The following is a 72089-nucleotide window of genomic DNA, read 5'->3' on the forward strand; positions in this document are numbered from 1 at the left end:
AAACTAAATAACCTAAACTATTTAAACTAAATAACCTAAACTAATTAAACCTAAACTATCTAAACTTAAAAAACTTAAACTAAAAAAACCAAACTAAATGGAAAAGAAAAACTGAAAAACAGAAAAGAAAATAGGAGAGGTGGTGGCAGGGGCTCACTGTGGGGGCGGTGGCGGGATGGCGGCGAGGCGGGGTGGTGACGGGGCGGGGAGGGGTCGGCGACGGGTGGTGCTCCTCGGGGGCGGTCGACCCATGGTTGCGGTGGGGAGGCTCGGGAGGGGGTGGGGAGGCAGGGAGGGGGCGGCGACTGGGCGACAACGGCGCGGGGAGGGGGCGGCGGTGACGGCGCGGGGTGGCACGAGGAAGGAAGAAAGAGGAGAGAAGACAGACAGAGAGAGAGGGCGACGGTGGGGCGCGACCGTTAAGTCAATTTTGAAGCTTTGCCATCCACCCCACCTTTGTCGTCTACTAGCGGACGACAAAGAAAGCTTTGCCGTCTGCTAGCGGACCAAAGAGGTGAAGGAAATATGCCCTAAAGGCAATAATAAAGTTATTATTTATTTCCTTATATCATGATAAATGTTTATTATTCATGCTAGAATTGTATTAACCGGAAACATAATACATGTGTGAATACATAGACAAACAGAGTGTCACTAGTATGCCTCTACTTGACTAGCTCGTTAATCGAAGATGGTTATGTTTCCTAGCCATAGACATGAGTTGTCATTTGATTAACGGGATCACATCATTAGGAGAATGATGTGATTGACTTGACCCATTCCATTAGCTTAGCACTTGATCGTTTAGTTTGTTGCTATTGCTTTCTTCATAACTTATATATGTTCCTATGACTATGAGATTATGCAACTCCCGTTTACCGGAGGAACACTTTGTGTGCTACCAAACGTCACAACGTAACTGGGTGATTATAAAGGTGCTCTACAGGTGTCTCCGAAGGTACTTGTTGGGTTGGCATATTTCGAGATTAGGATTTGTCACTCCGATTGTCGGAGAGGTATCTCTGGGCCCACTCGGTAATGCACATCACTATAAGCCTTGCAAGCATTGCAACTAATGAGTTAGTTGCGGGATGATGTGTTACAGAACGAGTAAAGAGACTTGTCGGTAACGAGATTGAACTAGGTATTGAGATACCGACGATCGAATCTCGGGCAAGTAACATACCGATGACAAAGGGAACAAGGTATGTTGTTATGCGGTTTGACCGATAAAGATCTTCGTAGAATATGTAGGAGCCAATATGAGCATCCAGGTTCCGCTATTGGTTATTGACCGGAGACGTGTCTCGGTCATGTCTACATAGTTCTCGAACCCGTAGGGTCCGCACGCTTAAATTTTGATGACGGTTATATTATGAGTTTATGTGTTTTGATGTACCGAAGGAGTTTGGAGTCCCGGATGAGATCGGGGACATGACGAGGAGTCTCGAAATGATCGAGACGTAAAGATCTATATATTGGACTAGGGAGGGGCGCCCCCTTCCTTCCTTCTCCTTTTCCCTTCCCTTTCCTTCCCTCCTACTCCTACTACTTGGAAGGGCTCCTGGTTCTACTAGGAAAGGGGGAATCCTACTCCCGGTGAGAGTAGGACTCCCCTAGGGCGCGCCATAGAGAGGGCTGGCCGCCCCCCTCCTCCACTCCTTTATATACGGGGGCAGGGGACACCCCAAAGACACAACAATTGATCTCTTGATCTCTTAGCCGTGTGCGGTGCCCCCCTCCACCATAATCCACCTCGATCATATCGTAGCGGTGCTTAGGCGAAGCCCTGCGTCGGTAGAACATCATGTAAGTGCATCTAGTGCCACCCCTAGTTGGTTTTGGAGTATTGGCGACAAACCTAGTTGAGGGACTAATGTGTTTGTGAGAATTGCAGGATAACACAGGTAGAAGTCCCTCATTGATTCGGTTTTCCTACCAGAGATGACCCCTAAAAATGTATGAAGACACTGAAGTCAAAGGTGGTATGTGAAGACATTCACATTGAAGACTATGACAAGAGAAGACATCGCATGAAGACTATGGAGCGCGAAGACTTAGATCTTTCGTAGTTCTTTTTCTTCTTTGTTGAGTCATAGGAACCACTGTACTGTTAAGTGGGGTCCAAGAAAACCAGTCAGAATGACTGAAGTGATGCTTAACCAAAATCCTATGTCTTCGAGTGAAGACTATGAGAGCGAATCTTGTTCAGAGTTGGACAAGTCAGCTTTCCTTGTAGCCCAAGTAAAGTTGTCGTGTGTGTTTGAAATCTGACCGTTGGAATACGTGTCAGTTCCTTAGTGACCCAGGGTCATTTCGGACAAATCAGGTCGGGTTGCCTAGTGGCTATAAATAGCCCACCCCCTACAACCATAAACGGTTGGCTGCTCAGAGTTAAAGTACGGCTTTTGTCGTTTGAGAGCAACCCACCTTGAAGCCTTTGAGAGAGAATTCCTTGAGAAGATAAAGCCCTAACCACCCAGAGCCAAAGAGTGTTAGGCATCACTTAAGTCTTCTTGTCTGTGTGATCTGAAGACTTATTACACTTGAGGACTGTGAATCCTCCAGCCGGTTAGGCGTCGCGTTCTGCGCATCCAAGAGTCATTGTGAATCGCTGGTGAACGAAGTCTGTGAAGGTTTGGAAGTCTACCTTGAAGACTTACCAGAGTGATTGGGCGAGGACTGGGTGTCCTTAGCTCAAGGGGAATAAGGTGAAGATGAGGTCTTCTGGGTTGAATCTCAGCCTCCCTAACCAGACGTACAGTTGTCACAGCAACTGGAACTGGTCCAACAAATCATTGTCTTCAACGAGTCACTGGTTTCATCCTTCCCTTCCCTTTACTTACTGTTGGTCCGTGTGAAGTCATTGTACGATTGCATCACCATTTGGCTTCACTACGTGATTAGTTGTTCTGATTGGCTTTACAATATCTTCCTACCTGATCCTTACTGCCTAGCTACTATTAGTCATTGCGCTTTTACTTCATTGAATACTTGACTATGGTTTGCCTAGCGTAGTCTACCTTCCGCTGCATGGTAATAAGTTTATTTCTATCGTTTGTCTTCAAAACTTCCATGTTTTGAAGACTTTCATAAAAATCGCCTATTCACCCCCCTCTAGTCGATCACTAGCACTTTCAATTGGTATCAGAGCAAGGTACTCCCTTGTTCTGTGTGATTCGATTTAACCACCTGGAGTTTTAGCTATGTCGACTGCAGGGATAATCAAAGTCTCCGCTACGTGCCCCGTCTTCGATGGAACTGAATATCCCTACTAGAAGAATAAGATGCGCATGCATCTTGAAGCCATTGATGTCAACCTATGGTATGTCGTCAAGAACGGCGTTCCCAAGGCTAGAGAAGGTGTCACTGCTGCTGATGTCAAGAAGTTCGTTCAACTGGACTCTACTGCCAAGAATATCATCTGTGGTCATCTAACCAAAGGACAGTATGGCCGCGTGAGTGCTTTGGAAACATCTAAGCTAGTCTGGGACTGGCTCTCCAAGGTCAATGAAGGCGTCTCAACCCAGAGAGATCAAAGAATCAGTGTCCTTCGCAACCTCTTCAACCGCTTCAAGAGAAATGACAATGAGAATGTTCAGCTCACGTTTGATCGACTCACTGACATCACAAATGAGCTTCAAGCCCTCGGCACTACTGAGATCACCAAGCATGAAGTCGTCAAGACACTCCTGAGATCACTTGACAGTTCGTTTGACACCCTAGCCCTGATGATTCAAGAACGTCCTGATTTCAAGACACTCGATCCGTCTGACATACTTGAAAGACTCAACACACACGAGTTTTAGCTTTCTGAGAAAAGAGACATCTACGGTCCCAACTATGGGTGAACTCATGCCTTGAAGGCAAAGGCTGTCTCCTCATCTGAAGAAGAGTCTGACAGCAGTTCTGATGATCCTGAAGACATTGGAAGGGAGCTTGATATGCTTGTGAAGAAGTTCCAAAATTCACCAAGAATAAAGGCTTCAGAAACTCTTCACGATCAAGCTCAAGGAATGATGAAGCTTCTGCTCATGACTACAAGAAGAGAACATGTCACAAGTGTAAGAAACCTGGTCACTACATCTCTGAGTGTCCACAGTGGGACAATGAGAACAAGAAGAAGAAGAAGAAGAGCAAGGAGTATGACTCTGACGACAAGAAGAAGAAGAAATACTCAAAATCTTCTTCCAAGTCTTCATCACACAAGAAGAGCTCATCTGGCAAGGCACGTGCGTTTGTTGGCAAGGAAATGGACTCTGAGGATGAGTCCGCTTCTGAGGAGGCGGAGGTGGAGTCTGCGGAGGAGTCCGATTCTGGCATTGCAAGTCTGGCTACAGCATACGTTGCCAAGTCCATCTTCAACATTGAAGACAATGACTTCATCACCGACACCAATGCAAATGACAAGGACTACTCCGCTCCTTCCTACTGCTTCATGGCACGTGGTGCCAAGGTAAACACATGCACTACTCACTATCAAACATCTAGTGACGATGACTCTGATTGTGGTTCCAAACCCAGCTACAAAACACTTGCTAAAATTGCAACTGAACAACAGAAAACCATGGAACACATTCAAAAACTATTAGACAAAAGCGATGATCTGTTAGACGCTGAAATGACTCGATCTCAGTCCTTAATTGAAGACATAAAAAATCTTCACGATAAGTATGAGGAACTTGAAAGTCTTCATGAAACGCTCTCAACAGCTCATGAAAGGCTTTCCTATAATTATCTTCAAAGGAAGCAAGATCTTGAGAAATTGAGAGCGGCTCATGAAGATCTTCAAAAGGAAAACGAGTCACTTCGCGCCGAACAGATCAGTTCAGCTCAGGAAGGATTTGAACCACCATGTCTTAAATGCATTGAGCGTGATAACGCTACTTCTGTTGTTGAATGCTCTACTGCTTCTACTGTTGCAATATCTTCAACTGTTGATGTGGAAACTAACCCCTCTGCTGAGGACACCACTGCTATTGCTGATGAGAATGCTAGGTTGAAGACACTGCTTGAAACATGGATGTACAAAAGTCTCAAAGGGCATCAGACACTTTGTGATGTCCTCAAAAGGCAGATCCTGAACCGAAACCCTAAGAAAGAGGGTGTTGGGTTCGTAAGGAAAATGAATGCTGATGGCTCTTACTGGAAACCTGAGTAGTACCCCAAACCACATGGGTTGCTGCAAAGGAACCTTCAGCAGATCCATCCACTCTATCTGGCTTCACTTGTGCTAACCCCATTGTTATTGATGAATCCTTTGATGCAAACTATAAACTGTTTAAGAATCAGAATGGTGAAGTGTTTTCCAGGTACATTGGTACTAACTGCAGGAATGGACCGCCTATGAAGAAGATCTGGGTGCCGAAAAAGTGTTTGGAGAACCTTCCTGTGAATGTCATCATGACGCCACATGTGAAGAAGACAAACCCCAGACCACAGGCTTCATACGGTCCAAAGGCTTCATACAGACAGAGGACTCACCGGAGTCAAACTAACGCAAATGTTTTGCAGGGAAGCCACACTCAGGCCTATGAATATGAGCGCGGTCCTTCAAACCGCCATGTTCATAAGACCAAGAACTATTCTGCTTATTCTTATGAGTACTACTGTCCACCTACAAGACTTTTTGTTAGGGCTCCAAAGCCAAAGTTCTCAGATGCTGCACTTAGACTCATTGCTTCGAAGCCACCCCTGAAGATGTGGGTGGCTAAGAAAGCTTAACTCTCTTTTGCAGGGAAAGGTCTCCAACCGAAAACCAAAATCGTCTGACACTATTGCTGGGGACCTTAAACATCTTGTAGGGCGCAAGATCAAATGCCCAAATGGTCTTACTATGTACTTTGTGTCTAAATCGCTTGCAACTTGCCCCATCAGTCCTAATCTCGACCTAAGCTTTAATAATCCACTGATTTGTCAAATGTTTTTGCTTCACAATTCTCTTCGTGAAGCCTATCCCCCTAACTGCATTGTAGGGTATGACACCAGCTGCTTCAGAATGGATTATTGATGGTGGGTGTACAAATCACATGACTGGCAAGCGAAGCCTTCTCATGGACTCAACTTTACGTCCATCAGACAAAAGTCACATCACATTTGCTGACACTAGTAAAAGCAAGGTATTGGGTCTAGGTAGAGTTGCAATCTCAAAGGATCAACACATGGATAAAGTCATGCTTGTTGAATCCCTTGGTTTTAACTTAATGTCTGTCTCAATGCTTTGCGATTTAAACATGATTGTGATGTTCGGAAAATATCGTTGCCTTGTACTAATGGAATCTGACAAGTCTCTAGTGTTTGAAGGGTATCGAAAAGATGATTTGTATATGGTAGATTTCTCAGCAGGACCACAACTTGCAGTATGTCTTCTAGCAAAAGCTTCTGAATGCTGGCTCTTGCATCGAAGGCTAGGGCATGCTGGCATGAGGAACCTCCACACCCTTGCAAGGAAAAAGCATGTCATAGGCATCGAGGGCGTCAAGTTCAAGAAGGATCACTTATGCGGTGCCTGTGAAGCAGGAAAGATGACGAGGGCCAAGCATCCCTCGAAGACAATCATGACAACGACTCAACCCTTTGAACTGCTACACATGGATCTTTTTGGTCCCACTCATTACTCAACTCTTACTACTACTGCTTGTCTCTATGGCTTTGTCATTGTTGATGATTATTCAAGATATACTTGGGTGCATATAATCCTTTACAAGACTGAAGTGCAGGATGTCTTCAAACGTTTCGCCAATCGAGCAATGAACAACTATGGCGCCAAGATAAAGCACATCAGAAGTGACAATGGCACTGAATTCGAGAACACTGGCCTTGATACATATCTTGATACTTTGGGCATCACACATGAATTCTCAGCTCCATACACGCCACAGCAGAATGGCATCGTCGAACGCAAGAACAGAACACTTATTGAGATGGCTCGGACGATGCTTGATGAATACAAGACTCCAAGAAAATTCTGGCCTGAAGCCATTGACACTGCATGCCACATCATCAACCATGTTTATCTTCACAAGCTTCTGAACAAGACATCCTATGAGCTCCTTACTGGCAAGAAGCCAAATGTCAGCTACTTCAGAGTATTTGGCACCAAGTGCTGGATCAAGGATCCACATCACACTTCAAAATTTGCACCAAAAGCACATGAGGGTTTTATGCTTGGGTATGGAAAGGATTCGCACTCCTACAGAGTCTTCAATCTCTTCCATTACAAAGTGGTTGAAACAGTGGATGTGCGGTTCGATGAAACTAACGGCTCACAAAGAGAACAACTGCCAAATGTGCTAGATGAAGTTCCATCCAGTGAATCAATTAAACTTACGGGAACTGGAGAAATCATACCTTCTGATTCTCAACCCGAAGAAGAACTCATCATCTCCGCACCTGATCAACCTGAAGACAATGCTCAGCCTGAAGACAATCCCTCTAACAATGATAATGATCAGCAAGAGCAAAATCTTCGTCTTGTACATCCTCGTGTTGCAAATGAAGTGCGGATTGAGAGAATAATTGATAGCATCAATGCACCAAGTCCACTCACTCGTTCAAGGGCAACACAGCTAGCAAATTTCTGTGGGCACTTCGCATTCGTCTCAATAACAGAACCCAAGAAAGTTGAAGAAGCCTTCATGGAACCTGAATGGATTCAAGCTATGCAAGAAGAGCTTCAAAAGTTTGAGCTGAATAATGTATGGGAACTGGTTAAGCGTCCTGATCCTCGGAAGCACAATATAATAGGCACAAAATGGATATATCGCAACAAGCAAGATGAGCATGGTCAAGTTGTTAGAAACAAAGCTCGTATCATTGCTCAAGGATACACTCAAGTTGAAGGGATTGACTTTGATGAAACATTTGCTCCTGTGGCTAGACTTGAAGCCATACGCATACTGCTGGCCTATGCAAATCATCATAACATACTTCTGTATCAAATGGATGTGAAGAGCGCTTTTCTCAATGGCAAGATTGAAGAAGAAGTGTATGTCGCACAACCACCTGGCTTTGAAGATCCAAAACATCCTGACATGGTATACAAGCTCAACAAGGCACTGTATGGCCTCAAACAAGCCCCTCGGGCTTGGTATGACACACTCAAAGATTTCCTGAAGAGCAAAGGCTTCAAATCTGGTTCCCTCGACCCCACTCTCTTCACGAAGACATATGATGGTGAACTGTTTGTGTGCCAAATATATGTGGATGACATTATCTTCGGCTGCACCAATCAGAAATACAGTGAAGAGTTTGGATATATGATGCAAGAGCAATATCAGATGTCCATGATGGGTGAGCTGAAGTTCTTTCTTGGTCTTCAAATACGTCAGCAACACAACGGCATCTTTATATCTCAAGAGAAGTATCTCAAAGATTGCCTGAAGAAGTTTGGTATGCAAGACTGCAAAGGTTTCACGACGCCAATGCCAGCCAAACATCATCTGGGTCCCGACGACAATGGTAAAGAGTTCGATCAAAAGGTATACCGCTCCATGATTGGTTCCTTACTTTATCTATGTGCATCTAGGCCAGATATTATGCTTAGTGTTTGCATGTGTGCTCGATTCCAAGCGGCACCAAAGGAATCGCATCACTTAGCTATGAAGCGAATTCTTCAATATTTGGCTTACACCCCAACTCTAGGATTATGGTATCCAAAGGGCTCAGAGTTTGATCTGGTTGGTTTCTCGGATGCTGATTATGCTGGTCACAAGGTGGATCACAAGTCTACATCAGGCACATGTCATTTTTTGGGACGATCACTTGTATGTTGGTCTTCAAAGAAGCAGAACTGTGTATCTCTCTCCACTGCTGAATCTGAATACATTGCTGCTGGATCTTGCTGCGCTCAGCTTCTGTGGATGAAGCAAACCCTCAAAGACTATGGCATTCATCTGAAGCAAGTGCCACTCTACTGCGACAACGAAAGCGCCATCAAGATTGCCAACAACCCAGTTCAGCACTCGAAGACAAAGCATATTGAAATTCGTCATCACTTTCTCAGAGATCATGTTGTGAAGGAAGATATTGATATCATACACGTCAACACTGAAGAGTAATTGGCAGATATCTTCACCAAGCCCTTGGATGAGAAGAGATTTTGCAAGTTACGGTGTGAGCTAAATATCTTGGAATCCTCAAATGTCCTGTGATCAGGCACACATCCTAACACTTATGCATATTGATGACTTAGATGTGCAACACACAAAGTAAAGTATATCTTCAATCAATGAAGACATACATTCTAAGTGTGAATACATTAATGTGGAATTTGACTTCGGAGCGCCACGTTAATTGTGCGCCGTGTCTGGGTCTAATACTTCCTATACGGTGGGTAACACCACCACCAAATTCTTTTGTTTGAAGTGTTTTACCCATGGCGTTACATTTGCTATGTCTTCACATTTTGTTTGTCTTCATTCTCAACTTGTCCTCATGATTATCTTCACTATGTTTATTTAATTGTCTTTTTCACATATATATGTATATACATAGTGTTTTGTCCTCTACAGCATTCACTTATAGCTATGTCTTCTTGTTGAATCTTTTGAACTAAGTGAATGTGATCGGACCCTAACCTCTCTATGCTTTCTATCTCAAACTCTATCTCTCCAAATCATATGCATTCTATTGAAACTGTCGAATGTCTTCTCTGCGTCCTTGTCAGCAGAAGATACAAAGACAAACATTAAGTCTGTTTTCAATGCCAATTCCTTCACCTGAAACCCGAAGAAGTGGGAACGACCACCCGACAATCCAGGCGTGCGTGGGAACGTGGAACAACCTCCGATAGGTTGCATGATGGCCATGTGTTCTTCAGATGTGAATCGCCAGGGGCACCTGTGTAATAACGATGTGCCGTCCCTGTCCCTATAAATACACGCCTCACCACAGTCATTATCCTTCTTCCACTCTCGCACGAACCCTAGCGCCACCGCTAGCCCTCGACGACGCCGGCGATGAAGCGCTTAGCTGCCGCGACCTCTCCAACGTCGTCTTCATGCCGGCCGCGGACATCGTCTTCTCCGCCGTCGCTGTAGGTGTCCTCCGTCGCCAAGTTAGGGCACGGACGATGGAACTGCTCGGCCTCCTCTTCCACTCCGTCTAGCAGTTTCTTGTGTGGTAAATAAAACTTCCTTTTTACGGTCTCTTTGATCCTATAGATTCGTCACTTTCTACCACAAGCAGTTTCTGTTCACACAAGTTGGATCCACTTCATACTGCATCTCATATTATGCCTAGTATGTTCACTTATGCTTCACAAAGTAGTTAGATTCCTCACTTGTACTGATCTGTGGATTCGTACAAATCTGGAACCAACTCCTTATCTATGAGTGAATGTCTTCGCACAATGAGGTCAATGTCTTCTAAACTGATTTATCTTCAAAATCTTCTGAGAATGCATATGACCTCTTCCCCTTCCCTCGCACCTTAATGCTGTCACAGGTACATGTCCATGGGAGAATCCCTTGGTTCTCATAGTCTGCATTCATTTGCAGAATTCTTACAGCATCACATAAATTCTCCCGAAGCCAGTTCCTGTTTGTCCAGCAAGCGAAAGCCCTTGAAGCCTTTGAACGTATTGAAGCCATTCAGTTTAAAGTTCATGGCTGCAGAGAAATCAGCAAGGAAGGGTGGCAGAAAGCATCGAGGTGAGACATCAAGAGATCTGCCCGATGACCTCTCAGAACTGTACAAGACAGATCCAGAAGAGGATTACAATCAGCGCAAGACACGAGTCCAATGGATTCGACGATATTGGGCAGAACAGTGGTTCAAGTACAGATTTGTGACAAAGGAATATGCTGAAAAGAATGCCATCAAGCGACCATGGGGAGACATCCTATACAAAAATCTTCAACCCAGGTCCAGAGATGAAGCCATTGAACAAGGCTTCTATCCCTGCATGGTCCGTGGACCACAGCCTGCGGATGCTGACCCATCGTCACTGCTCTAGTGTCGTGATGACAATCTGTTCAAGCGCAACTTCCAGTTTGCCCAGAATTCGGCGAAGCAGAACAAGAAGTCATTGGGACTAGACTTCAACCCTGGTCCCTCTGCTCCCCGTGCAGATGGCACCCGCGATGCCGAACCCAATGTCGTCGGTCCGTTCTACAACCTGGATGGCCTCATCACTCACATTGTTGTTCAAGGTGCCAAAGTAGATCATTCTGATGATGATGCTGACACTAATGAACCCCCAGCTCCTACTCCAAAGCCGCAGAAGTCAAAGCTGCCTAAAGCTTCAAAGCCTGCCTCAACACCAAAAATCTCATGGGCGAAGCCACTGGCTACCGCACCTCCTGAAGATAGTGTGCAGTCTGAAGATCTGTCACGCATCTCCAAGCCCCCGAGAGTCAAGGTGCCTCTGCCACATACCAGCCAAGAACTGACTGCTGCTGCTATTCTGCGCAACGATACCATTGATCTATCCAGTGATGAAGATCTTGCAGATGATGCTCTTGAGCAACTGATCAAGAGCAAAGAAGAAGCAGAAATCTTCAACATTTTGCCTCTCTTTGACGTGGCAATCATCCACAACTTCATCGATGAGTGGTTTGACACGCCTAACCTTAGCTTTGAAGATCTGCAACTTCCCATTGGCCTCAGTGTCGCTTTCCATGGCGCCATTGCTTCAGAGTTAGCTATAGCCCAGCGCATCGTTGAACTGAAGCAGAAGATTAACTTTGAGAAAGCTCAGTTCAAGAAGCATATGGCCAAGCTTTGTGCAAGAGGTCAAGAATTTCAAGATCATGCTGCACGAGCTCAAAGAAGCCTTTCTCAAGAAGCATGAAGAAGCTCAAGGTTCTCGTGAGCACATGAAGAGCCTGGCTGACAAGTGTGTGCAAGCCTACAATGAGGCTGAGAAGCGCAAGGCTCTTGGGCGTCCTGGCATTGACCCCAGGATGGCTGCAAAGTAGAAGAAGAAGAAGCCCGCTATGGCCGAACCCGACGCACCAAGGCAGGAAGCACATCCCATTGTCTTCCCAACCAGCATGACTGGCTCGAAGCCAAAGGCCAGGTCTACCGCTTCAGACCTGAAGAAGACGAGGACAGCTGAGGCTGAAGCCAGAAAGAGGAAACATCCTGAAACCTCTGCTGCTGCTCCCTCCAAAAAGAAGCGCAAGACCAAGAGGGAACGGGCTGCTCCCAAAGAGCCCTTAATTGTTGAACCTATCTCCATGATTCGTCCTGCCACTGAACATCAAGAGCGCCAACTGACTGTCCATGAGCCTGCTTTCACAGAGGCTCAAGAAGCTGAAGACATACCAGCAGTTGATCCCACCGCTGCTGAAGATGTTGGTCATCATGACCATGTTGAAGATGATATAGTTCTTCCTCAGATCGAGCACCAACAGGTATCATCGCCTGTGCTTACGCACGGCGAACTCATCAGCATTGGTCGTCCTCTGACGCCAATTGCTCAGGATGCAACATGGGTTGATCACCCACAACAACAACAAGTCACACCAGCCCGGCAAGAAGAAGAAGATGACTTTGAGGCCCAGCCAACTCCATCTCCAAAGGTGTCGCCTGCGTTACGCAGGCTTCGCAAAGGACCAAGGTCTCAAGTCTTCGAGTCTGAAGCTAAAACTGTTGAAGACATTCCGGCTGCATCAGCCGATGACACCCAAGAAGAAGAACGTGTTCCTACTCCCCCAACTACTGAAGAAGTTGTTCTCGAGGAGAACGTGTTTGTGCCCGACCCTCCAGCTCATCAAGTGGAGGTAGAAAATCTTGAGGCTGCCATCACCAACACCAATGAAGCCACTGACGTTGTCATGGCTGAAACAAATGTGGAGCCTGGACCAACCCAAGAACTAGAAGTCAGCGAAGCCAATGATACTACTGCTTCTGTTCCTGCGCCTGCTGCTGGTCCTCAGTTTGACTATCATATTGAGCATAGGCCTCAGGTACAGAAGCCAATGCCAAGGTTGCCCAGGTTTCCAGGTCCTGCAACAGCACCTAGATCCTTCAATGTCAACGGCTTCAAAGCAGGCAACACCTTCTTCAATAGCTCCAAGAACCCCTACTCAAGGGAACGAATATCTTCTGATCGGTTCTGGAGCTATCCGCAGCGAAGCTATTACTCCTGCATTCTGTACAATCAAGGTCGCATCTTCCCACATATGCGTCTTGACACCGAAGCAATAGCTGGTCTGCCCTGTCTGGAAGAAGCTATGGATTGCTTCAAAGAGGTTGGCTTGTTGCCCTTCATCACCGACCAAGAGCACTGGAATGAAGAGTTGCTGCTCCAATTTTATGCCACACTTCACATACGTGGTTACAACAGAGATCCGAAGACTTGGGTCCTGGAGTGGATGACAGGAAATGTTCATCACGAAGTCAAAGCCTTTGATATCATTGAGCTCACTGGTCTGCCCACTCCTGGAGATCTCTATGAACCTGGATGTCAACTTCATAGTGAAGCTATGGAAAGCATCTTTCAGAGGCCTGAACCGAACATGAGTCAGATGCTCAGTATGATGAAGCCTTTGCCACAAGATGCTGCATATCCTAAGGAGTTCTTTGTTGAAGACCTTGAGTATCTGCCAAGGACTATCTATCACATTATAAGGCGAACTCTCTGGCCCATCAAAGGACATTCTCCACATGCAAAGCTGGAAGGTGCAATGAAGACTTTGGTCTTCTATATTCTTCATGGCAAATGCTTCAATGCACAAGACTTCTTCATCCGCCAACTTGTTGCATCAGGCTCTGATCTTTTTGGCTTAAAGTTCTACGCTCCATGGATAATGCGTTTGATTAAACTCCACTCAGCTATCTCATATCAGCCATCTGCTCGCAATCATCGGATCTTTCTGCCTGATGTGGATATGTCCGTTGAAGCCATTTATCCTAAGCCTGCCAAGGAACCTCTCAGTCTTCAGAATGCGGAGCATCAAAGTTTCACTCAGAACATTGAAGCAGTTGAAGCAGTCACTCGTGTTTATCCTCTAGCTGGTACTACACGTGCACCTCATCATGCTCTTACTGAAGCCACTGCAAGCACTATTGCCCAACGACCCAAGAAGCGATCTCGTGTTCTCAATGACCGAGCGCTTCTGGTTGCTCTTCATCAGAAATAGGATAGGCATCATGACTGGCTGAAGCGCCAAATGCAAAGCCTCTTGGTGGATGTCAACCGCATTCGCAATCTTGCCACCAAGAATGCCTTTGTTGCCCATGAAACTTGTCGGCGTACATGGAAAGGGCTGACGCTTATGTGTCCTGAGGATGATCTTCAAGAGGATGGCTTCTCTGAACGTTTCAAGTTTGACTCCACACCTCCCAGAAGGGCTGTGCTGCGACGAACCCCATCTCTTGAAGACTCTGAGTTTTCTTCCTCTGCGGCAACTGTGAATGCCAGAGTGATCGAGGACGAAGATGATGCCACTTCACCGCCCCCTACTTCTGCATGCCTCGACACTGCCCCAAGTTCTTCTGCACCGCCGGACACCACCGACGACCCTACTGCCTCACTTACTCTTCGTGGGAACGAGTAGATGCTCTCTGTCTTCAAACCTTTTTGGTCCTCACTGACAAAAGGGGGAGAAGCTTATGAGTTTGATAGTCTTCAAGCGGGTCCATATGGGCGGTCACTTTATGTTTTGCCTAGTGTTTACAACTCTCGTTTTGATACATTTGGTTCTTTGAGTTGTAACACTTAAACTCGATGGTCGTCTGCTACTTATTTGTTATTTTGTGATGCGATGATAAACTCCGCATGTGCGACGATAAATTCCGCACTTAGATCATTTGCAGACGTCCATCTTTCATTATGCATGTTCATTATCTTCACATACCTTTCATGCATGATGAATTGTCATCATAAGTTGAAGAGGATCTCCACAAGTACAACCTACCATGTGCATTTGCATTCCAAAAGCAAATTGCTTATATGCACATCTTCAGGGGGAGCCCTTGCAACTTATGAAGACAATTCCTTATCCTTTACAATTTCACATATTATATTCCCCGTTGAAAACTTCAACTAGTTTGTCATCAATCACCAAAAAGGGGGAGATTGTAAGTGCATCTAGTGCCACCCCTAGTTGGTTTTGGAGTTTTGACGACAAACCTAGTTGAGGGACTAATGTGTTTGTGAGAATTGCAGGATAACACAGGTAGAAGTCCCTCATTGATACGGTTTTCCTACCAGAGATGACCCCTAAAAATGTATGAAGACACTGAAGTCAAAGGTGGTATGTGAAGACATTCACATTGAAGACTATGACAAGAGAAGACATCGCATGAAGACTATGGAGCGTGAAGACTTAGATCTTTCGTAGTTCTTTTTCTTCTTTGTTGATTCATAGGAACCACCGTACTATTAAGTGGGGTCCAAGAAAACCAGTCAAAATGACTGAAGTGATGCTTAAGCAAAATCCTATGTCTTCGAGTGAAGACTATGAGAGCGAATCTTATTCAGAGTTGGACAAGTCAGCTTTGCTTGTAGCCCAAGTAAAGTTGCCGTGTGTGTTTGAAATCTGGCCATTGGAACACGTGTTAGTTCCTTAGTGACCCAGGGTCATTTCGGACAAATCAGGTCGGGTTGCCTAGTGGCTATAAATAGCCCAACCCCTACAACCATAAACGGTTGGCTGCTCAGAGTTAAAGTACGGCTTTTGTTGTTTGAGAGCAACCCACCTCGAAGCCTTTGAGAGAGAATTCCTTGAGAGGATAAAGCCCTAACCACCCATAGCCAAAGAGTGTTAAGCATCACTTAAGTCTTCTTGTCTGTGTGATCTGAAGACTTATTACACTTGAGGACTGTGAATCCTCCAGCCGGTTAGGCGTCGCGCTCTGAGCATCCAAGAGTCATTGTGGATCGCCGGTGAACGAAGTCTGTAAAGGTTTGGAAGTCTACCTTGAAGACTTACCAGAGTGATTGGGCGAGGACTGGGTGTCCTTAGCTCAAGGGGAATAAGGTGAAGACGAGGTCTTCTGAGTTGAATCTCAGCCTCCCTAACCAGACGTACAGTTGCCACAGCAACTGGAACTGGTCCAACAAATCATTGTCTTCAACGAGTCACTGGTTTCATCCTTCCCTTCCCTTTACTTATTGTTGGTCCGTGTGAAGTCATTGTACGATTGCATCACCATTTGGCTTCACTAAGTAATTACTTGTTCTGATTGGCTTTACAATATCTTCCTACCTGATCCTTACTGCCTAGCTGCTATTAATCATTGCGCTTTTACTTCATTGAATACTTGACTATGGTTTGCCTAGCGTAGTCTACCTTCCGCTGCATGGTAATAGGTTTATTTCTATCGTTTGTCTTCGAAACTTCCATGTTTTGAAGACTTTCATAAAAATCGCCTATTCACCCCCCCTCTAGTCGATCACTAGCACTTTCACATCATCATCGTCACCACGCCGTCGTGCTGACAAAACACTCCCTCAACACTCGGCTGGATCGGAGTTCGAGGGACGTCATCGAGTTGAACGTGTGCAGAACTCGGAGGTGCCGTGTGTTCGGTACTTGATCGGTCGGATCGTGAAGACGTACGACTACATCAACCGCGTTGTGCTAACGCTTCCGCTTTCGGTCTATGAGGGTACGTGGACAACACTCTCCCCTCTCGTTGCTATACATCACCATGATCTTGCATGTGCGTAGAAATTTTTTTGAAATTACTACATTCCCCAACAGTGGCATCCGAGCCAGGTTTTATGCGTTGATGTAATATGCATGAGTAGAACACAAGTGAGTTGTGGGCGATATAAGTCATACTGCTTACGAGCATGTCACACTTTGGTTCAGCGGTATTGTTGGATGAAGCAGCCCGGACCGACATTATGCGTACGCTTACGCGAGACTAGTTTTACCGCCGTGCTATGCACACAGGTGACTAGCGGGTGTCAGTTTCTCCAACTTTAGTTGAACCGAGTGTGGCTACACCCGGTCCTTGCGAAGGTTAAAACAACACCATCTTGACAAACTATCGTTGTGGTTTTGATGCGTAGGTAAGAACGGTTCTTGCTAAGCTCGTAGCAGCCACGTAAAACTTGCAACAACAAAGTAGAGGACGTCTAACTTGTTTTTGCAGGGCATGTTGTGATGTGATATGGTCAAGACGTGATGAGATATAAGTTTTTGTATAAGATGATCATGTTTTGTTGAAGTTGTCGGCAACTGGCAGAAGCCTTATGGTTGTCTCTTTATTGCATAAGATGCAAGCGCCAAATAATTGCTTTACAATTATCGCTATGCGATAGCAATAGTTGCAAGAGCAATAGTTGGCGAGACGACCATGTGATGACACATTGATATAGATCAAGATGATGGAGATCATGGTGTCATGCCGGTGACGATGGAAATCATGACGATGTTTTGGAGATGGAGATCAAAGGCACAAGATGATGATGGCCATATCATGTCACATATTTTGATTGCATGTGATGTTTATCTTTTATGCATCTTATCTTGCTTTAATTGACGATAGCATTATAAGATGATCTCTCACTAAATTTCAAGATAAAAGTGTTCTCCCTGAGTATGCACCGTTGCCAAAGTTCGTCGTGCCCAGACACCACGTGATCGGGTGTGATAAGCTCTACGTCCATCTACAACGGGTGCAAGCCAGTTTTGCACACACAGAATACTCAGGTTAAACTTGACGAGCCTAGCATATGCAGATATGGCCTCGGAACACTGAGACCGAAAGGTCGAGCATGAATCATATAGTAGATATGATCAACATAATGATGTTCACCATTGAAAGCTACTCCATTTCACGTGATGATCGGTTATGGTTTAGTTGATTTGGATCGCGTGATCACTTAGATGATTAGAGGGATGTCTATCTAAGTGGGAGTTCTTAAGTAATATGATTAATTGAACTTTAATTTATCATGAACTTAGTCCTGGTAGTATTAGCATATCTATGTTGTAGATCAATAGCTCGCGATGTTGCTCCCCGTTTAATTTTCATATGTTCCTAGAGAAAACTAAGTTGAAAAATGTTGGTAGCAATGATGCGGATTGGATCCGTGATCTGAGGTTTATCCTCATTGCTGCACGGAAGAATTATGTCCTTGATGCACCGCTAGGTGACTGACCTATTGCAGGAGCAAATGCAGACGTTATGAACGTTTGGCTAGCTCAATATGATGACTACTTGATAGTTTAGTGCACCATGCTTAACAGCTTAGAATCGGGACTTCAAAGACGTTTTGAACGTCATGGATCATATAAGATGTTCCAGGAGTTGAAGTTAATATTTCAAGCAAATACCCGAGTTGAGAGATATGAAGTCTCCAACAAGTTCTATAGCTAAAAGATGGAGGAGAATAGCTCAAGCAGTGAGCATGTGCTCAGATTATCTGGGTACTACAATCGCTTGAATCAAGTGGGAGTTAATCTTCCAGATAAAATAGTAATTGACAGAATTCTCTAGTCACCATCACCAAGTTAGTAGAACTTCGTGATGAACTATAGTATGCAAGGGATGACGTAAATGATTCCCGAGCTTTTCATGATGATGAAATCGATGAAGGTAGAAATCAAGAAAGAGCATCAAGTGTTGATGATTAACAAGACCACTAGTTTCAAGAAAAGAGCCAAGGGAAAGAAAGGGAACTTCAAGAAGAACGGCAAGAAAGTTGTTGCTCAAGTGAAGAAGCCCAAGTCTGGACCTAAGCCTGAGACTAAGTGCTTCTACTGCAAAGGGACTGGTCATTGGAAGCGGAAATGCCCTGAATGTCTAGTGGATAAGAAAGATGGCAAAGTGAACAAGGGTATATTTGATATACAGGTTATTGATGTGTACTTTACTAGTGTTTATAGCAACCCCTCGGTATTTGATACTGGTTCAGTTGCTAAGAATAGTAACTCGAAACGGGAGTTGCAGAATGAACAGAGACTAGTTAAGGGTGAAGTGACGATGTGTATTGGAAATGGTTCCAAGATTGATATGATCATCATCGCACACTCCCTATACTTTCGGGATTAGTGTTATACCTAAAATAAATGTTATTTAGTGTTTGCGTTGAGCATGAATATGATTGGATCATGTTTATTGCAATACAGGTTATTCATTTAAGTAAGAGAATAAATTGTTGTTCTGTTTACATGAATAAAACCTTATATGGTTACACACCCAATGAAAATGGTTCGTTGGATCTCGATCGTAGTGATACACATATTCATAATCTTGAAACCAAAAGATGCAAAGTTAATAATGATAGTGCAACTTATTTGTGGCACTGCCGTTTAGGTCATATTGGTGTAAAGCGCATGAAGAAAATCCATGCTGATGGGCTTTTGGAATCACTTGATTATGAATCAGTTGATGCTTGCGAACCATGCCTCATGGGCAAGATGACTAAGACTCCGTCCTCCGAAACAATGGAGCGAGCAACTGACTTATTGGAAATAATACATACTGATGTATGCGGTCCGATGAGTGTTAAGGCTCACGGCAAGTATCGTTATTTTCTGACCTTCACAGATGATTTGAGCAGATATGGGTATATCTACTTAATGAAACACAAGTCTGAAACATTTGAAAAGTTCAAAGAATTTCAGAGTGAAGTGGAAAATCATCGTGACAAGAAAATAAAGTTTCTACGATCTGATCGCAGAGACAATGTTGCGGCCCTAGATTTGCTTGTAACTAGTTGCATGAAAGCATTCATGTCATCATGTTTAAATTTATGAAATTTGAATTGGGGATTGATAAACCCTAGCACAAATGCAATTCAAATAGGTTCAACCAAAATATTTTCAATGACCTCAAAATATCCTTTTAAAATGTTCATGATTTATGGAAAAAGGTGAAAGCCTCTACCAGAGATGATGCACATTTTTCCAGGACATTTTGGTCAATGAATTAAATCATTATGGTATTTGAGTTGGAGTTTAAAATTTACCATTAAATATTGGTTGCTCCAAATATTCTGAAATTTGTTGTGTGGTTTGAAAATATTTCAAATATTCCTCACAAAAATTTACAGAATTAACCAAAGTGTTTTGGTTAGTATTTTTTTGCAAAACAGTAGCAGAAATTAGAAAAACTGAAACAAATAAGAGAGAGAGAGAGAGGAAGGAACAGACTCACCTGGCGCTCACCTGGCAGCCCACCTGGCCCAACTACTGCTGGCCCAGCCCACTGCAGCCACCACCGTCTTCAACCTCCTCCAGTAGGCAGGAGGGCATGTGCCCGCGGCACGCACGCGCAGCGCAGCGCCACCTCCACCTGCCTGCTTCTCCCCTCGACGGTCTAGACGCTCTGGAGCGCCACGCTACCCCCCGAACCCCCTCGTCCTCTCCGCGCTCACTTTTCCCTCCTCTGCTCTCTCCCCGCAGCGCACCCGAGCGCCTCGCAGCGTGCTGCCCCTCGCCGACGTACCCACCGTGCTCCTCACGATCACCCGAAGTGCCCAGGAGCTCCGCCTCGACCAACTCTTCCTCATCGCTGAGACACACGAGTTGGGAAGCCCTGTTTCGTCCTGAACACCGCCGTCTTCTTCCACGGGATCCGGCGATCGCCGTCGCTGCTCCATCGTCTGCAGGCCTTCCCCGAGCCCGCCGAGCACTTCAATCGACGCGTTGTGAGCCTCCGGTCATTTTCCCCCTAACGTCGCGTCCTTTTGCACACAGTAGCCGCCGTGTTCATCGAGGCCGAACCTCACCTCCGTCCGAGCTCATCGCCGGTGTCGCTCCGGTGACCCTTTGGTCATGCTAGCATGCCCAACAGTCTTGTTAGCACGTGCAGCCGCCGTAGATGCCAAGCAACGCACGCCTTGTGCACCGTAGTGTCGTTTCCGCCAACGCCCGAGGTCCGGCAGCCGCTGAGCTCGACGCCGGCGAGGATTACGGCCACCCCAGCTCGCCCTGTTTGCTCCGTTGGATGCGCACGGACCCGGGCTTCGCATAGGTAGTCTTCGTCGCTGTTTTGGTCGTCGGAGGAGTGATCCCGGGCTCGTCTGCCGTCTCGTCTCGTCGTCGGCGACGTAACTCCGGCTAACCACCGGATTAATACTAACCTAGCCGACCACTGGGTCAATGACTTGTGGGCCCGGCCCTGCTAACTAACCTAGATTAGTGTTAACTCAATCTAGTTAGTTTAGTTTAGTTACTGACACATGGGGCCCACTGGTCAGTTTGACCTGGACTGCCCCATTGACCGCTGACGTCAGCGTGATGTCATGTTGACGTAGTAAATCATTTACTGGATTTTGTTTAATTCTAAATAACCAGAAAATCCAAAAAATGGTTTGAACTTCTAAAAATCACAGAAATTAAACCGTAACTCCAAATGGAATAATTTATATATGAAAAATTATCAGAAAAATCCAATCTTTCCATCTGTACTAGTTTCATGCATGTTAGAACACTTTAACCTTGCTGTTTAGATGAAACAAGTTAATGCACTAATATGACTTCATAAAATGGGTTTGCATTTGAATCTTAGGTTCAAATGGACTCATTTCAATATGTTCTAGCTTGCAATCTTGCATTAGCCCAAAACACATTCATATTGCCATGTCATAGCATGCATCATATTGTTGCATATCGTCATGTGTTGATTGAGTTCTTTCTCAGTTGCCGGTGTTGTCCCCCCTCAGTAGACGTTGATCCAGCAATGAATTCGATGACACCGATGAAGAACTATACTATCTTCAGAAGTGCCAGGCAAGCAACCCCCCTTGTTCATTCTGATACAATCCCACTCTCTCGCTCCTGCTCTCTTTTACTGCATTAGGACAACAACGATTCAACTGTTACATGCTGCGGTAGCTGAACCCCTTTCCTCTGCATGACCTGTCATTGCCACAGTAAATAGATGAAACCCACTAGCATGAGTAGGAGTTGTTTGAGCCCTGATGTGCCTACTCATTCATGTTTGTTTGTCATGCCTGCTACTGCTTAGAGTTGTTCAGGTCTGATTCATCGGGGATGAATTGGAATGTGGTGAACATGTCCTACTGTTGAGAGCTAAGTGTGTGAACACGATTTGGTAAAGGTAGCGGTGAGAGGCCATGTAGGAGTACATGGTGGGTTGTCTCATTGCAGCCGTCCTTAGGAACTGAGTTCTGTGTTTGTGATCCATGAACAGTTACTACCACACATTGGGTTCCGGTAACTCGACCCCTCTCGGCTTATTAATCAACTCGATCTTTGTCCAGGAGTTGCAACTAGTTTCTGGTGTTTGTAGGTAGTGTTAGTAGTCTACCAAGTGGCACCCGGTACAGGTGGGCTTGGGACAGACTAGGCACAGTGGCACGGTGTACCAAGTGGCACCCGGATGGTGGGCTTGGGAACCCTGCACATCGTTTGGGGCCGTGAGCGACACCCCGGCCGGATCTCCTTGCGGATGGAACCCGAATAGGCGATAAACCTGGACTAGAGACTTGTTGGTTAGTCAGGTCGTGGCCGACTCCCTCGCCTGGCTTCCGCTTGAAGGTTGCCGAGGTACATGACGTGTACAGGGCGATAAGTGGCGAGAGCGTGTGTGAAGAAGTACACCCCTGCAGGGTTATCATTATCTATTCGAATAGCCGGATTCCTCGGATATGGAACTTGGACCCCTTGCATAGTTCATAGACAAGTGAAAGTGGATACTCTAAAATGCAAGATAAGCGTGAGTGCTATGGATGGCGTTCTCGTAGGGAGACGGGAGCGGATCCATAGTGGAGTATTGATATGGTGAATATGTGGACTCGTGTGCGCCACCTCAAAAGAGTTACTGGCAGTTGTAGTTCAGGATAGCCACCGAGTCAAAGCTGGCTTGCTGTAGTTAAACTCCACCACCCCCTTTATTGATACCGATGCATATGTAGCTAGTTCTGATGTATGTCTTGCTGGGTACATTTGTACTCACGTTTGCTTATTTTATGTTTTGCAGAGAGACTTCAGTCTCGCTAGTAGTTCCGTGTGGACTTCGACGTTTAGCTTGATACCTCAGCTATGATCTTGAGCCCTCGGCAGGGTCTTGTAGATAGTCAGGCTTCTCAGCCTTCTTCATTTGTAGTTGTTTGTACTCAGACAAGTTAAGCTTCCGCATGTGCTTGTTGCTTGTATGCTCTGTATGTTGGGGTCATGAGACCCATGTTTGTAATGCCTTGGCTCCTCGGAGCCTAATGAATAAATACTCTGAGTCGTAGAGTCTTGTTGTGATGCCATGTTGTATTGCACATATTGAGCATATTGTGTGTATGATTGAAATGCTTGGTATGTGTGGGATCCGACAACCTAGTTGTTTATCCTTGGTAGCCTCTCTTATGGGGAAATGTAGTCTTGTGCTTCCATGAGGCATAGTAGTTTGCTACAGCCCGGTTCACCGGAGTCCTGCTAGCCCAGCACTACTGCTCCGGAACACTTGACTGGCCGGCATGTGATTCACTTTGTTCCTGTGTCTGTCCCTTCAGGGAAATGTCACGCGGTGACATCCGGAGTCCTGCCTAGCCTGCTACAGCCCGGTTCACCGGAGTCCTGTTAGCCCAGTGCTACAGCCCGGATTCGCACGCTGCTGACCGACATGCTCGATGTTGATTCATGTATGCATGTCCCCGTAAGTTAGTGCCACTTTGGGTTCACGACTAGTCATGTCGGCCTGGGTTCTCTATCATATGGATGCTAGCGACACTATCATATACGTGAGCCAAAAGGCGCAAACGGTCCCGGGCCATGGTAAGGCGACACCGTGGGAATACCGTGCGTGAGGCCGCAAAGTGATATGAGGTGTTACCGGCTAGATCGATGTGACTTGGAATCAGGGTCCTGACAGCTTTGGTATCAAAGCCTGACTGCCTGTAGGATTACCAAGCCATACTGGTCGAAGTCGAGTCTAGAAATGCTCTAGTTATATAAGGGAATTGATTGTGGAAGGGAACGTAAGGCTCTTTTTACTCCTTTACCCTATGGCCTTCTGATCTGAGTCATCCTCCTCCTTTCGACGGGGATTAAGAACTAGGCCTTCTCATCTATCTATCAGGATGACGAGTTACTGTTGGAAATATCCCCTAGAGGCAATAATAAAAGGATTATTATTGTATTTCCTTGTTCATGATAATTGTCTTTTATTCATGCTATAATTGTGTTATCCGGAAATCGTAATACATGTGTGAATACATAGACACCAACATGTCCCTAGTAAGCCTCTAGTTGACTAGCTCGTTGATCAATAGATAGTCATGGTTTCCTGACTATGGACATTGGATGTCATTGATAACGAGATCACATCATTAGGAGAATGATGTGATGGACAAGACCCAATCCTAAACATAGCACAAGATCGTATAGTTCGTTTGCTAGAGTTTTTCCAATGTCAAGTATCTTTTCCTTAGACCATGAGATCGTGTAACTCCCGGATGCCGTAGGAGTGCTTTGGGTGTACCAAACGTCACAACGTAACTGGGTGACTATAAAGGTATACTACGGGTATCTCCGAAAGTGTCTGTTGGGTTGACACGGATCAAGACTGGGATTTGTCACTCCGTATAACGGAGAGGTATCTCTGGGCCCACTCGGTAATGCATCATCATGATTAGCTCAAAGTGACCAAGTGTCTGGTCACGAGATCATGCATTACGGTATGAGTAAAGTGACTTGCCAGTAACGAGATTGAACGAGGTATTGGGATACCGACGATCGAATCTCGGGCAAGTAACATACCGATTGACAAAGGGAATTGTATACGGGGTTGCTTGAATCCTCGATATCGTGGTTCATCCGATGAGATCATCGAGGAGCATGTGGGAGCCAACATGGGTATCCAGATCCCGCTGTTGGTTATTGACCGGAGAGCCATCTCGGTCATGTCTACATGTCTCCCGAACCCGTAGGGTCTACACACTTAAGGTTCGGTGACGCTAGGGTTGTAGAGATATGTATATGCAGTAACCCGAAAGTTGTTCGGAGTCCCGGATGAGATCCCGGATGTCACGAGGAGTTCCGGAATGGTCTGGAGGTAAAGAATTATATATAGGAAGTGCTATTTCGGCCATCGGGACAAGTTTCGGGGTCACCGGTATTGTACCGGGACCACCGGAAGGGTCCCGAGGGTCCACCGGGTGGGGCCACCTATCCCGGAGGGCCCCATGGGCTGAAGTGGGAGGGGAACCATCCCCTAGTGGGCTGGTGCGCCCCCCTTGGGCCTTCCCCCTGCACCTAGGGTTGGGAACCCTATGGTGGGGGCGCCCCACTTGCCTTGGGGGGCAATCCACCCCCCTTGGCCGCCGCCCCCTTGGGAGATTGGATCTCCAGGGCTGGCGCCGCCCCTGGGGACCCTATATATAGAGGGGGAAGGGAGGGAAGCCGCACCCATGCCCTTGGTGCCTCCCTCTCCCTCTCCAACACCTCCTCCTCCTCCATAGAGCTTGGCGAAGCCCTGCCGAAGTACTGCTGCATCCACCACCACGCCGTCGTGCTGCTGGATCTTCATCGACCTCTCCTTCCCCCTTGCTGGATCAAGAAGGAGGAGACGTCATGCTGACCGTACATGTGTTGAACACGGAGGTGCCATCCGTTCGGCGCTAGGATCTCCGGTGATTTGGATCACGTCGAGTACGACTTCCTCATCCCCGTTCTTTGAACGCTTCCGTGCGTGATCTACAAAGGTATGTAGATGCAATCCGATCACTCGTTGCTAGATGAACTCATAGATGGATCTTGGTGAAACCGTAGGAAAATTTTTGTTTTCTGCAACGTTCCCCAACAGTTACTATGATAGAGACTTATAGGATTGATGGATTTAAGCCTCAGTTCAGTTCCTACTACTTCCATATGTTCATAGCTGGCCTCAGAACCTTGATATTGTGATGTTGAGTGGTTATGCCACCATTTTTGCAGGATGTCTCAAATCATTTTGAGCATTTACAGCCGTTATGTTGTCCGAGTCATCCCAGGTTTCTAAACTATCTGATGCATTTGCAAATCCCTTCTTTCCATTATCGATGTTTCCTTGGGCCAGATTAAGGACACTAATCGGTGTGTTGAGGTACTCCGTTGCCTCGGCATATATGTTGGAGCTATTATTATGACCCTATGTGCCTTAGTGAATCATTTAGTAATCTGGCCATGCTTTGTGTTCCCAGTGTGATGAATCTGGCTGTCATTCCCGAAAGCATCCCGTGATGCTACTTAACAGTAGGTATTCCATTCTTGGGTTCTTGACCCAAGATTCACTCTACTTACCTCGTGTTGATAGTGTTGCTCGTACCTTTAGGATATTAGTAACCTTTGCAATAGTCCTCGAGGTCTGTGGTATTTCTTTCTTCCAGATACCATGAACTGCTTATGGCAGAAGTTCTTTTGAACCAAAAGATCACAAGCAGAGTGCCCTTGATGAGTTCTCCATTCTATATTGTGATTCTGCCAGTTCTACCGTTCTGCATGGGTTATCTGGAAGAAATATGTTGAACTCGTTCGACATACTAATCTATGCATCCACAAATCAGAAAGATATATGTTCCTTTGAGTTGTCTCTCTTTAGTTGATTTCTGACCTTCATCTATCAATTGATAGTCAAGAGTATGCGTGCATTCGTTCATCGATGCCCATTATTCTTGGGGTCTGTCAAGCCATTCTATTCCAGAATGACTAGGAGAAACAAGCTCCAGTACCTCATCCATTTCCAGGATTGGGTCAAAGCAGTTGTATTGTGCAGATCAAATGCAATCAAGCTTTTGGCCTGTTCTACCCTGAAGTATTACCCACTTTATGTCAGGAACGTCATGAGAATTGCACCTTCTCTTATGAATTCTTGGTGCAGTGATACTTCTCACCATCATTATTCATTCCTCGGTCTTTGTGTTGTGGTGACCGGAATGCCGACAAGTGAACCATGATGTGTGAAATCAATATTCCTAGCAACTCCGTTGCTTGGTAGTTAATGGACAATACTCTCATTCTTAGCGTGCTGGTTATTAAATCATCATCCTAAGATTGATCGTGCTACCTAGTCCATATTTCCGGGTGCACTCATCGACCAATGAGTTAGGATTGTGACAATCCCTCGCTCCTTGATCATATCGTCTTGCCCTGAAAAGCAAGATTGTTCTTGAGCTTAATAACATATCGGTGGTTCGTGATTTTCCGAATATCTTCTCAGAAGTATTTACCAGGTGTTCCTTGATCGCTATGTTGAGTTCGTGATCGTGACGGTTTTTCTCTAAACCATCCATTCTCCAAGAATCTGTGTTGGATACCCCGAGCTAGTTGGTTAAGCTAAACAACAACTTGGAGAGTTGGAAGATGGAAGCTTGTCTGACTTAGTTCATCACTAAGGGATATCCTTGTGTGTGTGGGCGTTGAAGAAAGATGATATCTTCCTCGATTGATCCTCGTGATCAGTTGTCGGTGCTATTATCTTATCCAATCCTTGATTTGAGTGTGGGCTATCGTCAAATCAAATCAGAACCAACGATATTCGTAATGTTGTCTACTCGTGGTTGACTCCTCGAGCATACACCATTACATCTTTTGGTCTGACCAATACTATCACATTGTTCACATAATGGTGGAAGTCCAGTAATATGGAAATTCTGATGAGTTGCTGTTGAGCCCATTGACAACATTTCATCTTGCCCATGATTCGTGTTGAACATCCAGCTAGTATTGGAAACTTCTATAAGCATTATCTCCGTGCCCCGTTCATGAAGCATATGCTTGGATGAAAGAAGTGACTTTCTCTAATTCTTGTGCAATTGATGCAAGTTGTCGCCATGAAGTTGAGAAGACTTGTTTTACCTCCTCTGGAATCATTCCGAGTCAGCCATGCACGTGCAAAGTATTCCATGGTCTGTTAGACTGATCATCTTCTTCATTCCATATGAATTCCGTAGCACACTAAGCCACTGATTGATTTGTTCAAGGATAATAAGTTCTAAGTGCTAGTCCTGAAGGTACCAGACGGATTTGTACAAGATTCCGTTATCCTCGATGATGGTTCCCAACTAGAACTCAGTAGTGTTTTATTATAAGACTACCATGTGGTCATGCTTGTCTAGGACAGTGTGTTCACAGGTGTGTGGCAGAACCAGCTCATGTTTTGGAGCTTGCTATCGTAGTTCATTTCCCGAGAATCTTGCAACGTCATCTCTTGATTTGTGTTGCTACCTTCTTTTTCCAGATACGCTGTCTGGAATATTCCGTTACCAACCATATCTGAATCTTAGGCAGATATGATGGTTGGAACATTCCCAACATTTGCATTTTGTTCCCAGCTTGCACCTCAGTAGTTGTTGCTCAGGATCATCTTCAAAAGTGGACTTACCATGGGTCCCATCCATTTCCGATGATAAGCTAAAGATCATCCATTGCGTTGTCTTCAACAAGGTAGTCCACATCATCCATCCTAGTCGGAGTATGCCATTCTTTCGAACCCCTTCCAACGATTGATTGTGATTACCTCAGGCTAGTATAAAGAGTTTCAATGATCTTTGTATCAAAAGTAATTCTTTTTGCCACTTAAGGGAAATGCTCTACGAGTCACCTTTCCCTAAGGTGTCCCGTTATGGAATCATGGCAATTACCTCCTCGCTACTTTGAAACCATGCACCATCCTACTCCAGCGTGGAATTGTTGCCTACCAATTTGAACCCTTGTCATCTTTTACCTCCCATCTCTCTCGATGTGTGTTTTGTGTCTCAGCCCAAGAGATGTTTCAACGTCTCACTCCATGAGTTGATCTTGAGTTGCTCGATCTTTGAGAAGATTGTTTTCCGTAGAGTTTCCTTCCGTCGTCATCGTGTTGGATGAAGATCTCAAAGACAAAGACGTCAAGAGCAATGTGATGCAATATATCGATATCTTCGAGAAGGGTAGTTGGATCGAGAAGACTGTGATAGTTTTGTGACCCCTCTGTCTTCTTACTTCGCGTCTTGAATCTCGAGACGATATTCTTGTTTAGTGGGGGTGAGTTGTTGCGGCCCTAGATTTGCTTGTAACTAGTTGCATGAAAGCATTCATGTCATCATGTTTAAATTTATGAAATTTGAATTGGGGATTGATAAACCCTAGCACAAATGCAATTCAAATAGGTTCAACCAAAATATTTTCAATGACCTCAAAATATCCTTTTAAAATTTCATGATTTATGGAAAAAGGTGAAAGCCTCTACCAGAGATGATGCATATTTTTCCAGGACATTTTGGTCATTGAATTAAATCATTATGGTATTTGAGTTGGAGTTTAAAATTGACCATTAAATATTGGTTGCTCCAAATATTCTGAAATTTGTTGCGTGGTTTGAAAATAATTCAAATATTCCTCACAAAAATTTACAGAATTAACCAAAGTGTTTTGGTTAGTATTTTATTTGCAAAACAGTAGCAGAAATTAGAAAAACTGAAACAAATAAGAGAGAGAGGAAGGAACAGACTCACCTGGCGCTCACCTGGCAGCCCACCTGGCCCAACTACTGCTGGCCCAGCCCACCGTAGCCGCCACCGTCTTCAACCTCCTGCCAGTAGGCAGGAGGGTGTGTGCCTGCGGCACGCACGCGCAGCGCAGCGCCACCTGAGCTCGACGCCGGTGAGGATTACGGCCACCCCAGCTCGCCCTGTTTGCTCCGTTGGATGCGCACGGACCCGGGCTTCGCGTAGGTAGTCTCCGTCGCTGTTTTGGTCATCGGAGGAGTGATCCCGGGCTCGTCCGCCGTCTCGGCTCGTCGCCGGCGATGTAACTCTGGCTAACCACCGGATTAACACTAACCTAGCCGACCACTGGGTCAATGACTTGTGGGCCCGGCCCTGCTAACAAACCTAGATTAGTGTTAACTCAATCTAGTTAGTTTAGTTTAGTTACTGACACATGGGGCCCACTGGTCAGTTTGACCTGGACCACCCCGTTGACTGCTGACATCAGCGTGATGTCATGCTGACGTAGTAAATCATTTACTGGATTTTGTTTAATTCTAAATAACCAGAAAATCCATAAAATGATTTGAACTTCTAAAAATCATAGAAATTAAACCATAACTCCAAATGAAATAATTTATATATGAAAAATTATCAGAAAAATCCAATCTTTCCATCTGTACTAGTTTCATGCATGTTAGAACACTTTAACCTTGCTGTTTAGATGAAACAAGTTAATGCACTAATATGACTTCATAAAATGGGTTTGCATTTGAATCTTAGGTTCAAATGGACTCATTTCAATATGTTCTAGCTTGCACTAGCCCAAAACACATTCATATTGCCATGTCATAGCATGCATCATATTGTTGCATATCATCATGTGTTGATTGAGTTCTTTCTCAGTTGTCGGTGTTGTCCCCCCTCAGTAGACCTTGATCCAGCGATGAATTCAATGACACCGATGAAGAACTATACTATCTTCAGAAGTGCCAGGCAAGCAAACCCCCTTGTTCATTCCGATACAATTCCACTCTCTCGCTCCTGCTCTCATTTACTGCATTAGGACAACAACATTTCATCTGTTACATGCTGCGGTAGCTGAACCCCTTTCCTCTGCATGACCCGTCATTGCCACAGTAAATAGATGAAACCCACTAGCATGAGTAGGAGTTGTTTGAGCCCTGATGTGCCTACTCATTCATGTTTGTCTGTCATGCCTGCTACTGCTTAGAGTTGTTTCAGGTCTGATTCATCGGGGATGAATTGGAATGTGGTGAACATGTCCTACTGTTGAGAGCTAAGTGTGTGAACACGATTTGGTAAGGGTAGCGGTGAGAGGCCGTGTAGGAGTACATGGTGGGTTGCCTCATTGCAGCCGTCCTTAGGAACTGAGTTCTGTGTTTGTGATCCATGAACAGTTACTACCACACATTGGGTTCCGGTAACTCGACCCCTCTCGGCTTATTAATCAACTCGATCTTTGTCCAGGAGTTGCAACTAGTTTCTGGTGTTTGTAGGTAGTGTTAGTAGTCTACCAAGTGGCACCCGGTACAGGTGGGCTTGGCACAGACTAGGCACAGTGGCACGGTGTACCAAGTGGCACCCGGATGGTGGGCTTGGGAACCCTGCACACATCCTTTGGGGCCGTGAGCGACACCCCGGCCGGATCTCCTTGCGGATGGAACCCGAATAGGCGATAAACCTTGACTAGAGACTTGTTGGTTAGTCAGGTCGTGGCCGACTCCCTCGCCTGGCTTCTGCTTGAAGGTTGCTGAGGTACATGACGTGTACAGGGCGATAAGTGGCGAGAGCGTGTGTGAAGTACACCCCTGCAGGGTTATCATTATCTATTCGAATAGCCGGATTCCTCAGATATGGAAACTTGGACCCCTTGCATAGTTCATAGACAAGTGAAAGTGGATACTCTAAAATGCAAGATAAGCATGAGTGCTATGGATGGTTCTCGTAGGGAGACGGGAGCGGATCCATAGTGGTATTGATATGGTGAATATGTGGACTCGTGTGCGCCACCTCAAAAGAGTTACTTGCAGTCGTAGTTCAGGATAGCCCGAGTCAAAGCTGGCTTGCTGCAGTTAAACTCCACCACCCCCTTTTGATACTGATGCATATGTAGCTAGTTCTGATGTAAGTCTTGCTGGGTACATTTGTACTCACGTTTGCTTAATTTATGTTTTGCAGAGAGACTTCAGTCTCGCTAGTAGTTCCGATGGACTTCGACGTTTAGCTTGTTACCTCAGCTACGATCTTGTGCCCTCGGCAGGAGTCTTGTAGATAGTCAGGCTTCTGAGCCTTCTTCATTTGTAGTTGTCTATACTCAGACAAGTTAAGCTTCCGCATGTGCTTGTTGCTTGTATGCTCTGTATGTTGGGTCATGAGACCCATGTTTGTAATATCACTCTCCTCGGAGCCTAATGAATAATACTTGAGTCGTAGAGTTATGTTGTGATGCCATGTTGTATTTACACATATCGAGCATATTGTGTGTATGACTGAAATGCTTGGTATGTCTAGGATCCGACAACCTAGTTGTTCATCCTTGGTAGCCTCTTATGGGGAAATGTAGTCTTGTGCTTCCATGAGCCATAGTAGTCTGCTACAGCCCGGTTCATCGAAGTCCTGCTAGCCCAGCACTACTGCTCCCAAACACTTGACTGGCCGGCATGTGATTCACTTTGTTCCTGTGTCTATCCCTTCGGGGAAATGTCACGCGGTGACATCCGGAGTCCTGCCTAGCCTGTTACAGCACGGTTCACCGAAGTCCTGTTAGCCCAGTGCTACAGCCCGGATTCGCATGCTGCTGACCGACATGCTCGATGTTGATTCATGTATGCCTGTCCCTGTAAGTTAGTGCCACTTTGGGTTCACGACTAGTCATGTCGGCCCGGGTTCTCTGTCATATGGATGCTAGCGACACTATCATATACGTGAGCCAAAAGGCGCAAACGATCCCGGGCCATGGTAAGGCGACACCGTGGGAATATCGTGCGTGAGGCCGCAAAGTGATATGAGGTGTTACCAGCTAGATCGATGTGACTTGGAATCAGGGTCCTGACAGCTTTGGTATCAGAGCCTGACTGCCTGTAGGATTACCAAGCCATACTGGTCGAAGTCGATTCTAGAAATGCTTTAGTTAAATAAGGGAATTGATTGTGGAAGGGAACGTAAGGCTCTTTTTACTCCTTTACCCCATGGCCTTCTGATCTGAGTCATCCTCCTCCTTTCAACGGGGATTAAGAACTAGGCCTTCTCATCTATCTATCAGGATGACGAGTTACTATGATAGAGACTTATAGGATTGATGGATTTAAGCCTCAGTTCAGTTCCTACTACTTCCATATGTTCATATCTGGCCTCAGAACCTTGACAAAATCGAGTTTGGTCTTCAATTAAAACAATGTGGAATAGTTTCACAAAATCGTGCCACCTGGAACACCACAACATAATGGTGTGTCCGAACGTCATAACCGTACTATTATTGGATATAGTTGCAATCTATGATGTTTCTTACCGATTAACCACTATAGTTTTGAGGTTTATGCCATTAGAGACAGCTACATTCACGTAAATAAGGCACCATCTAAATCCGTTGAGACGACACCGATGATTATGGTTTGGCAAAAAACCTAAGCTGTCGTTTCTTAAAGTTTTGAGGTTGCGATGCTTATATGAAAAAGTTTCATCCTGATAAGCTCAAACCCAAATCGGAGAAATGCGTCTCTTCATAGGATACCCAAAGGGGAAGGACTATGGTTGTACACCTATCACAGATCCGAAGCAAGACTTTTGTTGCTAAATTCGGAGTCTTTCTAGAGAAGGAGTTTCTCTCAAAAGAAGTGAGTGGGAAGTAAAAGTAGAACTGATGAGGTAAATACCTGCTCCCTATTGGAGTAGTTCATCCACAATCTGTTCCTGTGGAACTACTACACCAATTAGTGAGGAAGCTAATGATGAAGATCATGTAACTTCAGATCAAGTTACTACCGAACCTCGTAGGTAAACCAGAGTGAGATCCGCACCAGAGTGGTACGCTAATCTAGTTTTGGAGGTCATGTTACTTGACCATGACGAGCCTACGAACTATGAGGAAGTGATGATGAGCCCAGATTCCGCAAAATGGCTTGTGGCCATGAAATCTGAGATGAGATCCATGTATGAGAACAAAGCATGGACTTTGATTGACTTGCCCAATGATCGGCGAGCCATTGAGATTGAATGGATCTTCAAGAGGAAGACAGACGCTGATAGTAGTGTTACTATCTACAAAGCTAGAATTGTCGTAAAAAGGTTTTCGACAAGTTCAAGGTGTTGACTACGATGAGAGTTTCTCACTCGTATCTATGCTTAAGTCTGTCTGAATCATGTTAGCAATTGCCGCATTTTCTGAAATCCGGCAAATGGATAAACAAAATTGCATTCCTTAATGGATTTATTACAGAAGAGTTGTATATGATACAACCAGAAGGTTTTATCAATCCTAAAGGTGCTAACAAAATGTGCAAGCTCCAGCGATCCATCTATGGACTGGTGCAAGCATCTCGGAGTTGGAATATACGCTTTGATAAGTTGATCAAAGCATATAGTTTTATACAGACTTGCGGTGAAGCCTGTATTTACAAGAAAGTGAGTGGGAGCACTACAGCATTTCTGATAAAGTATATGTGAAAGACATATTGTTGATCGGAGATAATATAGAATTATTCTGCAAAGCATAAAGGAATGTTTGAAAGGAGTTTTTCAAAGAAAGACCTCGGTGAAGCTCCTTACATATAGAGCATCAAGATCTATAGAGATAGATCAAGACGCTTGATAAGTTTTTCAATGAGTACATACCTTAACAAGATTTTGAAGTAGTTCAAAATGGAACAGTCAAAGAAGGAGTTCTTGCCTGTGTTACAAGGTGTGAAGTTGAGTAAGACTCAAAGCCTGACCACAGCAGAAGATAGAAAGAGAATGGAAGTCATTCCCTATGCCTCAGCCATAGGTTCTATAAAGTATGCCATGTTGTGTACCAGATCTATTGTATACCCTACACTGTATTAAGCAAGGGAGTACATAGTGATCTAGGAGTAGATCACTGGACATTGGTCAAAATTCCTTAGTGGAATAAGGATATGTTTCTCGATTATGGAGTGACAAAAGGTTCGTCGTAAGGGTTACGTCGATGCAAGTTTTGACACTGATCCAGATGACTCTAAATCTCAATTGGATACATATTGAAAGTGGGAGCATTAGCTAGAGTAGCTCCGTGCAGAGCATTGTGACATAGAATTTGCAAAATACTTACGGATCTGAATGTGGCAGACCCGTTGACTAAACTTCTCTCACAAGCAAAACATGATCACACCTCAGTACTCTTTGGGTGTTAATCACATAGACGATGTGAACTAGATTATTGACTCTAGTAAACCTTGGGTGTTGGTCACATGTCGATGTGAACTATGGGTGTTAATCACATGGTGATGTGAACTATTTGTATTAAATCACATGGCGATGTGAACTAGATTATTGACTCTAGTGCAAGTGGGAGACTGAAGGAAATATGCCCTAGAGGCAATAATAAAGTTATTATTTATTTCCTTATATCATGATAAATGTTTATTATCATGCTAGAATTGTATTAACTGGAAACATAATACATGTGTGAATACATAGACAAACAGAGTGTCACTAGTATGCCTCTACTTGACTAGCTCGTTGATCAAAGATGGTTATGTTTCCTAACCATAGACATGAGTTGTCATTTGATTAACGGGATCACATCATTAGGAGAATGATGTGATTGACTTGACCCATTCCATTAGCTTAGCACTTGATCGTTTAGTTTGTTGCTATTGCTTTCTTCATAACTTATACATGTTCCTATGACTATGAGATTATGCAACTCCCGTTTACCGGAGGAAACACTTTGTGTGCTACCAAACGTCACAACGTAACTGGGTGATTATAAAGGTGCTCTACAGGTGTCTCCGAAGGTACTTGTTGGGTTGGCGTATTTCGAGATTAGGATTTGTCACTCCGATTGTCGGAGAGGTATCTCTGGGCCCACTCGGTAATGCACATCACTATAAGCCTTGCAAGCATTGCAACTAATGAGTTAGTTGTGGGATGATGTATTACGGAACGAGTAAAGAGACTTTCCGGTAATGAAATTGAACTAGGTATTGAGATGCCGACGATCGAATCTCGGGCAAGTAACATACTGATGACAAAGGGAACAACGTATGTTGTTATGCGGTTTGATCGATAAAGATCTTCGTAGAATATGTGGGAGCCAATATGAGGATCCAGGTTCCGCTATTGGTTATTGATTGGAGACGTGTCTCGGTCATGTCTACATAGTTCTCGAACCCGTAGGGTCCGCACGCTTAAAGTTCGATGACGGTTATATTATGAGTTTATGTGTTTTGATGTACCGAAGGAGTTCGGAGTCCCGGATGAGATCGGGGACATGACGAGGAGACTCGAAAGGTCAAAGGGTGAGCACCCCTCCCCATGGAGCTGGTCCGAATTGGACTAGGGAGGGGGCGCCCCCTTCCTTCCTTCTCCTTTTCCCTTCCCTTTCCTTCCCTCCTACTCCTACTACTTGGAAGGGCTCCTAGTTCTACTAGGAAAGGGGGAATCCTACTCCCGGTGGGAGTAGGACTCCCCTAGGGCGCGCCATAGAGAGGGCCGGCCCTCCCCCTCCTCCACTCCTTTATATACGGGCAGGGGGCACCCCAAAGACACAACAATTGATCTCTTGATCTCTTAGCCGTGTGCGGTGCCCCCCTCCACCATAATCCACCTCGATCATATCGTAGCGGTGCTTAGGCGAAGCCCTGCGTCGGTAGAACATCATCATCGTCACCACGCCGTCGTGCTGACGAAACTCTCCTCAACACTCGGCTGGATCAGAGTTCGAGGGACGTCATCGAGTTGAACGTGTGCAGAACTCGGAGGTGTCGTGCGTTCGGTACTTGATCGGTCGGATCGTGAAGACGTACGACTACATCAACCGCGTTGTGCTAACGCTTCCGCTTTCGGTCTACGAGGGTACGTGGACAACACTCTCCCCTCTCGTTGCTATGCATCACCATGATCTTGTGTGTACGTAGGAATTTTTTTGAAATTACTACGTTCCCCAACAGAGGGGGGCCATTAGGGTTTGATAGCTAGTGGGCCAAACCCCCTCTTTGCCGTCTGCTAGCAGACGGCAAAGAGTTGGCTCATGGCAAAGCCAGCCTTTGCCGTCTGCTGCCTCTTTGCCATCCGCTTTCTGTTGGCTTATGGCAAAGCCTACTTTTGCCGTCCGCTAGCGGACGACAAAGAGTGGGCAGACGACAAATCTGCTGATTCCAGTAGTGAGAGGGGTTGTCAATCCCTCAACAGTTATGAGCAAGATTAAATTGTATTGGTTTTGATAGATAGATCTAACTAAAATACAAAATAAAATAAATAAAATAAAATTGCAGCAAGGTATTTTTGTTTTTAATATATGATAGAAAATATACCCGGTGATCATAGTTTTCACTAGAGGCTTCTCTCGAGAAAATAGCATACGTTGGGTAAACAAATTACTGTTGGGAAATTGACAGAAAAACAAATAATTATGATGATATCCAAGGCAATGATCATGTATATATGCATCATGTCTAACATTAGTAGACCGACTCCTGCCTGTATCTACTACTATTACTCCACACATCGACCGCTATCCAGCATGCATCTAGTGTATTAAGTTCATGAAAAAACAGAGTAATGCTTTAAGCAAGATGACATGATGTAGACAAGATAAACTCACGTATGAATAAACCTCATCTTTTTACCCTTAATAGCAACAATGCATATGTGTCATGTCCTTTTCTGTCACTGGGATTGAGCACCGCAAGATTAAACCCATTACAAAGCACATCTTTCCATGGCAAGATAAATCAATCTAGTTGGCCATTAGCCAAACTAAACCAATAAACCAGAGAAGAAATACGGAGTTATAATAATCATGCATAAAAGATTTCAGATAAAATCAAAATAATATTCATGGATAGATTTGATCATAAACTCACAATTCATTAGATCTCAACAAACACACCGCAAAAAGTCATTACATCAAATAGATCTCCAAGAACACCGAGGAGACCATTGTATTGAATATTAAAAAGAGAGAACAAGCCATCTAACTACTAACTACAGATCCGTAGGTCTATGGTAAACTACTCAGGCATCATCGGAGGGGCATCAAGGATGATGAAGAACCCCTCCGTGATCGTTTCCCCCTCCAGCAGAGTGCCGAAAAAGGCCTCTAGATTGGATCTCGTGGTTCTAGAACCCGCGGCGGTGGGAAAACTATTTCATGGACTCCCCTAAGGGTTTTGGGATTTTAGAGTATTTATAGAGGCAGAGGTAGGTCAAATGAAGGGCTATGGGCCCCACTACCTAGCAAGGCGCGCTAGAGGCCCCTGGCGCGCCCTGGTGCCTAATGGGCCACTCCACCATCTTCTCGTGGCCTCCAGAAGCTTCCAAGGTCTCTTATAACTAGAAAAAAATCTCTAAAAAGTTTCGTGGCATTTGGACTTCGTTTGGTACTGATATTCTGCAAAGTAAAAAAACAAGCAAAAAAACAACAAACTGGCACTGGACACTAAGTTAGTAGGTTAGTCCCAAAAATGATATAAAGTTGCTACTAAATGTATATAAAACATCCAATATTGGTAATATAATAGCATGGAACAATAAACAAATTATAGATATGTTGTAGACATATCATACATCGCTATAACATGGGCTCAAATATTAGATCTAGCATTCAAATTTAGATTTCGAGTTCACCACCTATGAGCGAAGATGGATGGCATGTCTATCTCTGCCAATTTAGATATTTTAAAGTTTTTAACAAACAACTTCCCAGTTGAATATTGAATTGTGCAATCAAATCTCACCTTTGTTCCCGGGCCGCAACACCCAACCCTCGCACTGTTGGGGAACGTAGTAATTTCAAAAAAATTCCTACGCACACGCAAGATCATTGGTGATGCATAGCAACGAGAGGGGAGAGTGTGATCTACGTACCCTTGTAGACCGACAGTGGAAGCGTTAGCACAACGCGGTTGATGTAGTCGTACGTCTTCACGGCCCGACCGATCAAGCACCGAAACTACGGCACCTCCGAGTTCTAGCACACGTTCAGCTCGATGACGATCCCCGGACTCCGATCCAGCAAAGTGTCGGGGAAGAGTTCCGTCAGCACGACGGCGTGGTGACGATCTTGATGTACTACCGTCGCAGGGCTTCGCCTAAGCACCGCTACAATATTATCGAGGATTATGGTGGAAGGGGGCACCGCACACGGCTAAGAATATGATCACGTGGATCAACTTGTGTGTCTAGGGGTGCCCCTGCCCCCGTATATAAAGGAGCAAGGGGAGGAGGCCGGCCGGCCCCTATTGGCGCGCCAGGAGGAGTCCTCCTCCTAGTAGGAGTAGGACTCCTACTAGGAGGGGGAAGGAAGTGGGGAGGGAGAAGGAAAGGGGGGCCCCCCCCCCCCCTCTCCTAGTCCAATTCGGACCAGAGGGGGAGGGGGTGCGTGGCCCACCCTGGCTGCCCCTTTCTCTCTCCACTAGGGCCCATAAGGCCCATTACTTCTCCCGGGGGGGTTCCGGTAACCCTCCGGCACTCTGGTTTCTCCGGAATCACCCGGAACACTTATGGTGTCCGAATATAGCCGTCCAATATATCAATCTTTATGTCTCGACTACTTCGAGACTCCTCGTCATGTCCGTGATCACATTCAGGACTCCGAAAAAACTTCGGTACATCAAAATATAGAAACTCATAATGAAACTGTCATCGTAACGTTAAAGCGTGCGGACCCTACGAGTTCGAGAACTATGTAGACATGACCGGGACACGTCTCCGGTCAATAACCAATAGCGGAACCTGGATGCTCATATTGGCTCCTACATATTCTACGAACATCTTTATCTGTCAAACCGCATAACAACATACGTTGTTCCCTTTGTCATCGGTATGTTACTTGCCCGAGATTCGATCGTCGGTATCTCAATACCTAGTTCAATCTCGTTACTGGCAAGTCTCTTTACTCGTTCCGTAACACATCATCCCGCAACTAACTCATTAGTTGCAATGCTTGCAAGGCTTATAGTGATGTGCATTACCGAGTGGGCCCAGAGATACCTCTCCGACAATCGGAGTGACAAATCCTAATCTCGAAATACGCCAACCCAACAAGTACCTTCAGAGACACCTGTAGAGCACCTTTATAATCACCCAGTTACGTTGTGACGTTTGGTAGCACACAAAGTGTTCCTCCGGTAAACGGGAGTTGCATAATCTCATAGTCATAGGAACATGTATAAGTCATGAAGAAAGCAATAGCAACAAACTAAACGATCGGGTGCTAAGCTAATGGAATGGGTCATGTCAATCACATCATTCTCCTAATGATGTGACCCCGTTAATCAAATGACAACTCATGTCTATGGCTAGGAAACATAACCATCTTTGATCAACGAGCTAGTCAAGTAGAGGCATACTAGTGACACTCTGTTTGTCTATGTATTCACACAAGTATTATGTTTCCGGTTAATACAATTCTAGCATGAATAATAAACATTTATCATGATATAAGGAAATAAATAATAACTTTATTATTGCCTCTAGGGCATATTTCCTTCAGTCTCCCACTTGCACTAGAGTCAATAATCTAGATTACATAGTAATGATTCTAACACCCATGGAGCTTTGGTGCTGATCATGTTTTGCTCGTGGAAGAGGCTTAGTCAACGGGTCTGCTACATTCAGATCCGTATGTATCTTGCAAATCTCTATGTCTCCCACCTGGACTAGATCCCGGATGGAATTGAAGCGTCTCTTGATGTGCTTGGTTCTCTTGTGAAATCTGGATTCCTTTGCCAAGGCAAATGCACTAGTATTGTCACAAAAGATTTTCATTGGACCCGATGCACTAGGTATGACACCTAGATCGGATATGAACTCCTTCATCCAGACTCCTTCGTTTGCTGCTTCCGAAGCAGCTATGTACTCCGCTTCACATGTAGATCCCGCCACAACGCTTTGTTTAGAACTGCACCAACTGACAGCTCCACCGTTTAATGTAAACACGTATCCGGTTTGCGATTTAGAATCGTCCGGATCAGTGTCAAAGCTTGCATCAACGTAACCATTTACGATGAGCTCTTTGTCACCTCCATATATGAGAAACATATCCTTAGTCCTTTTCAGGTATTTCAGGATGTTCTTGACCGCTGTCCAGTGATCCACTCCTGGATTACTTTGGTACCTGCCTGCTAGACTTATAGCAAGACACACATCAGGTCTGGTACACATCATTGCATACATGATAGAGCCTATGGCTGAAGCATAGGGAACATCTTTCATTTTCTCTCTATCTTCTGCATTGGTCGGGCATTGAGTCTTACTCAATTTCACACCTTGTAACACAGGCAAGAATCCTTTCTTTGCTTGATCCATTTTGAACTTTTTCAAAACTTTGTCAAGGTATGTGCTTTGTGAAAGTCCAATTAAGCGTCTTGATCTGTCTCTATAGATCTTAATGCCCAATATGTAAGCAGCTTCATCGAGGTCTTTCATTGAAAAACTCTTATTCAAGTATCCCTTTATGCTATCCAGAAATTCTATATCATTTCCGATTAGTAATATGTCATCTACATATAATATCAGAAATGCTACAGAGCTCCCACTCACTTTCTTGTAAATACAGGCTTCTCCAAAAGTCTGTACAAAACCAAATGCTTTGATCACACTATCAAAGCGTTTATTCCAACTCCGAGAGGCTTGCACCAGTCCATAAATGGATCGCTGGAGCTTGCACACTTTGTTAGCTCCCTTTGGATCGACAAAACCTTCCGGTTGCATCATATACAACTCTTCTTGCAGAAATCCATTCAGGAATGCAGTTTTGACATCCATCTGCCAAATTTCATAATCATAAAATGCGACAATTGCTAACATGATTCGGACAGACTTAAGCATCTCTACGGGTGAGAAGGTCTCATCGTAGTCAATCCCTTGAACTTGTCGAAAACCTTTTGCGACAAGTCGAGCTTTGTAGACAGTAACATTACCGTCGGCGTCAGTCTTCTTCTTAAAGATCCATTTATTCTCAATTGCTTGCCGATCATTGGGCAAGTCAACCAAAGTCCATACTTTGTTCTCATACATGGATCCCATCTCAGATTTCATGGCTTCAAGCCATTTTGCGGAATCTGGGCTCACCATCGCTTCTCCATAGTTCGTAGGTTCATCATGATCTAGTAGCATGACTTCCAGAACAAGATTACCGTACCACTCTGGTGCGGATCTTACTCTGGTTGATCTACGAGGTTCAGTAGTATCTTGTTCTGAAGCTTCATGATCATCATCATTAGCTTCCTCACTAATTGGTGTAGGTGTCACATAAACTGGTTTCTGTGATGTACTACTTTCCAATAAGGGAGCAGGTACAGTTACCTCATCAAGTTCTACTTTCCTCCCACTTACTTCTTTCGAGAGAAACTCCTTCTCTAGAAAGTTTCCGAATTTAGCAACAAAAGTTTTGCCTTCGGATCTGTGATAGAAGGTGTATCCAATAGTTTCCTTTGGATATCCTATGAAGACACATTTCTCCGATTTGGGTTCGAGCTTATCAGGTTGAAGCTTTTCACATAAGCATCGCAACCCCAAACTTTCAGAAACGACAACTTTGGTTTCTTGCCAAACCATAGTTCATAAGGCGTCGTCTCAACGGATTTTGATGGTGCCCTATTTAACGTGAATGCGGCCGTCTCTAGAGCATAACCCCAAAACGATAGCGGTAAATCAGTAAGAGACATCATAGATCGCACCATATCTAGTAAAGTATGATTACGATGTTCGGACACACCATTACGCTGTGGTGTTCCAGGTGGCGTGAGTTGCGAAACTATTCCGCATTGTTTCAAATGTACACCAAACTCGTAACTCAAATATTCTCCTCCACGATCAGATCGCAGGATTTTTTTTTCTTGTTACGATGATTTTCAACTTCACTCTGAAATTCTTTGAACTTTTCAAATGTTTCAGACTTATGTTTCATTAAGTAGATATACCCATATCTGCTTAAGTCATCTGTGAAGGTGAGAAAATAACGATATCCGCCACGAGCCTCAACATTCATCGGACCACATACATCTGTATGTATGATTTCCAACAAATCTATTGCTCTCTCCATAGTACCGGAGAACGGTGTTTTTGTCATCTTACCCATAAGGCACGGTTCGCAAGTACCAAGTGATTCATAATCAAGTGGTTCCAAAAGCCCATCAGTATGGAGTTTCTTCATGCGCTTTACACCGATATGACCCAAACGGCAGTGCCACAAATAAGTTGCACTATCATTATCAACTCTACATCTTTTGGCTTCAACATTATGAATATGTGTGTCACTACTATCAAGATTTAATAAGAATAGACCACTCTTTAAGGGTGCATGACCATAAAAGATATTACTCATATAAATAGAACAACCATTATTCTCTGATTTAAATGAATAACCGTCTCACATCAAACAAGATCCAGATATAATGTTCATGCTTAACGCTGGCACCAAATAACAAGAGTTAAATGTACTGGAGGTCCTAAAAGTTTCATCAAGGTGTCACTTTAGTCCTAATTCTTTCAAAATGCACCTTTAGATCCTAATTCTTTAGTAAGTGGTTCACTTGAGGTCCTTTTTTCATGAGTGCTCATTGACCTGCCCGCGTGGCACGTTGACCCATGCCACGTCAACAGAGGGCCCAACTGGCTGGCGAGGAAAATACACTGGTGATCCTAAAAGTTTTTGAGCAGTGTCACTTTAGTCCTATTTTTCAAAACGCACGTTTACGTCCTAATTCTATAGTAAGTAGTTCATGCAAGGTCCTTTTTCGCACGATCATTCTATAGCTTGTGGAGGAGGCAATGCTGCCGCCGCTGCTGCAATGCTCCTCTTCGTCACTCGCTTCCTTGCCGAGGAGCTTGCTGCCCCAGCCATGGCGATGGTGTGGGCATGAGAGAGAGAGGGGGTGGGAAATGTCAAGAGGGGGAGGGTACAAGGGGCTTTCTCTAAAAAAAGAACAACCACAATGGCCTCTAAGTTGACATGGCATGGGTCAATGCGTCATGCAAGCATGTCAGAGAAAGATCGTGCAAAAAAGGACCTCGCGTGAACCACTTACTATAGAATTAGGATCTAAACATGCATTTTGAAAGAAGTAGGACTAAAGTGACACTGCCTAGAAACTTTTAGGACCTCCAGTGTAATTTTCTCGCCTGGCGGTTGGGCCCTCTGTCGACGTGGCGTGGGTCAACGCGCCACACGTGCAGGGCAATGAGCGCTCATGGAAAAAGGACCTCGCATGAACCACTTACTAAAGAATGAGGACCTAAAGGTGCATTTTGAAAGAATTAGGACTAAAGTGACACCCCGATGAAACTTTTAGGACTGCCAGTGCATTTAACTCAAATAACAATTATTTAGGTCTAATACTAATCCCGAAGGTAGATGTAGAGGTAGCGTGCCGACCGCGATCACATCGACTTTGGAACCATTTCCCACGCGCATCGTCACCTCGTCCTTAGCCAATCTTCGCTTAATCCGTAGTCCCTGTTTCGAGTTGCAAATGTTAGCAACAGAACCAGTATCAAATACCCAGGTGCTACTGCGAGCATTAGTAATGTACACATCAATAACATGTATATCACATATACCTTTGTTCATCTTGCCATCCTTCTTATCCGCCAAATACTTGGGGCAGTTCCGCTTCCAGTGACCAGTCTGCTTGTAGTAGAAGCACTCAGTTTCAGGCTTAGGTCCAGGTTTGGGTTTCTTCTCTTGAGTAGCAACTTGCTTGCTGTTCTTTTTGAAGTTCCCCTTCTTCTTCCCTTTGCCCTTTTTCTTGAAACTAGTGGTCTTATTGACCATCAACACTTGATGCTCCTTCTTGATTTCTACCTCCGCAGCTTTCAGCATTACGAAGAGCTCAGGAATAGTCTTATTCATCCCTTGCATATTATAGTTCATCACGAAGCTCTTGTAGCTTGGTGGCAGTGATTGGAGAATTCTGTCAATGACGCAATCATCTGGAAGATTAACTCCCAATTGAATCAAGTGATTATTATACCCAGACATTTTGAGTATATGCTCACTGACAGAACTGTTCTCCTCCATCTTGCAGCTATAGAACTTATTGGAGACTTCATATCTCTCAATCCGGGCATTTGCTTGAAATATTAACTTCAACTCCTGGAACATCTCATATGCTCCATGACGTTCAAAACATCATTGAAGTCCCGATTCTAAGCCGTAAAGCATGGCACACTGAACTATCGAGTAGTCATCAGCTTTTCTCTGCCAGACGTTCATAACATCTGGTGTTGCTCCAGCAGCAGGTCTGGCACCCAGCGGTTCTTCCAGGACGTAATTCTTCTGTGCAGCAATGAGGATAATCCTCAAGTTACGGACCCAGTCCGCGTAATTGCTACCATCATCTTTCAACTTTGCTTTCTCAAGGAACGCATTAAAATTCAACGGAACAACAGCACGGGCCATCTATCTACAATCAAACATAAACAAGCAAGATACTATCAGGTACTAAGTTCATGATAAATTTAGGTTCAATTAATCATATTACTAAAGAACTCCCACTTAGATAGACATCCCTCTAATCCTCTAAGTGATTACGTGATCCAAATCAACTAAACCATGTCCGATCATCACATGAGATGGAGTAGTTTCATTGGTGAACATCGCTATGTTGATCATATCTACTATATGATTCACGCTCGACCTTTCAGTCTCTGTGTTCCGAGGCCATATCTGTATATGCTTGGCTCGTCAAGTATAACCTGAGTATTCTGCGTGTGCAACTGTTTTGCACCCGTTGTATTTGAACATAGAGCCTATCACACCCGATCATCACGTGGTGTCTCAGCACGAAGAACTTTCGCAACGGTGCATACTCAGGGAGAACACTTCTTGATAATTAGTGAGAGATCATCTTAAAATGCTACCGTCAATCAAAGCAAGATAAGATGCATAAAAGATAAACATCACATGCAATCAATATAAGTGATATGATATGGCCATCATCATCTTGTGCTTGTGATCTCCATCTTCGAAGCACCGTCGTGATCACCATCGTCACCGGCGCGACACCTTGATCACCATCATAGCATCGTTGTCGTCTCGCCAATCTTATGCTTCCACGACTATCGCTACCGCTTAGTGATAAAGTAAAGCATTACAGCGCAATTGCATTGCATACAATAAAGCGACAACCATATGGCTCCTGCCAGTTGCCGATAACTTGGTTAAAAAACATGATCATCTCATACAATAAAATTTAGCATCATGTCTTGACCATATCACATCACAACATGCCCTGCAAAAACAAGTTAGACGTCCTCTACTTTGTTGTTGCAAGTTTTACGTGGCTGCTACGGGCTTAAGCAAGAACCAATCTTACCTACGCATCAAAACCACAACGATAGTTTGTCAAGTTGGTGCTGTTTTAACCTTCGCAAGGATCGGGCGTAGCCACACTCGGTTCAACTAAAGTTGGAGAAACTGTCACCCGCTAGCCACCTTTGTGCAAAGCACTCGGGAGAACCGGTCTCGCGTAAGCGTACGCATAATATCGGTCCGGGCCGCTTCGTCCAACAATACCGCCGAACCAAAGTATGACATGCTGGTAAGCAGTATGACTTATATCGCCCACAACTCACTTGTGTTCTACTCGTGCATATAACATCAACACATAAAACCTAGGCTCGGATGCCACTGTTGGGGAACGTAGTAATTTCAAAAAAATTCCTACGCACACGCAAGATCATGGTGATGCATAGCAACGAGAGGGGAGAGTGTGATCTACGTACCTTTGTAGACCGACAGCGGAAGCGTTAGCACAACGCGGTTGATGTAGTCGTACGTCTTCAGGGCCCGACCGATCAAGCACCGAAACTACGACACCTCCGAGTTTTAGCACACGTTCAGCTCGATGACGATCCCCGGACTCCGGTCCAGCAAAGTGTCGGGGAAGAGTTCCGTCAGCACGACGGCGTGGTGACGATCTTGATGTACTACCGTCGCAGGGCTTCGCCTAAGCACTGCTACAATATTATCGAGGATTATGGTGGAAGGGGGCACCGCACACGGCTAAGAATATGATCAGGTGGATCAACTTGTGTGTCTAGGGGTGCCCCCTGCCCCCGTATATAAAGGAGCAAGGGGAGGAGGCCAGCCGGCCCCTATTGGCGCGCCAGGAGGAGTCCTCCTCCTAGTAGGAGTAGGACTCCTACTAGGAGGGGGAAGGAAGTGGGGAGGGAGAAGGAAAGGGGGCGCCGCCCTCCCTCTCCTAGTCCAATTCGGACCAGGGGGAGGAGGCGCGCGGCCCACCCTGGCTGCCCCTCTCTCTCTCCACTAAGGCCCATATGGCCCATTACTTCTCCCGGTAGGGTTCCGGTAACCCTCCGGCTCTCCGGTTTTCTCCGAAATCACCCGGAACACTTCCGGTGTCCGAATATAGTCGTCCAATATATCAATCTTTATGTCTCGACCATTTCGAGACTCCTCGTTATGTCCGTGATCACATCCGGGACTCCGAACTAACTTCAGTACATCAAAACTCATAATATAACTATCATCGAAACCTTAAGCGTGCGGACCCTACGGGTTCGAGAACAATGTAGACATGACCGAGACACGTCTCCGGTCAATAACCAATAGCGGAACCTGGATGCTCATATTGGCTCCTACATATTCTACGAAGATCTTTATCGGTCAGACCGCATAACAACATACGTTGTTCCCTTTGTCATCGGTATTTTACTTGCCCGAGATTCGATCGTCGGTATCTCAATACCTAGTTCAATCTCGTTACCGGCAAGTCTCTTTACTCGTTTCGTAATACATCATCTCGCAACTAACTCATTAGTTGCAATGCTCGCAAGGCTTATGTGATGTGCATTACCGAGAGGGCCCAGAGATACCTCTCCGACAATCGGAGTGACAAATCCTAATCTCGAAATACGACAACCCAACATGTACCTTTGGAGACACCTGTAGAGCTCCTTTATAATCACCCAGTTACGTTGTGACGTTTGGTAGCACACAAAGTGTTCCTCCGGCAAACGGGAGTTGCATAATCTCATAGTCATAGGAACATGTATAAGTCATGAAGAAAGCAATAGCAACATACTAAACGATCGGGTGCTAAGCTAATGGAATGGGTCATGTCAATCACATCATTGTCCTAATAATGTGATCCCGTTAATCAAATGACAACACATGTCTATGGTTAGGAAACATAACCATCTTTGATTAATGAGCTAGTCAAGTAGAGGCATACTAGTGACGTTTGGTTTGTCTATGTATTCACACAAGTATTATGTTTCCGGATAATACAATTCTAGCATGAATAATAAACATTTACCATGATATAAGGAAATAAAATAATAACATTATTATTGCCTCTAGGGCATATTTCCTTCACGCACCGCCATGGTGGTGCCCACCCCACGAGGTAGTAGAGTGTTGAGCTCGATGACAGGGTGGGCGACGGAATCCAGGCTGGTCATGGGGTTGAAGTATAGTATCCAACATGTCTCCTCCCAAGCACAACCTTCCTAAAGAGATTAGGATCAACAGGGCTGCAACTAGAGAGAATATAATAAAAATAAGCAATGAATTGCTGAAGAATGAGAGAAAGTATAGTAAAAAGAAGCAAATTGAATTACTGAAGGATGGGAGAAAAATCGACGGTGTAAAATCAAGATGAAGAAAGCTCTTCCTTTTCAACTTTTAACCACCGCATACTTTGTCCTTGTCCCATCTAGGATTTTCTCTTCTTTTCTAGCCTTTAACCACCGCGTATCATCTCATTCTCTCTCTAATCAACTTGCTCCCTTCCATATCATTCCAATCTAGAACCAGACAAGGAAAAGAAATTAGCATAGCTACGACAACAACGGTTTGGGAGGGCGGTAATCTAACAGATCTTTACTCGGCAATGAGTACGGCCGCCGGACTGGCTGATGTGGCAAGTCAGCCATGGGAGACGACAGAACTTTGGCTACGCTGTAGTTGGGGCATGTGAGGGGAGAGGCAGAACAGGGCAATGGCGCACAGAGATGCTGGATCCTAGTGCTCAAGGATGCGTCTTCCGTCGGCCCTGTGGCATGCAAGATCCTACAGTAGGAGTCACTCCACGTCACCCTCGTCGAAGGATCTCAAATTCTAGCGTCTCATCGCGATATAGATTTGCTGAGTTGTTGTCGTTTGGTGCCGGAGTACAGACGTGGCCGTCTGACGCCGGCGTGCCAGGATGATTTTTTTCCTTGCTCCTGCATGTTTTGTATCCAACTAAGAAAGCCTCCTCCTTCTTTATCTTTTACTTCTCTGAAGCTCCGTCTATTCTGATTCCCAAGGCCATGTTCTAAGCATTTTTTTACTGCTGATGCTAATCTCTCTAAAGTTCTCCAACGAAGTCTCCTTTGTCTTTGCTTCCTTATATGTTTCAACCTCTGTTTATTGATCCCAAGGCAGCTTATTTTGATACCAAGAAAACTTAAAAATGTATATAAACTAGATGATACCCCGCATGTTGTTGCGGGAATATTTTGTAACATATCTCAATGTGATTCATTCATTGTATGAAACATATATGAAAGGATAAAACTGGAACTACATATACTTTATTATGTTTGATCACTATATAGTTGTAAAATTTTTATTAAATATAAATAGAATAATAGAATAGAAATTCACATGTTGAGACATGTCTTTTTTCATGCAGGTTTCATGATGAAGTGGCATGCTTGCATGTTGCGAGACATATGATAGTGAGTGTGGGATTTTTCTCGTGCATGTTGTGCGATGATGTCGCATGCTTGCATGTTGAGAGAAATAGTTAGTGAGGGCTAGCTATTTAGATATACTCCCTCCTTCCATCTATATAGGGCCTAATGCGTTTTTCTAGACCTCATTTGACTTTTTACAAGATTAATAGTACATAAGATGCATAATGTGAAAATTATATCATTGGAAGCTCCTTTCACATACGAATTTGGTGGTATACTTTGTGTAAGTTGCATGTTATACACTACAGGAATCAGCTACTTTGCCGTCTGCCACGGCGGACGGCAAAGGCATGAACGGCGGACGGCAAAGGCCTTTGCCGTCAGCCGCGGACGGCAAAAGGCTCCGGCAAAGTAGGCTACGGTAAACAGCTACTTTGCCGTCTGCTTCCTGGCGGCGGACGGCAAAGGCCCTGTGCCGTCCGCGGCGGACGGCAAAGAGAGCGGACGGCAATATTTGCGCTGTCAGTCCGTTAAGTGGCTAACGGCAGGCCTTTGCCGTCCGCCGCTGACGGCAAAATTGCTAGGGTCTTTGCCGTCCGCCGTATGATGTCATCTACATGTCACTACATGGCAGGTTCTTTGCCGTCTGCCACTGATGGCAAAGTCTTTGCCGTCTGCCACTGATGGCAAAGTCTTTGCCGTCTGCCACTATAGGCAAACTGACCAAATGGGTCAGCTCCCAGGAAGCACAGCTGGATGCCACGTGTCTTCTTTGCCGTCCGTGGCAGACGGCAAAGAGCCCGTTGCCGTCGGTGGCAGACGGCAAAGAGCCTGCATATTGGCTCTTTTATCTGTTTTTTATTAAATCCAATAATTTTCATCACAAATATATATGACATATATACATATATTTCAAAAGGCCATTACAGAGCAAACATATAAGATATCCAACACATAACTTCATCATCCAACCATATATATTACATGCATAGTTCCATCATACATAACAAGTTCAACATAGAGGCATCCAACCATATATATTACAATAGTTTCATCCAACGATACATGCATAGTTCAACGATACAAAAGAAACATAGAAAGGGATAAGGAGCACTCCATCTATGCAAGCTTTCGTCAAGTGAATGAAATCTGCAAAATGAAAAATAAGAAAGTTAGAACAAGAAGAGTAGAACAAGAAGAGTAGAACAAGAAGAAGACTAGAACAAGAAGAGTATGTCATTTATGAGCTAACTTACGTGAAATGGATCATATATGAGCTAACTAAGTTGAAATGGGTCGTTTATGAGCTAGCTAAGGTGAAATGGATCATTTATGAGCTAACTTAGTTGAAATGAGTCGTTTATGAGCTAACTAAGGTCAAATGGGTCGTTTTTGAGTTAACTAAGGTGAAATGGATCGTTTTTAGCTAACTTAGGTGAAATGGATCATTTATGAGCTAACTTAGTTGAAATGGATCGTTTTTGAGCTAACTTAGGTGAAATGGATCATTTATGAGCTAATTTAGTTGAAATGGATCTTTTTGAGCTAACTTAGGTGAAATGGATCATTTAAGAGCTAATTTAGGTGAAATGGATCGTTTTTTAGCTAACTTGGTGAAATGGATCGTTTATGAGCTAAATTAGTTGAAATGGATCGTTTATGAGATAACCTAGGTAAGATTGGTCATTTTGGAGTTAACCTAGGTGAAATGGGTCATTTTAAAGCTAACGTAGGTAAAATGGATCATTTAGGAGCTAATCTAGGTAAAATGGGTCATTTTTGAGCAAACTTGGATGAACTGGATCATTTATAAGCTAACCTAGGTAAAATGGGTCATTTTAGAGCTAACTTAGGTAAAATGGATCGTCTATGAGCTAACTAAGCTAATTATGCAATTTTTGACATAAGTAAGCTAAGTACAGATCGTTTTAGAGCTAACTTAGGTAAAATGGATGGTTTTGGAGGTCAGTAAGCTTATTAAGTCATTTTGGAGGTGAAGAAGCTAAGTCTAGGTCATTATGGTAAGCATTGGAGGAAATAAAGCTAAGTTTAGGTCTTTATGCATGTTGTAAGCAAAACATAGATAAACTTACCAAGATCCAGGAGGTGTAGGAGCGGGGTGGCTCGTGTCGGTAGCTGGAGAAGGATCGTGCGATGCTTGTCTGGAGTTACGCTGCACCAAAGATCATTTCCAATGTCTTGTTAGCGTGATGACACTCAAATGTTAAGACTAGCAAGTAATGTCCATTCAAATAAAACTCACCGTGGTCCCAGGAGCAATCACTGGCATCGGCGGAGCGGTCTGACCTGTCTTCTCGCACACAGACTGCACCTTTGGTTTTGACGACTCAGTCATACTAGTTAGTAATGAGACAAACACTACATGAATGTTTTGGCTAATCTGCAGAAGAAACTTACCACAAGGAGCTCGTACATGGCCCTTGCCTGCATGTCATTCCGTGCCCTCTCCTCCTCCATCATCTTTGTTCTCCCGCTGCCTCTCCGCCGCCTCCGCCAGAAGTTTCTCCGTTCTATCTCTCTCACTCTGTATAGCAGCCTGCAACACCACTCACATGACCATTTGTAATCACTGATGGAAGCGCACACAATGTAATGGAGAAAGATAACTGAGTACGTATCACTAACCTTGATGGCGAGTTGCACTGGCCGTTCACGAGGCCTTATCTCAGGAGCGGAGCTCGACTGGCACGCCTTGATCTCCGGGAGAGTGCTAGGACAACGGATAAGTCCATCTCCAATGGCTATGGAGCCATGGGACCTCCCGCCACCAGATATCATCAATAGCTCTGGATCAATGGGACCCTGGCTCGGGTTAAAGTCCTCCCCTTTCCTCGCCTTCCCCTCATCTCTATATCTCACGAGCTTGTTGTGGGAGGAGATGTTGGTGAAGTTGTTTGCATCATCGAGGTCAGACTGAGAGAAAGCCTTGACTTTCTTGAAAGAGGCGGTGTGGGCCATGGCATACAGGTCGTACACCTCTGGCACCTTATCCGCCTTATTGTAGCGTGCCTGAAAGAGAGAAACAATGAAAATTAGTAATTAAAGGGCTCAAGCTAGCATGATGAATGAATTGCATGAATCATGAAGCAAACCACATACCCAGTTGCGCCCGAACTGATATAAGTTGGAGCTGCCTTGATGGGTGGCACACCTTCCATTTGGGCATGTTTGTCCTTGGCCTCGTTGTGGAGGGCTAGCCATTGTTTTGAGAACCACTCATCGACCAACACCTCCCAGCAATCCATCCGATCCGCACACCATCTCGGAGGCGCCTAAGTTAGCAAATAGAAACTTGAGCGCTACGGCTAAGAATTACTAAATGAAGGAACTTAAGTAGAGAAGGCCTTAAGAATTACCTTCATGTACTGCTCCTTACTCAGGAACTTATCGCGGCACGCCGGCTTGGTCTTCTTGATACCACGCAAGGCGTAGTAGTCTCGAACAGCCTGCACCCGAGCCTCGTGCCGTAAGTTCTGGAGTAGGCGCTTGCAGACGTTCTCGATAACATGTGCCGCGTCCTCCTCGTATCCCTCCTCACACCTGTAGAATGTCTGCAATCAAATGAGACAATATTGATTAGTACAATTAATAACTAGCTAGTTGAAGATTTTAAATGTGTAAAGGAGAAATTACCCAAAACTTTCTGATCACCATGTCTGCCCTCGTGTCGCACACAACACCGTCGATAATCTCATCCGGCGGGGCCGGGGCAGCCACGTAGTGCTCCCAGCTCAATCCAAGCTCTGGAAGCCGACCCTCACCAGGCAACGTGACAAACCCCGGGAAGTTTTGCCGGCAAAGAACTCCAAGGACGGAGTTGGGCCGGCGGACACTATGATGGTGGTCCCAACCCCTGCAGCATGACAAGGCCAACGCATTAGTTATTTGAAAAAACGTGAATGCACAAGGTACAAAAATATTAAATGCACTTACGTACCTCTCCCCATCAGGGAAAATCAACCACCTCTGCTCGCGGGTTACCGGCACGGACGGGAGCCGTGTAGCACCACGCTGGTAGACGGTGCCCCCCTCCTCCTCAAGATCAGTCGGCTCCCCGCCATCATCAGCATGGCCACTCGGCTCCTCGGGCTGATCCGGCCAGGTACCCCATCCGGACGTGTGCTCCTCCGGGGTCACGTGGGCCGAACTCTCGTGGGCCGAAGGCCAGTCGACCCGAGGCTCGTGGGCCCAAGACCCGTGGACCGGAGGCTCGTGGACCGGAGTCCGTGTAGCCTCCTCCTCGGACGAGTCCACCCTAGCAGTCACGTGCTCGGGTGAAACAGCTGGGGGTGGCGGCGAGGAAGGCGCCGTAGCAGTCACCCTACCTCCTCTCCCACGACCACGTGCCCCACCTCCTCTCTTCCTACCTCGTCCCCTGCTGGGCACCGCGGTCGACGAAGAAGGGCCCGGCGGTGTGGCCATACTGTCCAGCAACGCTCGGCGGAGAGGTGCGTCTGGAATGGAAGACCTCAGACCACGCTCCCGACCAGCGCCCACCATCTTTCAACACCTGCCATGACAAACAGTAAACGAAATTAGTACAACATAAAAAAAGACCGACATGAATAATAATATGTGTATCACTTAAGTGTATCATCATCAAGTACAACATAAAAAAATGTAATACCTGACACTACTAATAATCTCGATCAGTATCATCAATAAATGCATAATCATCATCATCACTATAATCAATGACGGGCTCATAGGGTTCATTGGCATCAACATGTGCAAGGCCACCTTGACGTAATCGGTCAAGCATTGATAGGTCATCCGCAACAGTAACCTCTTCTTGTTCCGGCTCTTCTTGTTCCTCCTCTGGGGTGATGTCGGATTCATTGTCGCTGTCTACTTCAATGTTTTGGGGTGAAGTATAGCGGTTCTTGAAACGCTTTTTGGAAAGACGTGTCTCCTGGAAGAATTCTCCTTCATATGTGTCTGGGTTAATGTGAGGTTCATAATCCTCTTCCTTTGGGGGAGAAAGTCTAGCACGGGGCGGCACTTCATAAACGACATCCCAACCTTTCAGATTTGGATTAGTTTGGCAGGCCCACGGTAGATAGAATACTTGGGTCGCCTGTTGAGCCATAATAGACATCAGGAACATCTAAATGAGTGCTTTGGTTGATTTCAACTAGCCCTATATGTTCATGAGTCCTTCTAGTCTCCTTCGGCTGAAACCAATAACATTTGAAGACTACGACATTCGGTGGGTTTTCACCATAGAACAGAAGTTCATAAATTGCTTCAACTCTCCCATAATACTCGGTACCTCCTTCGCCGATAGCAGATACACAACAATTTGTAGACTTTCGGTCGGCCATAGATAGCTCTTTGCCATAGGTACGAAAGCGATACCCGTTGATGTCGTACTTGTCAAATGAACGGACCTTATAGTCAAAACCATTAGCGACTTGTCTCAATTCGGCGTCCATAGACTCTGAATTAGCCTACAAGTTTAATATGAAAGGATTGTTGCATTATGCACAAATTAGCGAATGAAATGAAATTGTCTAATAGAAATTACCGTTTGTTTGAACCAAGAGATGAAACCGGGATAGCCACCTCCTTGCTTTGCGAGAAGCTCATACTCTTCGACAGAATCCTTTTGGATCTCCACTCCATACGAGAATATGGTGACGTATCGACTGTATGACATATCCAGGAATAAGAGTAGTTCAAAGGAAATAGAAGTTGCGAAACAATGTACCGAGAACTTACTCGATGTACGGCCGCACTTCTATCAGGTTGTTGAAGATATACAACGAAATGGTCCGCCATTCTTCGTTATCCAAAGATACTGGATGTGAAACACTAGCTGGTGCGAGATTCCCTTTGAATAGGCTGAGGTTGGATCCACCCTTTTTAGGCTCGTCAGCATTGTACCGAGGCTTCGGATTATGCAAATGACGATTTTTGGCTTCGTAGTGCGCTGTTACGAAGTTTGCCGCCTCCTCTGTGATGAATGCCTCAGCCATCGATGCTTCAATTCTACGTTTATTTTTACATTTTTCTCGAAGCGTCTTCTGCATCCTCTCAGTTGGGTAGCACCAACGATTTTGCACGGGCCCCCCCAATCTTGCCTCGGTCGGGAGATGCAAAATCAAATGCTGCATTGGATTAAAGAAGCCCGGTGGAAAGATCTTCTCTAACTTGCAGATCAACTCCGGCGCCAACTCTTCCATTTCTTCTAGCACGCCAGGCGATAGTTCTTTCGCACAAAGAACACGGAAGAAATAGCTGAGTTCTACCAGTACTAGCCATTCATCCTCAGGGATGAAGCCACGCAACATCACCGGCATTACCCGCTCAATCCATATGTGCCAATCATGACTCTTGAGACCAAATATCTTCAGTTTATCAAGATTCGCTCCCCTCTTTAGATTCGCTGCATACCCATCGGGGAACATCAACTGCTGTTGCACCCACAAGAGAATTTCCCTCATAGCTGGCCTTCCAAGATTGAACCATGCCTTTGGCTTCGTTCAGTTCTGCTTTCCTTTCGGTTCTTTCATGTTTTGTAACGGCCTATCACATAGCGCCTCCAGATCGACTCTAGCCTTAGTATTATCCTTTGACTTCCCATCTATGCCGAACAATGTACCAAAAAGTGCCTCGGCGATATTCTTCTCAGTGTGCATCACGTCGATGTTGTGTGGGCAAAGGAGGTCTTTGAAGTAAGGCAGATCCCATAAGCATGTTTTGTGAGTCCACGCGTGCTTAGTATTATACCCCTTGAAGTACCCTGGACGTTGTGGATCTGGCTCGAGAGCGTTTAACTGATCCAGGGTCTGTTGGCCTGTCAATGCAGGTGGTGCAGAGTTTTTGACAACTCTACCCCTGATGAAGTTCTTCTTGTCTTTCCTGAACTTATGGCGAGGATCCAGGAACTGTCTATGCATGTCGAAGCAAGAAAACTTGCGACCGGCCTAAAGCCAACGAAACTCAAGAGCTCCCTTGCATGTGGGGCACGGTAACCTTCCATGCACACACCAGCCAACGAATAGCGCATACGCCGTCAAGTCATGCGTCGAGTACATGTACCAGGCACGCATTATGAAGTTCCGTTTGCTAAAGGCGTCGTATGTCTTGAACCCATTATCCCAGGCTTCTTGCAATTCATCCTTAAGCGGCTGCATGTACACATTCATATTTTTGCCCGGATAGTTGGGTCCTGGAATTATCAACGTCAGGAAAATGTTCTTTCTTTGCATAATCTGTCCGGGGGGGAGATTGAGTGGAAAGACAAATACGGGCCAACAACTGTATTGGGTTGCCTTCATACCAAACACACTGAACCCATCCGTGCTGATGCCGACTCGAGGATGCCTCGGATCTGCCGCTTTGTCAGCATGTAATTCATCAAACTTTTTCCATGCAACACCATCCGATGTGTGTACCATCATCAGATTCCCATCTGCATCTAGTTCGGTTCTTTTGCCTGTTTTGTGCCATGTCATCTGTCTGGCCGTCTCTTCGACCATGAAAAGACGTTGAAGTCTTGGTACGATTGGCATATACCGAAGAACACTAACGGGGATTTTGGTCTGTGTCTTCTCACCCATACCGTTGTCTACCACAATATACCTGGAAGACTTGCAAATGGGACAATAGTTCAAGTCCGCATAGTCAAGCCTAAATAAGGCACATCCTTTCTCACAGGCATGTATCTTCTCATAGGGCATCTTTAGTGCACGGAGGATTTTGTCCGACTGGTACAGGTTTGCAGGCATTACATGGCCTTTGGGTAGAAAGCGTCCAAATACTGTCATAATTGCGTCATAGCATTCTCTGCCCAAGTTGAACTGAGCCTTCAGAGCCATTACTTGTGAGATGGCATCCAACTGACAAAGCTCAGTGTGCTCGTGGAGCGGACGTTTCGAAGACTCCAACATTTCATTGAAGGCCTTTGCAGATTCCTCCATCTCCTCGTCCGAATCCCGAGCATCATCATAGCCTTGCACCATGTTTTCCATCCCGGTACCATGCTCGTCGGTGCGACGACGATCCACCTCAGCTCGGTCACGTTGGGCAGACTCACCATGAAATGTCCACACCGTATAATCGGGCGTAAAACCACTCTTCTGCAGGTGTTTGCCCATTTCAGCCTCTGTCTTCTTTTCCCAATTGCCGCACCGGAAACAGGGGCACCAGGTTTTCTTTTGGCCATTTGCAAATGCGGCTTGCACAAACCCCTTAGTTTTTGTGAACCATTCAGCGCTCCATTTGTTCTGACCAGTGTGACCGGTATACATCCAAGCACGGTCACTCATCTTGACTTTCAGAGCTACTGGACACACAACAATTATATATGTAATTCACCATGTATATATTCATCAGTTGATCTACTTTGTCAATTTTATTACGTCCATGCAACCTACACTCTAATAGGTAATGATAGGTCCTAATCCCACCCGTGTATGTGTAGATTGGGTTCATTTTCCATGCTATGCTCCGGATCCGATGCAAAATTTTGGTAGCACCTCCCCGCTGTTCTCCTGATACACGTCTCTACAATAAACAGAGAGGATGTGTACCCGGAGAACAACAGGGGAGGCACTGACGAAATATATGCGTCGGATCCGGAGCAAAGCATATGGGAAAATGAACCCAATCTACACGTACTCGGGCTGTCCATGGATAGCGTTGGACAATTCGAAAGAATCAAGGTTATAAATATGCAAATGCATGCATATTTATAACTATGACGCTTTCGAACGGGAGACACATATTGGTTACGCATACTGATGATTCAAGACACATATATAGCTAGCTATCAAGTTTCATCAGAATAGATCAAATAATTAATGGGGGAGGAGGACTTGTCATTTGTGCTCACCCACGAACGAAGGGGCAGAGCTCGTCAAACGCACGGCGAGGTCGTCGAACACCAAACCTCGAGTGATGAAACAACTGGACATTTAAAACTACACGATCAACACAATTATATATGATGTTTTTCATAACAAAATCGAAAAATATATGACCTAACTAATAATTAAAAATATATGACCCCGTCGGCCTCTGGAAGGCCAAAGAACACCTTTTCGGGAGGTGTCGGTCGGGGTGTCCTGTCGGTGTCGGGGTGCCGTGTCGGGGTCGGGTGCTGTTTCGGGGTCGGGGGGTCGGGGTGTCGTGTCGATGTCGGGGTAGTGCCGTGTCGGTGTCGGGTGTTGTTTCGGGGTCGGGGTGTGGTGTCGGGTCAGGCGGGTCAGGCTCGGTCGGGTGCGTAGTCAGTGTCGGGGTGGTTCGGGGGTCGGGGTGTGGTCAGCTTGGGGTCAGGGTGTCGGGTCGGCTCGGGTCGCGGGTCTCAGGGTCGGGCGGGGTCTCGGGCGGGTCTCGTCGGGGTGTCGTGTCGTGCCGGGTCGGGGTCTGGGTACCGTGTCGGGTCGTGGTCGGGGTGTCGGGGTCGGGGTCGGGGTGTTGGGTCAGGCTTGGGGGGTCGGGGTGTCGTGGTCGGGGAGTCGGGGTCGGGGTCGGGGTCGGAGTCGGGGTGTCGGGGTCGGGGTCTCGGGGTCGGGGTCGGGTCTCGGGGTCGGGGTGCCGGGTCGGGGTCAGGGTACCGTGTCGGGTCGGGTTTTTTTCCTTTTCTTCTTCTTCCTCTTTTTCCTTTTCTTCCTTTTTTTCCTTCTTCTTCTTCTTTTCTTCTCCTTTCCTTTTTCCTCTTCTTCTTCTCCTCCTCTCCTCTTTTTTCTTCTTCTTCTTCCTCCTTTCCTTTTTCCTCTTCTTCTTCTCCTCCTCTCCTCTTTTTCTTCTTCTTCCTTCCTCTTCTTCTTTTTTCTTCTCCTCCTCCTCTTCTTCTTCTTCTCCTGATCTCCTCTTTTTCTCTTTTTCTTCTTTCCTAAAACTAAACTAAACCTAAAACTAAAACTAAAAAAACAGAAAAAGAAAAAAACTAAATCTAAACCTAAAACTAAACTAAAACTAAACCTATAAACCTAAAACTAATCCTAAAACTAAAACTAAATCTAAACTAAACATAAACCTAAAACTAAAAAAACAGAAAAAAGGAAAAAAAGGAAGAAGATCACCTGCAGGGTGGAGGAGGGGGGCGGTGCGGCCTGGGGCGGCGGAGGAGCGGGGCGGGGCGGCCGCGGGAGGAGGGGGGCGGGGCGGCCTGAGGCGACGGCGCCGGGCCCGGCCGGGGCGGCGGGGCGCGAAGGTGCCGGGGCGCCGGGGCGTGGCGGCGCCCAGACGGCAGGGCGGTGGGGGCGGCGGGGGCGACGGGGCGGGGGGGCGCCGGGGCGGCGGCGGGGCGTGGTGCGACGGGGCGGTGGAGGTGGGAGAGAAAGAGAGAGAGGGGGTGGGGCGCGGCCCCGTTAACGTTACGTGGGGCCTCCCTCTTTGCCGTCCGCCACCCTTTGTCGTCCGCCTTCTTGCTCTTTGCCGTCCGCTAGCGGACGGCAAAGAGGGGGCCCGTTAGGTTTTTTTTGCAGCTCGTCAGTGGGGCCCCTCCCTCTTTGCCGTCCGCTAGCGGACGGCAAAGAACTGGCTGATGGCAAACTTGGTCTTTGCCATCAGCCATCTTCTCTGCTTTTGAAGCTGATGGCAAAGAGCTTCTTTGCCGTCCGCTAGCGGACGGCAAAGAACTGGCAGATGGCAAACTAGCTGATTCCAGTAATGATATATTATTGTTTTAACATTTGGTCAAAGTTAGTCTCGAAAAATGTATTAGGCCCTATATAGATGGAAGAAGGGAGTAGAAGATACCCCGCACATTGTTGCCGGAATATTTTATAGCATATCTCAATGTGATTCATTTTATGAAACATATATAAAAAAATAAAACTGGAACTACATATAATTTATTATGTTTGATCACTATATAGTTGTGAAATTTTTATTAAATATAAATAGAATAGAAATTCGCATGTTGAGATAGGTCTTTTTTCATGTATGTTTCATGATGAAGTGGCATGCTTGCATGTTGCAAGACATATGGTAGTGAGTGTGGGCCTTTTCTCGTGCATGTTGTGCGATAATGTGGCATGCTTGCATGTTGAGAGAAATAGTTAACGAGGCTAGCTTTTTAAATATAGAAGATTGATGAGACTACCTATAGGGGACCGAAGTGAGACTATTTAATAAACTAACCAATCCACTTTTGTCATTGCAAACTGAAACAAATTAGTTGGCTATCATCTTCGTTTTCTAGGAAACCACCTTTGTTTGTAAGACATAAGATCGTGAGTTCAACCTCTCACTACGGCAACTATTTTTGCCTCCTTCGTTGAGCCAGGATTTCCCACTATTTTTGCCTCAGCCAGATGGGTCAGGATAGGTGAGCCGACTTCATGAGCCTAAACTCAGTCGCGCGACAATTCGTTTCATCGGACGTGCAAAGAAACGAGAGCGAGCGGATGGACGAAAATATGACGTACGAAAATTACGATGGTAAGAAATGCTTCTCCTTCTATTAATATGTATAAATGTATAAATTCTGAACCGTGGCGACACACAAAATAGTTAACTGATATTTTTATTAACATAGAGAATCCACACGATGACCGATTTGGCCGTGTCAATTTTTTTATCGATTTGGCGGCATTCCGTGCTAAAAAAATGCATCATCCATTTATTTGTTTTAAATCATATATACTACCTCTGTTTCATAATTAGTGTTGCAATTTTGAATTAACCCCAGTTAAAAAATGTGACACCTATTTTGTATCGGAGGGAGTACTTTTTTTCATGACAACGCTAATTTTTTATAGATGAATGATTATATTAAATAAACTAGTAAGTTTGCACATGCAACATATGTTTTTACTAATGCTCGTTTTGAAGATCGAAAATAGTTTCATGCCAACGGGATACATCTATTCCTAACTAAAAACACAACAGTTTTAATTACATAAGTTTGCACGTGCAACACACAATAAAAGCTCAGCAAAAAATTTTCTCCGCCCCTTCTAAATATACGTGAACCAAATAAGCTACTAATCTTCTTTTAAATTAGACCAATGCTCCCTTGGTCAATTGAAATTTCATAAATTTGGTACATTGAATAACTACCGAGGGAATATAAAAAGACTTATTACATATCTTTTCTAAATATAAAATGTATATCTTGATCAAGGTCTTCTATGTTGTAATTCAGCTTCATGTGCATATAATTCCTAATGTTAGCAATAATGGACATTAAGATATGGTCAATCCAAACATCAAGAAATGACAAAGTGGAGTAGAGCTAACACAACCAAAAGTGATGATGGCATCTTAATTTGAAATATGAAATTAAAATGTCATGTAAATTTAAATTAGCATAGCTCACACGCAGCAAAATTTAAGGTGCCTGTGCAAAATATTTGAATGGCAACAAATGTAACACAAAATGATAGATTCCGCAAAATCTGCTCCCTGTAGCTTCGTTGAGGATGGGGACGGCGAGGATTCACGTGTTAGATGTTGGATCCGTGCTCGGGTGGCCGGACCATTGCTGTGGTGGCTGGACCATTGCCGGAGGGGCGAACGGGATAGGGGAACTTGTACATGTTTCTATACATTCAGTTTAGTCTGGTTGTAGCAAGTGCAGTTTATTCTGTTCAGAGTTAAACATGGAAGGCATGTGCATTTGGAACAAGACCTTCCTTAATAACAGTGTTCATCAATTAAAGCATGCGTTTGAAACAAAAACTAAATAAGAAACATCTATCAAATTCAGATCAGTGTATCCACTAAGTCCTAAAATCATGCAAAGCACTATCACCAACAGACGGTAACATTTCATGCAATTCTTCATTCTTCAATCTGTATGTGTGGGCTCGTGGTTGGCCGTACCTGCACATAAGGTAACCTATAATCAATACGCCTCGAGTGCAACTCAGCAAGCAAGTGCATGCATGTCGTACATATGCAGACATCGCATAAACAGAATGCAAGGCCATGATTTGCAAACTGTAGTCGCTAGCTAGCAGGTAGCAGCATGCACGAAGAAGCTAGCTAGCTTGTGCTCCAGTCTTCGGTTTCTATTTTCATAATGGTAACAAAATGCATCAATTTCAGGGTTCAAATCAACACAAACAGCAGAAAATTCAATGGAGACATACACTCCAATCCATCCTGATATCCCCTAGATATGAACCAACGATCCATCAAACGTAGGTTAATTTAACAGGTATGACGTTACTGTAGATCTATTACCTGCTTGGCCTTGGATTCAGCTTGTAAGATCTCCAGCACCTCCCTGTCAGGGTTGACCCCGTACTGCGCTTACACATTCATCTCCATGGACTCCAACAGAGGGATCAGAGCTTCACTTGCTCACTGAAGAATTCGATGTCTTGATATATACGTGTACCGGTGCTGTTCCAGAGACCCTTGTGATGGCGTCTGCTCCCGCCTTGCGGAGGACGCCATGCGCGCCCCATGGAGACCGGAAGGACCTCCGTCGTCACAGCGGCAAGCGGCGCCTGAGCTCTCTTGGCTGGCATCAAGGAGGCGATGCGACGAATGACGCCCTCCGGCGTGGCTGCCAGCGGACACGGCCCCCCCCGGGGGCAGCTGGTCCTCATACACGGCCACGGCTGTTGGAAATATGCTCTAGAGGCAATAATAAAAGTATTATTATTATATTTCTTTGATCATGATAATTGTCTTTATTCATGCTATAACTGTATTATCCGGAAATCGTAATACACGTGTGAATACATAGACCATAATATGTCCCTAGTAAGCCTCTAGTTGACTAGCTCGTTGATCAACAGATAGTCATGGTTTCCTGGCTATGGACATTGGATGTCATTGATAACGGGATCACATCATTAGGAGAATGATGTGATGGACAAGACCCAATCCTAAGCATAGTACAAAGATCGTGTAGTTTGTTTGCTAGAGCTTTTCCAATGTCAAGTATCTTTTCCTTTGACCATGAGATCGTGTAACTCCCGGATACCGTAGGAGTGCTTTGGGTGTATCAAACGTCACAACGTAACTGGGTGACTATAAAGGTGCATTACAGGTATCTCCGAAAGTGTCTGTTGGGTTGACACGGATCGAGACTGGGATTTGTCACTCCATATAACGGAGAGGTATCACTGGGCCCACTCGGTAATGCATCATCATTATGAGCTCAAGGTGACCAAGTGGTTGATCACGGGATCATGCATTACGGTACGAGTAAAGTGACTTGCCGGTAACGAGATTGAACGAGGTATCGGGATACCGATGATCGAATCTCGGGCAAGTACAATACCGCTCAACAAAGGGAATTGTATACGGGATTGATTAAGTACTTGACATCGTGGTTCATCCGATGAGATCATCGTGGAGCATGTGGGAGCCAACATGGGTATCCAGATCCCGCTGTTGGTTATTGACCGGAGAACGTCTCGGTCATGTCTGCATGTCTCCCGAACCCGTAGGGTCTACACACTTAAGGATCAGTGATGCTAGGGTTGTATAGATATGAGTATGCAGTAATCCGAAAGTTGTTCGGAGTCCCGGATGAGATCCCGGACGTCACGAGGAGTTCCGGAATGGTCCGGAGGTAAAGAATTATATATAGGAAGTGCAGTATCGGCCATCGGGACAAGTTTCGGGGTTATCGGTATTGTACCGGGACCACCGGAAGGGTCCCGGGGGTCCACCGGGTGGGGCCACCTGTCCCGGGGGGCCACATGGGCTGTAGGGGGTGCGCCTTGGCCTGCATGGGCCAAGGGCACCAGCCCCAAAAGCCCATGCGCCTAGGTTTCCACAAAAGGGAAGAGTCCCAATGGTGGAAGGCACCTCTAGGTGCCTTGGGGGGGAGGGAAACCTCCCCTTGGCCGCCGCACCTAGGAGATTGGATCTCCTAGGCTGGCGCACCACCCCCCCTTGGCCCTCCTATATATAGTGGGGGAGAGGAGGGACTTGATACACCAGCCCCTGGCGCCTCCCTCTCTCCCCGTTACGTCTCTCTCTCGTAGTATAGGCGAAGCCCTGCTACTGTGACGCCCTGCATCCACCACCACGCCGTCGTGCTGCTGGATCTTCATCAACCTCTCCTTTCCCCCTTGCTGGATCAAGAAAGGAGGAGACGTCATCCGTCCCGTACGTGTGTTGAACGCGGAGGCACCGTCCGTTCGGTGCTAGATCATCGGTGATTTGATCACGTCGTGTTCGACTACATCATCCCCGTTCTTTGAACGCTTCCGCTCGCGATCTCCGTTCTTGAACGCTTCCGCTCGTGATCTACAAAGGTATGTAGATGCATCCGATCACTCGTTGCTAGATGAACTCCTAGATGGATCTTGGTGAAACGAGTAGGAAAATTTTTGTTTTCTGCAACGTTCCCCAACAGTGGCATCATGAGCTAGGTCTATGCGTAGTTCTCTTGCGCGAGTAGAACACAATTTGTTGTGGGCGTAGATGTTGTCAACTTTCTTGCCGCTACTAGTCTTATCTTGCTTCAACGGTATTGTGGGATGAAGCGGCCCGGACCAACCTTACACGTATGCTTACGTGAGACCGGTTCCACCGACTAACATGCACAAGTTGCATAAGGTGGCTGGCGGGTGTCTGTCTCTCCTACTTTAGTTGGAGCAGATTCGATGAACAGGGTCCTTATGAAGGGTAAATAGAAGTTGACAAATCACGTTGTGGCTTTCACGTAGGTAAGAAAATGTTCTTGTTAGAACCCTACTTCAGCCACGTAAAATCTGCAACAACAATTAGAGGACGTCTAACTTGTTTTTGCAGCAAGTGCTTTGTGATATGATATGGCCAAAGTTGTGATGAATGATGAATGATCTATATGTGATGTATGAGATGTTCATACTATAGTACAAGGAATCACAACTTACATGTCGATGAGTATGACGGTTACAGGATGATCATGGAGCCCCAAGATGGAGATCAAAGGAGCCTATGTGATATTGGCCATATCATCACTATTATTATTTGATTGCATGTGATGTTATCATGTTTTGCATCTTGTTTACTTAGAACGACGGTAGTAAATAAGATGATCCCTTACAACAATTTCAAGAAGTGTTCTCCCCTAACTGTGCACCGTTGCTACAGTTCGTCGTTTCGAAGCACCACGTGTTAATCGGGTGTGATAGATCCTTACGTTCACATACAACGGGTGTAAGAAGTTTTACACATGCAAAAACACTTAGGGTTAACTTGACGAGCCTAGCATGTACAGACATGGCCTCGGAACACAGAGACCGAAAGGTCGAACACGAGTCGTATGGAAGATACGATCAACATGAAGATGTTCACCGACGATGACTAGTCCGTCTCACGTGTTAATCGGACACGGCCTAGTCGACTCGGATCGTGTAACACTTAGATGACTAGAGGGATGTCTAATCTGAGTGGGAGTTCATTAATAATTTGATTAGATGAACTTAATTATCATGAACTTAGTCTAAAATCTTTACAATATGTCTTGTAGATCAAATGGCCAACGTTGTATTCAATTTCAACGCGTTCCTAGAGAAAACCAAGCTGAAAGACGATGGCAGCAACTATACGGACTGGGTCCGGAACCTGAGGATCATCCTCATAGCTGCCAAGAAAGATTATGTCCTACAAGCACCGCTAGGTGATCCACCCGTCCCACAGAACCAAGACGCTATGAACGCTTGGCAGACACGTACTGATGACTACTCCCTCGTTCAGTGCGGCATGCTTTACAGCTTAGAGCCGGGGCTCCAAAAGCGTTTTGAGAGACATGGAGCATATGAGATGTTCGAAGAGCTAAAAATGGTTTTTCAAGCTCATGCCCGGATCGAGAGATATGAAGTCTCCGATAAGTTCTTCAGCTGTAAGATGGAGGAAAATAGTTCTGTCAGTGAGCACATACTCACTATGTCTGGGTTACATAACCGCTTGACTCAGCTGGGAGTTAATCTCCCGGATGACGCGGTCATTGACAGAATCCTCCAGTCGCTTCCACCAAGCTACAAGAGCTTTGTGATGAACTTCAATATGCAGGGGATGGTAAAGACCATTCCTGAAGTATTTGCTATGCTGAAATCAGCAGAGGTAGAAGTCAAGAAGGAACATCAAGTGTTGATGATGAATAAAACCACTAAGTTCAAGAAGGGCAAGGGTAAAAAGAACTTCAAGAAGGACGGCAAGGAAGTTGCTGCGCCCGGCAAGCAAGCTGTCGGGAAGAAGTCAAAGAATGGACCCAAGCCTGAGACAGAGTGCTTTTATTGCAAAGGGAAGGGTCACTGGAAGCGGAACTGCCCCAAATACTTAGCGGACAAGAAGGCCGGCAACACCAAAGGTATATTTGATATACATGTAATTGATGTGTACCTTACCAGTACTCGTAGTAACTCCTGGGTATTTGATACCGGTGCCGTTGCTCATATTTGTAACTCACCAGCAGGAGCTGCGGAATAAACGGAAACTGGCGAAGGACGAGGTGACGATGCGCGTCGGGAATGGTTCCAAGGTCGATGTGATCGCCGTCGGCACGCTACCTCTACATTTACCTACGGGATTAGTTTATAAACCTCAATAATTGTTATTTAGTGCCAGTTTGAGCATGAACATTGTATCAGGATCTCGTTTAATACGAGATGGCTACTCATTTAAATCCGAGAATAATGGTTGTTCTATTTATATGAGAGATATGTTTTATGGTCATGCTCCGATGTGAATGGTTTATTCTTAATGAATCTCGAGCGTTAACTACACATGTTCATAGTGTGAGTACCAAAAGATGTAAGGTTGATAATGATAGTCCCACATACTTGTGGCACTGCCGCCTTGGTCACATAGGTGTCAAACGCATGAAGAAGCTCCATGCAGATGGACTTTTAGAGTCTCTTGATTATGAATCATTTGACACGTGCGAACCATGCCTCATGGGAAAAATGACCAAGACTCCGTTCTCAGGAACAATGGAGCGAGCAACCAACTTATTGGAAATCATACATACTGATGTGTGCGGTCCAATGAGTGTTGAGGCTCGCGGTGGCTATCGTTATGTTCTCACCCTCACTGATGACTTGAGTAGATATGGGTATGTCTACTTAATGAAACACAAGTCTGAAACCTTTGAAAAGTTCAAGGAATTTCAGAGTGAGGTTGAGAATCAACGTGACAAGAAAATCAAGTTTCTACGATCAGATCGTGGAGGAGAATACTTGAGTCACGAATTTGGCACACACTTAAGAAAATGTGGAATAGTTTCACAACTCACGCCGCCTGGAACACCTCAGCGTAACGGTGTGTCTGAACGTCGTAATCGCACTCTATTAGATATGGTGCGATCTATGATGTCTCTTACCGATTTACCGCTATCTTTTTGGGGCTATGCTTTAGAGACTGCCGCATTCACTTTAAATAGGGCTCCGTCGAAATCCGTTGAGACGACACCGTATGAATTATGGTTTGGGAAGAAACCTAAGCTGTCGTTTCTAAAAGTTTGGGGATGCGATGCTTATGTCAAGAAACTTCAACCTGAAAAGCTCGAACCCAAGTCGGAAAAATGCGTCTTCATAGGATACCCTAAAGAAACTGTGGTATACCTTCTACCTCAGATCCGAAGGCAAGATCTTTGTTGCCAAGAATGGATCCTTTCTAGAGAAAGAGTTTCTCTCGAAAGAAGTAAGTGGGAGGAAAGTAGAACTTGATGAAGTATTGCCTCTTGAACCGGTAAATGGCACAACTCAAGAAAATGTTCCTGAGGTGCCTGCACCGACTAGAGAGGAAGTTATTCATGATGATCAAGATACTTCTGATCAAGCTCCTACTGAAATTCGAAGGTCCACAAGGACACGTTCCGCACCAGAGTGGTACGGCAACCCTGTCTTGGAAATCATGTTGTTAGACAACGGTGAACCTTCGAACTATGAAGAAGCGATGGCGGGCCCGGATTCCAACAAATGGCTAGAAGCCATGAAATCCGAGATAGGATCCATGTATGAAAACGAAGTATGGACTTTGACTGACTTGCCCGTTGAACGGCGAGCCATAGAAAATAAATGGATCTTTAAGAAGAAGACAGACGCGGATGGTAATGTGACCATCTATAAAGCTCGGCTTGTCGCTAAGGGTTATCGACAAGTTCAAGGGGTTGACTACGATGAGACTTTCTCACCCGTAGCGAAGCTGAAGTCGTCTGAATCATGTTAGCAATTGCCGCATTCTATGATTATGAGATATGGCAAATGGACGTCAAAACGGCATTCCTTAATGGTTTCCTTAAGGAAGAATTGTATATGATGCAGCCGGAAAGGTTTTGTCGATCCTAAGAATGCTGACAAGGTGTGCAAGCTCCAACGCTCGATTTATGGGCTGGTGCAAGCATCTCGGAGTTGGAACATTCGCTTTGATGAGATGATCAAAGCGTTTGGGTTTATGCAGACTTATGGAGAAGCCTGCGTTTACAAGAAAGTGAGTGGGAGCTCTGTAGCATTTCTCATATTATATGTGGATGACATACTGTTGATGGGAAATGATATAGAATTCTTGGAAAGCATAAAGGCCTATTTGAACAAGTGTTTTTCAATGAAGGACCTTGGAGAAGCTGCTTATATATTAGGCATCAAGATCTATAGAGATAGATCGAGACGCCTCATCGGTCTTTCACAAAGTACGTACCTTGACAAGATATTGAAGAAGTTCAATATGGATCAGTCCAAGAAGGGGTTCTTGCCTGTATTGCAAGGTGTGCGATTGAGCACGGCCCAATGCCCGACCACGGCAGAAGATATAGAAGAGATGAGTGTCATCCCCTATGCCTCAGCCATAGGGTCTATTATGTATGCCATGCTGTGTACCAGACCTGATGTAAACCTTGCCGTAAGTTTGGTAGGAAGGTACCAAAGTAATCCCGGCAAGGAACACTGGACAGCGGTCAAGAATATCCTGAAGTACCTGAAAAGGACTAAGGAAATGTTTCTCGTTTATGGAGGTGACGAAGAGCTCGTCGTAAAGGGTTACGTCGACGCTAGCTTCGACACAGATCTGGATGACTCAAAGTCACAAACCGGATACGTGTATATTTTGAATGGTGGGGCAGTAAGCTGGTGCAGTTGCAAGCAAAGCATCGTGGCGGGATCTACATGTGAAGCGGAGTACATGGCAGCCTCGGAGGCAGCACATGAAGCAATTTGGGTGAAGGAGTTCATCACCGACCTAGGAGTTCATACCCAATGCGTCGGGGCCAATCAAACTCTTTTGTGACAACACTGGAGCTATTGCACTTGCCAAGGAGCCCAGGTTTCACAAAAGGACAAGGACACATCAAGCGTCGCTTCAACTCCATTCGTGAAAAATGTTCAAGATGGAGACATAGAGATTTGTAAAGTACATACGGACCTGAATATAGCAGATCCGTTGACTAAACCTCTCCCTAGGGCAAAACATGATCAACACCAGAATTCCATGGGTGTTCGATTCATCACAATGTAACTAGATTATTGACTCTAGTGCAAGTGGGAGACTGTTGGAAATATGCCCCTAGAGGCAATAATAAAAGTATTATTATTATATTTCTTTGATCATGATAATTGTCTTTATTCATGCTATAACTGTATTATCCGGAAATCGTAATACACGTGTGAATACATAGACCATAATATGTCCCTAGTAAGCCTCTAGTTGACTAGCTCGTTGATCAACAGATAGTCATGGTTTCCTGGCTATGGACATTGGATGTCATTGATAACGGGATCACATCATTAGGAGAATGATGTGATGGACAAGACCTAATCCTAAGCATAGCACAAGATCGTGTAGTTTGTTTGCTAGAGCTTTTCCAATGTCAAGTATCTTTTCCTTTGACCATGAGATCGTGTAACTTCCGGATACCGTAAGAGTGCTTTGGGTGTATCAAACGTCACAACGTAACTGGGTGACTATAAAGGTGCACTACAGGTATTTCCGAAAGTGTCTGTTGGGTTGACACGGATCGAGACTGGGATTTGTCACTCCATATAACGGAGAGGTATCACTGGGCCCACTCGGTAATGCATCATCATTATGAGCTCAAGGTGACCAAGTGGTTGATCACGGGATCATGCATTATGGTACGAGTAAAGTGACTTGCCGGTAACGAGACTGAACAAGGTATTGGGATACCAACGATCGAGTCTCGGGCAAGTAACATACCGATTGACAAAGGGAATTGTATACGGGGTTGATTAAATCCTCGACATCGTGGTTCATCCGATGAGATCATCGTGGAGCATGTGGGAGCCAACATGGGTATCCAGATCCCGCTTTTGGTTATTGACCGGAGAGTCGTCTCGGTCATGTCTGCTTGTCTCCCGAACCCGTAGGGTCTACACACTTAAGGTTCGGTGACGCTAGGGTTATGAAGATATGTGTATGCAGTAACCCGAATGTTGTTCGGAGTCCCGGATGAGATCCCGAACGTCACGAGGAGTTCCGGAATGGTCCGGAGGTAAAGAATTATATATAGAAAGTGTAGTATCGGCCATCGGGACAAGTTTCGGGGTTATCGGTATTGTACCGGGACCACCGGAAGGGTCCCGGGGGGCCACATGGGCTGTAGGGGGTGCGCCTTGGCCTGCATGGGCCAAGGACGCCAGCCCCAAAAGCCCATGCTCCTAGGTTTCCACAAAAGGGAAGAGTCCCAATGGTGGAAGGCACCTCTAGGTGCCTTGGGGGGAGGGAAACCTCCCCTTGGCCGCCGCACCTAGGAGATTGGATCTCCTAGGCTGGCGCACCAACCCCCTTGGCCCTCCTATATATAGTGGGGGAGAGGAGGGACTTGAGACCAGCCCCTGGCGCCTCCCTCTCTCCCCGTTACGTCTCTCTCTCGTAGTATAGGCGAAGCCCTGCTACTGTGACGCCCTGCATCCACCACCACGCCGTCGTGCTGCTGGATCTTCATCAACCTCTCCTTCCCCCTTGCTGGATCAAGAAGGAGGAGACGTCTCCCGTCCCGTACGTGTGTTGAACGCGGAGGCACCGTCCGTTCGGTGCTAGGATCTCCGGTGATTTGATTCACGTCGTGTTCGACTAACATCATCCTCGTTCTTTGAACGCTTCCGCTCGCGATCTACAAAGGTATGTAGATGCATCCGATCACTCGTTGCTAGATGAACTCCTAGATGGATCTTGGTGAAACGAGTAGGAAATTTTTGTTTTCTGCAACGTTCCCCAACAACGGCATCTTCCGGCAGGCGGCGCTACATGCCCCAACGGCGCCCTCTGGCGTGAAGCGGCCGCCGACCCGGCAGGACGTCCTAGCGGTGAAGGCGTTTTGCCAAGACTGATCGTATCGAGATCGAGGGGACGTGATTTGAGTGAGATTAGTTTTTGGGGAGAACGTGCGTGATGCGTGCGTGCATTGGATTAGTGGCTAGTTAGCGGGAGGCAGCGGTTTTGTTTTTTGTGTTTTTCTTTGAAAGAGGCAGTAGAGGATAGCAGCCAGGCTAATGGCATGGTGGGTAATTAAAGCATAAAACACGTTTAGTATGTTGGAGCAATGTAGACCGTCAGATCATACGATTTGATGGATAGAATGAACGAGTTCTCCGCCCTTTCGTATTTTTATAGGGGTAGTAGACAGTAGATGAGGAAAAAAAGAGCGATGCGCGAATTACAACCCCAACGAGTCCGATCGCGCGAAGGCCTGCCCAATCCCGTGCCGATCGGGTCAGACCGCACCAGTTCGCCCGCACCCGCACGCACGGAGGCAACCCTTTCTCCCTCCTTCCTCCTGTGGCCTTGCCTGCTTACGACGTACCACCCCCACCGCCCCGCGAGCATTCCACCGGTCCCTGATCTCCGGCGACGCCACTGCCTCCGGCAACCCAATACCGCAATATAGATCTTCGGTGGCCTCCTCCGGAGCCCCTCCTATTGCCAGGACCCACCACCTGTCTCTTCCAGGCTCATCCGTTGCAAACCCTAACCCTAGCTCCCGGTGCGGGCTGCGTAGGTGCGTCCCCTGCTACATCGAATGCCCGTCTCGGTACCCTTC

At 45.4% G+C, this 72089-nt stretch overlaps 1 protein-coding gene across 3 annotated transcripts in view; it reads left to right on the forward strand.

Annotated features, from left to right (window-relative positions):
* Positions 1 to 71747: 71747 nt before the first annotated feature.
* LOC125543803 (chromatin modification-related protein EAF1 A-like) overlaps positions 71748 to 72089 on the forward strand; it is a 6895-nt gene continuing 6553 nt past the window's right edge. For 2 of the 3 annotated variants that reach the window (XM_048707273.1, XM_048707272.1), the window contains exon 1: positions 71749 to 72047. The gene's annotated coding sequence lies outside the window, so the exon portion shown is untranslated. Of the gene's footprint in view, positions 72048 to 72089 lie in introns of all 3 variants that reach the window. The other variant, XM_048707274.1, reaches the window with a different exon arrangement.

The sequence above is a fragment of the Triticum urartu genome, chromosome 3 (assembly GCF_003073215.2).
Source record: "Triticum urartu cultivar G1812 chromosome 3, Tu2.1, whole genome shotgun sequence".
Lineage (NCBI taxonomy): Eukaryota > Viridiplantae > Streptophyta > Magnoliopsida > Poales > Poaceae > Triticum > Triticum urartu.